The sequence below is a fragment of the Anopheles maculipalpis genome, chromosome 3RL (genome assembly GCF_943734695.1).
Source record: "Anopheles maculipalpis chromosome 3RL, idAnoMacuDA_375_x, whole genome shotgun sequence".
In the NCBI taxonomy this organism is placed as follows: Eukaryota; Metazoa; Arthropoda; class Insecta; order Diptera; family Culicidae; genus Anopheles; species Anopheles maculipalpis.
In genome coordinates, this window is record NC_064872.1 from 49,584,525 (window position 1) to 49,635,028 (window position 50,504).

The following is a 50,504-nucleotide window of genomic DNA, read 5'->3' on the forward strand; positions in this document are numbered from 1 at the left end:
TTGTTTTTTAGAAGGACCTATATTGAACTTTCGATTTTGCCCGGCTGGTAGACTGGCTGGGGTTTGGGTTAACCTTAATAAATTTGTCAGACATGTACATGCACGAATCCTCTGACGGGTCAATAAATATATTTGAGCAGCCCTGGCCCTTGCTGAAATTAGCAAACGGAATCATGTCCGGTTTTGTTTTACATATCATCGTCATTAAAGCTTCTAAATGCTATTTTAATACTGTGCATAGCTCTCTACTGGAAACTACAACATTCTACCTCGTGCTTACGTATCTTGCTATAGAGTGAACAGGAAATTGAATAATGGATGTTTTCTTCCGTACGATAAATTTGACCAAATTCAACCTCCCACGTAAACTTAAGCTAGGGAAGCAAATATTCAGCAGGGATTCGCTTATTTTGCACAATCTATATGTGTGTGTGTGTATGTAACAACCTGTGGGTGGTGGTGCCTCTTATGCGTAAAACAAAAATGATTCTCCGTGGATTAACAGTGTGTTTGTTTAAGCCTTCACGCTGGAAGTTCATTCATTCTTAGAAATCTCAAAATAACCGACAGCCACGGCAGCCATTGGCACCACTTACTCTGCACGCCATACGATACCCGTCACGTCAACAGTTTGGCTAAATCGATCTGTTTGAATCAGCCTACGTCCCAAGCAAATTGATTGCCGTCAAACCCAGCCGCATATCAATTCAACAACTAACTCATCACGGTACAAAAAAAAACTGTTCTGTAGTATTTCAATAGTTAATAATTTCATAATTCACAAATAAGACTAATCGATGTAATATTATAATATTAGGATAGGTAGGTTAGTGCAGCTGTTTACCATGAACATCCTTGTGAATGTCAATAAAACTGGTTGGTTGCTAATAAAATAGCACCATCATTTTGGTCGTTAAACTTTCGAGCCATTTTTTGGCGGGTTTCAAATCAAATTTCAAGAAATATTATTCACTATGGAAACATCTTTTTTGCACCTATTTTCGGTCATACGAATACGGGATGTGAAACCCTTTAAAAGGTCTAACTAACGATTAGAAACACTTTTGTACTCTTACTTTGCTAAAACTCTTGATCAAAAATCGAAAACTGGCATAGTTACGCGATTACTTTATCATACATTTTGTTGTGATATTTATATACATTACGGCGAGGGTTATGACTCTCTCAAATGACTCTTACCTTATCAGTTCTTCATTTGTATAAGTTTCTTCCATTTTCTACATTAAATTAGTCTGCGCTGGTTTCACTTTTCACATTTTTTTTATATGTTTTGCAAACAAGTAGACTTTGTTGTTATGGTAGTACCTTTTCCAGTTTAAACAAGTTTTCGTAAGAATTTTTGATGCGTCGTTTTCAATGGGAATATTTTGCTGTTCGTTTGGTTTGTTGGGAAATCAGACATTAAATATTACTCGAATTGCTGTTCACTAATTAGATCGTTAGATTAGATCGATCGACACATCTTGCGATAATATTGCACAATATCAGACAGAATTTGTGATTGTTTGCTGGATTAAATTACGACATTGCTGCTGATTGGGGATTGGGCTTTTCATAAATATGTAAACAGTATTGAAAAAAATCTTTTTGCGGTAAAAAAAGAACACAATAAGGATGGAGAATTAAAATTATGTTGTTTTAATTCAATTTCGATCGAAAATTAGTTTTACAAATCAAACCAAAGAGACTAGCAACAATGCATTTTGACTTTGAAATATTTTTTGTTTTGTTTTGGAAACCACTGATAAAATAAAGTAAAACATATCGGACACAATTTTATGTTGGCTTGTGCTCGTGATACTCAACGACACCGAGAGGCAGAAACGCAACAAACTCTAAGCAAACACTAAAAAATGTGAAACAAAAAGCATTACACACAAAAATAAAACCATTCAAAACTGACATCAAAAACCCTCCATCTACAATATCTGGAAGGTCTTCTTGAGTTCCACCATAAGCGTCCAGTCGGATTTCAAAAGATCATCCCGGAAGTAATCCTTGCACGCATCGATACTTTGACGGGAAATCTGAAACGAAAAGATGAGTGAAAGGAAAGAAAAGAGTTTGAGATTTTTTGTACATTGTTGCAAATAAAACAAAACACATGAACATATTAATCAATGAAACAAGGTTTTATATTCTATGAACTTGTTCAACCCTTACTGACATCATCAAGTGCGAGCTATGGAGCACATATTCATTGACTAAATTTTATTGATTGACCATTCTCATCCGCATGTACTGAGTCCTTGAACTGAAAGCCTGCTTTTGAATGACGACGAACGGGATAGTTATTCATATTTTACCTCACGAATGATATTGTATCTGTTCAGTGATAGAATATCATTCGTCGTGAAACCCCAAAATACTAATTTTTCAATTCTTGTGTCGAATTAAAGCATCGTCCAATCTTGAACAATGATAGCATTTTAAGTGATTATAATTATTGCATCCTTTTTATCACTAACAGGTTGATAGAATATCTAATTTTAAAACAAATGTTTAAAAAAATGGAGTCACTTTTTCTGTTTCCCCTATCCAATTTAACTTTTCATGAGCACAAAGCCAACAACGAGGGGCCAACGATATAAATTGGGTCGAAAGAACTGGCAACGATTGACGTCATCACAAGCCACTGTTTCTTGTGCGTTAGCCTGGAAGCTTTTCCAAAAATTTCCCAACCCAACCGTACCAGCCTCCATCGTTGCTATTGCATCACACCACCACCACTCGCTAGAATCGTTTAGTTCGACGTCACAACTTGTGATCCACAACATTCCACAAGCCCTACACATGTTTCCATTCCGTAGTACCCCGACAGAACCCGAACCCGCCCAAGGGGCATGTATCTAAGGGATGTGGAAAAAGGTCGGTGCTCGGTAAATATAGCAGCAGCACGATGTAAATGGATTCCTCCAAGAAGTAGTATATGGCTGCTGGTGTTTGCGCTAGTGTTATGTAGTGATGAAGGAACCGAACATACAGAACCAAGCCCACCAGGAAGCAGACAGGCAACCTCCTGAATGTTGCTGCGTTCTTGATCGCTGAGCTTAATATTTGTGGTAGGGAAACGGCGAAACACTACGCCAACCGATATCTACCAGCTTGGAAGCGAACCGTGCAGGTTCGCTAGTAGCTGGGGTAGGTGCGAATGTTGGAGAAAACGGGAACCCTACATAGCATGGTAGGCACGCGGTTCAATGAATGGTGTGTGAAAGAGAGAACAACTCTTCAGGATACTGGTGGCGTGTACATACACTCAGCCCTATGGCTCGGGGATTATATACGTTCGAAGGGAAAAAGATTCCCGAAAATGGTAGCATGACCATTGCTGCTGTGCTGCTGGAGGTGGAGGAGGTTCGTGATGCGAATGCGCTCGTTGTTCGAAAAATCGATAAAGTCCTGGGTAACGTGCCCGTGAAAGTAGGTCACTGGGATACGTCGGCTGCACATTGCTTTAACGCCTGTTTCTATGCTGTATGAATGAATTTAGCCGATATGAAAGAACATTCCCATACTAAGTGAGCTTTTCTTTGCATTTTTGTATGTTCAAATACGTTAAATACGGTCAATAATGAAATGGTTGACGATAAACGTTTAAATAAACTTTTTAAAGAGAATCTTTTGCTCACCAAAAGAATTATTGTACATTAGAAACTATTTATATATTTTCACAGGATTCACTGTTATGTTCGCTAAACGATGAATGAACGAAAATTCCAACTTCATTCGATGTTCTGCAGAAGTATATGCTTTCTCTTTGTCCGTGTTTGAGTCGTACACAGTATTATGTGGGAAATATTTCGACCAAGACCAGGAACAGGACCAGAAGGTGGCGATGGTAATGTACAACAGGTCGAGCTATTTTTAGCACAAAAGCCACGACCCGGAGCTTAGGGGGAGAAAACTGGTGAAACTGGTCCTGGATAAGCGATATATCCCGTTATGACGGGCACTTGGGACGGGCAGTTTCGTATCGGTTGTGCCTATCAACAGCTTACCTTGGAAACGCAAAACAACAAGGATTGAACGAATATAAATAAGACACAGAGGAGCCGTGGCTGATATTTTTAGCACTGAGCCAACCAGCCCGGCCCCCGTGGCAAGCCTGCTATGTCAAACGAGCCTCCCTAATGCATCGTTCCCATCCAAAAAGGCTGCCCTGGATCGGTAAGCCAGCCATTCCCGGTGGTGTTCAATGAATGTTCCCTATGTGTTCAATGCCCATAGTGGTTTCGGAGAGCTTTCGGGGCACGGCCTTGAAAGGGACGTAGCTGGGAACGATGTTCCCAGCCCACAGGATAACTCATCCCGGAAGCGAGCCCCAACCTTCAATTTACTGTTACGAAATTAGGTCAACAATGACGTCAATGGAACATGATCGGGATAAGTATGAATGGAATGGGGGTTTGGATTTTTAGCATACACATTGACGTATGAATTTTAATACTTTCCGTGAGGCAATTTCCAAAACAAATTAGCAAATGGTAGCACAAACTAATTTAAATGATGCATATACAAAATATTGGCAACACTTTAAATGCAGTTATTGAGATTCTTATTAAACATAATAAATGCGAAACATACTAAATGTACAAAGTTTCAATCATTCCAAATGAATAGATATTCAAAGAATTCAGCATATTATCGAATTAAAATTCGTGCATTGATTTCGTTATTTTACGCACACTGTTAATCATAATTTCGAGGATCCATTTTACTATTTAAACTTTATCGTATTAATGATATCCGTACGTGTCAGTATATGCTTATGGTATATGTTGCGAATGGTTCATTAGGACACATTTCATTGTTGGTTATACTTCCTCCATAACAATTCATCGTGACATTCAATATGCACTGAATTTAATTGCGACAAGACCGTGAAATTCCATTAAAGTCTTTAGTATGCATTAGTATGCGTGTTGTTACTAAAGACTTGACCTTCAAAAGGACCAATGCGTTTTCAATACTGTAATAAACTTTAAACAAAGAAATGTAAAATTCATTTGCGTTTGTTTCAAATTGTTAAATAATTTGAAGCACGCATAGTAAATTAACAACAAAAACCTAAGCAAACCTTTGTTATAACATTGTTTCCAAGGTTTATATAATATTTCAAGGTCACATCGAAACCTCCGAAAGGATGAAGCTTACCTTACGCAGGATTTATTATCAAGTAATAGGCATTATGAAATGCTACACCTGTGCTGATTAAGAAAGCGATATGGCCTATGTTAAATGTAAAATAACTCATACATAATAACAAAAACAAGGCGAAAATGCCTTGAGAAATTTGTACAAAATCAGCTCAAGATGAGCTGAGAATGCAAAACTTAAATTAAAATTAAGAATTACAATTAGTAGCTATTGGTACACTCGTTCTGCTCAGTATCTACTCATTCCATTGATTATTATTTAGTAATCAATTACAAATAGCAAATTATATTAATATTGAGCAAAAACTTTAATTTAAGATTGTCTCGACCAAAGAAATAGAGAAAATTGATTATCGAAATAAATATATCTGTGGGTCAGAAAAGAAACGCAATATTTATTGAAATTTTAAGTTTATTTTCCGTCCCACTTCGTCCCAAAAAAACAAAAATTAATAGGACATGATGTGAGTATAAAAGTTAACTAAACTCTTTATCATTGTTGTGAACGTAATTGTTAATTACAAATTAATTGATTATGTTATTGATTTAATAACAATTTTTATTATTTACATAAGTTTTAAGTTTTCAGCTGTCATCGTTTTGGTTAGAACAAAAGTTTTGTGATTGATAATTACATGAAAAAGTAACCTTTACGATGATTTAATCTTCTAAAAGGAGTATATACACGTGTACCAAATGAATTAAAAATAATATTTATCACGTATAACCATTTTAAATAATATTTAAAGAAAGCATAATCAGTTCTTCTTCCTAAAAAATATTTCCTTCTCCTCAGCTAGAGCAAAAACAACAAACAATCACATCATTTCGTACAAAGCAGTCACTAAAACGTTCGCACTAAAGACAGCCAAGCCCCTGTTTAACGTCCTTCCTCACTAGGACACTGCGCATGGCAGCTGTTCGCAAAGAGCAATGTACCCATGGTGTTTCAGTTGTTTAGCTTGCGATTGACGTCATAGTTGAAAGGTAAGGCTGTGTTGTAAAAAAAAAACCACCATTCTATTTCCTCCCTCAAATATTGATCGTTTCTTGATAAGCTTTAAAGATTGTGTGGATTTCCTGATACGTAGAATTTTAGTTGTATAGCTGTATGTTATTTTTGATAATAATAAAAATATATTGCTTGAAACACGCTAAATGCACTGAAATTCATCAAGCATAACTGCAGTATGCGACCTTTTCCCACTGAACGTAATTTTGTTTATCGGCAGGCGTAATGGCTTGTTGGGTCAAATCGTTTGTCCATCCATTCCCAAATGAAAGAACAAAGAACCATCTAAATACCTTTATGGGAGCAACAAAAAGTCAGTGAACGCAACTGATGACGTCATTGGTTTCAATCGATAAACGCAAAGGCGTATGCTACTGTCACGTACTTGCGAATGGGAAAAATGGTTTTATTTTTTTATTTGGACAGGCAATCGAGACATTCCACATGGCGTGAATAGTGAAAAGGATCTTTTGAATTATTATAAGTATTCCCTTCTTTTCACTCAAACCTACCAAATAAGGCTTGAGTTTAAATTCATTGTACACAATCAAAACATGAATAAAATGTTCTTCATTGTGTGGATAATATAACAAAATGAGTTACAATATATTGTATGTATTGCAAACAAACTCTTCAAACTTCAAACTAGATTTAAACTAGAATTACAATGTTCACTCTTCCATGACGGACTTCTCTTCCATGAGGAGTGAACCATCAATAAATGGTTCTATTTCTTATCTAAATTTTCATTACTATGTTTATCTTGTTTCGTGATGTTCATTATGTTTGGCGCAATGAACATGCGTTTTTGTAAAAGGAATTCTTAAAACTTATTGGAAATGGATTGATGGCTCAGTCTAAGCGATTGCATATGACAATACTGCGTGGAGCCGCCATACTCAAATAAATAATAATAAGCGGTTGCACAATTTAGAAACATTTACAATGATTACAATTTACAATAGTTGTAAGTGCCATATAATAAATTTGTTGCTTTTTTATATAGATAGGAATGAGCCGACATAAAACGATTTTGACTTTAAAGCTTAAAACATCATTGACAACTTACGTTTAGCAGGGTAAAGCTGATTGTATTGCAATATGTTGAAAATTTAATGAAGCGCTGACCAAAGGATAAGATTTAAACAACAAAAATGTAGTCGAACATAACAAGGGCCGGCCTCAACGAAGGCAAGGACCGAAGGCGTTGATGACCTAATTTGGTTAGCCACCCTGATGACGTCGGTCAGTGGCTTGGTTTGATATCCTAACTACAGCAACACATTCGCAGATGACGTAAGTAAATGGTGCAACGCATTTTACGTCATCTAAAAGTTCATCACTACTGGTTAACCTAATGCGCGCAGTAGGAATGCCAACGCGTATGGAATTATTGTTTCAAAAGTTTACAATTAGTTGATTAAGTTGTTTTAAATGTAAACAGTATTCCCACAAACTGTAAAATTCGTTTTTTTTTTGCATAACCCATTTCACCCCATAAATCGATATGAAAGATAGTAGACAATGTGGCATACGATTTATTACTAAAAGACGTCGATTTAAACTTTAAAACACACAAAATCGTGTTTAAAGTTATTGTCAAAATACACACTAATAACCACGATCATTTACCTCTGCATTTCGAGTAACTACCATCTTTCTGTTTTTCCACCAGACGTTTTGTTTTTTTTCACTACAAATACATATTTTGGGCCAACAAAAAGTTATTTTAATATCGAGAAATGAGGGGTTTGAAGAATATGTGTGTTATTTTTAACACTCGCCATCGCATTAATGAGACTGCCCTTTTTTCAAATATTAAACTCCCATCCACTTGAATTCTACCGACCACATGGGGATGTTATTATTGTTGCTGTGGTTGGTACGGATAGCTTGTAAAACTATATGGACAGGTAACGCTAGCAAAACAGGCGGATGATGCTATTGCCACTTTGGCTTAAAATAAACAACACGCAGCCGCAAAGTGCATTAGGAACTGTGGTTCACAAAAATAGACTCAACAGAAACATTATTAGGACAAAACCTCCAAATTTAACAACAGCACCCTCATCATTTCACCGTTTGGCCCTACAAGTATGATCAGCTGACAAAAAAAAACAAACTTTACAACAACCATTTTCAAAAAAGCATGATTTAGACTTACCTTACTAACTAACATGTCGGTTTCATCAAAGTGGCGGCCATACAATTTAGGTGTTTCACCAGGTATCGGCTCAATTTTGATACACACTTCCTGTCCTTTTCGAGCACTTTCAATCTGTTTATGGTTAGCTTCGATAGATGTTACAACGCCGAGGTCAGTAAACTGTAACGAAAGTATGAAAAAAGGATTAATAGTAATGTGCAACTTATAATCACTTCACAATTTGTTTTAGATAATTCAGATATAAGGCACGCAGTTCAGCATTGACCGCGATAAATACCTATTTGATGTTAATGTATTTTAGTTTTTTTTTAAATATGTAACGTAAAAATGTAAAAATACTTCGGGAACATTAATTCAAGAAATTCTACGCTAACAGCCCTCCCAGGATCACAAGTATGTTAATTTTTTCTGTTAGTGAGATATTGTTTAAGGCAGCGGTTCACACTATGGTCTCAAGACAACTTGAAATTAAATTAAATTAAACAAACTCGCAGAGTAACATAAAATTCATAGCACACGAGTGTTTACATCGTGTATATTTCCATTCGTGTTCTCACGTTTCTTGACATGAAAGATGATGTTATTCTAGATCCGGATATCAAATCCCTTCCGGACCATTTCCCCGTAGGCATGAACTAATTATCCAGCTACGGGTAAAATCATCAGTTCCTGCATTCATTTTTTCAAATATTCATAATTCCTTTAATATTTAAAAACTACATAAACCTCAATCGTGAGATTCGGCAATAAAAAGGCACTATCAATCAATCCATAACGACACAATAAGTTATGAATGTGAGATTCACAGACATAGTTAAATGAAGAATCCATAATAATTCAAACCTTAAAGCCTGGCAAACGAGTGGTTTCGGGGTGAATGAAATCTTCTATAATGTTGTTCCTTTCAGATAAATGTCCATTTCCATACGCATTTGCTTACATTTTCTACCAATCAGTAAACTACGCTGTATTGAATGTTACAACAAACAACCGTGAATCGTGACTGCATCATTCATTCATAATTTAAACTCATTCATTCGTTGCTTCCTGTTTGTTGCTCGGTTGAGTGATCGCGTACGGCGAACATCAGCCATCGTGATACGATTCCGTGGATCAGTTTTACACCTCCTCGCCTAGCACCACGCGACGCAAAGTTGTGCCGCCGTCCGTTTCCGTTGCAGCTTACGATCGTGCCGGACGTGCGCGAAATCGATCAGGAAGGATAGGCAGAGCGGCGCTGGAATGGTGACCGATGGAAACGCTGACAGCTTTGATCATCATTGCAGCTGTGCGGCAAAACGGTATTCGTATGAGTCTCAACGGTTTCATAAAGGGAACAAGCGAGTCTAAGCACGTGTATCGATTGCCGTTTTCGAAATAAATCTTTTTACTTCATTACTATGTTTTTCGGAACATTCTGCTTTAGTTTGGTAATAATTTCATCTCATTGAAGCTCATCTTTTAGTAAATAATTGAAAACCTAAGCTCTCCACTTCACAACAATACAGAGATGTGTTCGTAATGATTGCAAGATGTAATACCGACACCACCTCGAGTATAACATATTCAAACAGAGAGATTTTGCGCAATGCGCAGTTTCGGTTAACACATAGGAAATGTCAATCAAAATATTCGAATCAGTCCAGAAATTTTTGTAAATGTCAGTTAATAATTAATAATCCACTTTCTGCTCAACGTTTGTATTAAACTAGCAGATATGTCAAACAGTAAGGATCGATTTCAAAACGGACAATTTAAAACATATATTTGAGTCCTTATTAAACCGTTGGCCAAAAGGCAAACGAAGCACATTAGTGATTGCAGATGTCATGATGTAATTTACTGGAAATGTCTGATCAATACCATGCGGTGTTCTAACTTTTAACCATATAATTTCCACATTTTATCTTGGAATTTAGGGATTCAATTCCCACCATTCTAGATGACATGATATTATCTGCTAGTCTTTAGCTCTTCGTTGCTCATTGATCGTTTAATATAAAATATTAATTTAATTTAATTAACTATTTAATAAACTTAAAGCACTGAATCTATCGCGAGAAGTCCTCTAGTTGGTAGGATGCCAGAAACTCATCCTTATTAATACAGCAGGTCTTCTTACGTTTTAAGTTCGTTACGTGACGTGACGTGATAACATTTTCCTCCTCCTCCAATTCCTGGAGTTTCTGCACTATCTGCTCTCCTCAAAGCTGATTTTTGGTAAGGATAACCCTTATTTCTCCTTGCTTGATTCCTAAGTATTCGTATGCGCTCGCCCGCATTCTACGTCGCTGCTACATTGCTTGGTATGCGCAGTCATTCGTTGTTGAACCTGTCAGATCTGGCGTCCCCTCCCCTCGACACGAAGGGAGTTTTGGAGGGAATTGGAATATTAAATTATTTTCTATTTTAAGGTGATATACAGTTCGCTAAGTGAATTAATGGCATTTTAGAATAAAAATAGAATCTCTTAATGTGGTTTTGAATCCTAATTGTATTTGAATGTCCTTACTCTGTAGTCTTTCTTGGGGCTCAGTGTCCCAATGCTTCAAGTTAATTTGTTTGTTTATCAGGCACTATAACAGCTTTGCGGGTTTCACCTGTTGCAGAAATCCTCTAAACCACTCGAGGTTTAGCGCCGTCGTCTGCCAGTCCATTATCCCGGCCATTCTAGCGGAGGCCTCAACGTCATCACAACATCGCAATTTCTGTTTACCACGCTTCCTCTGTTCATGATGACATGACGAGTACATCTGAGCCTGGCTAGTCTGTAAAATAGTGAGCTCTTCGTACAGCTCGTAGAGACAACGGAGGAGCTTATTGTCGTGGCTCCTCCGTTGTCTTTCCACACATATACGTGGCCAAGAATGACCATCTTCCTCTCAAACGCTACTAAGAGGGTTTTGTCAGTTTTAGTTAGAGTCCATGTGAGTACCGCGACTATATAAGTTCTATATAGCCTCAACTTCGATCATCGCGACAGAAGCTTTGATTATAACAGTTTCTTCAGACAGTAGAAAGACCGGTTGGCAGCCAACATCTTGCGATCTCAACATCAATGCTGTTGTCGGTGCGAACTTCTAACCCAAGATAGGTAAAATTTCGAGCGACCTCGAAGGTGCGGTCACCAATCCGTACGTCAATCCTACGTAGGTCGGGATTTGTAAGCATGGCCGGATTATTTAACTAAGCCAAGTGATCGAAATCTATGTTGGATTTGGTTGTCTTCCGAGGCTTATCTACACATAATCTGTCTGGTTAAAAGTTAAAGTTAAAGTAAAAGTTAAGGCTTAGTTGTTCTTTCACATAAACATGTTACTTCCAACGACCGGATTGCGTCAACGAGCAGTATAACAATCTTCATGAATGAAAATGTAACACAGAACTATGTATCAATTGCAAACTGAAAATAGGGTGAAAATCTTATCGCTACACTGCTTCAGCATTTTATGAATGAAGTTCATTCGCTCACTGTTGTACCGAAACCGTTTGTCCTTAAATATTAAGTACACCATAAAGGGGAATGTTTGACTGCACAAATACATATGCCTTTCACTCTCCGAAAAGGAGAAACTGTTTGCCATTGTATGAGTAATTTTATCAACCAAATACAGAATGAACAAAGAAAACAAAGACAAATGGAGAGAGAGAGAGAGAGTAAAATAAAATTAGCGGAGAGACAAATGGAAATCAAAAAGGTTTTTTCCCGCATCGGAAGCTTGAATTTTTCTCTCTATCATTTTTGAGGCTCCCTTGACAGAGAGACTTTCCATACCTAATTTCTGAATGAAATCCATTGAAAATAAACACACACTGTACACCAAGGTGCAGAATACAACCGCGCACACACACACACACACAGATATACAAACTGGCACAAACTCCAATGAACCAAAGCTAAACCAAGCAACAACAACGGTGTGCTGCTCAACCCCATTCATAATACGAAGCTAGGGAAAATTTGTTCGCGAGTCTAACCCGGGGCCATTTTCATTCACAAAGCATCCAAGGAAAGTCATAACGATAGTATGCGTGCACAGCCGCACATTGTCCTTCGATGTCACCTTGCTGGCAAAGGGGGTAACGAAACGAAAGAAAACAATCGAGAGTAACAAAACAGTTTTGAAATCAAATCGTGCCATTTAATGGCGTTGTTCACGTTGGCCACCCCGTTTGGAGAGGGTAGAAGGAGAGTTATTTTAGGATAGCATCAGAATGGAAAATAAATCTCCTGCAGTGTCAAACAGCGTTAGACGCTGCCGAAATTATGTTTATTTTAGTTCCTCATCGGTCTCGTCTCCGAGGAGGTTGTAATCGGGGTTTTCAACTAAAGAGAACATTTTAATTTATATTGCCTATAATGCCTGCTTTCTAAATTACGCATCCTGATTGCATAAAAAGGTTTTTTTTTTGATGATTTTCTTTTATAAAATAAATATACATTTTTTTTAAATGTGTTCATGACAAACTTTATGATAAAATTGAATTGTTTCTAACTGTTGAAATCATACCTCATGCATATTTCACTGCATTAGCTCTAGAAATTTACACACACACACACATGAAAGAAGTTCCCATTGCATCGCACAATTATCATAATATAAATAAATGAAAAAAAAAATCAATAAATAAACCAAAATAATTCAAGCAACACTGTCAAACATTTTTCTATACGCCAGACAGTAAGGCGTCGACTCCGTAACACACCATTGCCACCTCGAAAATGGTATCATCTAATCACTCTAGCCTTAGTTTATCATTGAGCAAATACATCCATTTTATTTACCATGCTACCATGCTTTTACATGAACATGAGTATTTTGCGTCTTACTTTACCATTTATAGACTAAACACGAAAAAAGTCAATACTGAACACATAGCGATGACCAGATGGTACTATTCGACTCTAAACATGTTTCGAACATCATAACTGTAGAGTAGCAGAATATAGGAGGAAAACAAATTGTGATAAATAATTTGTTACTGTTCTACTAGAATTACTAGTTCTCTATAATAGAAATTTAGACTAAATTTTTACCTAAACAGGCACTGGTTAAGAAATAAGAGCGGCAAGAAAACTGAAGAGAAATAGGATAATAGTGTTTAAATTTCTTATTGTTAGTTACTGAATAACTACACTGACAAATGCACATCATCATTAAAATAAATAATTTCACTCGCTAACACTAACAGTCTACGTATCTGTTATTAACTATATCAACGAAAGAAGCAAAAACCATTTGAGAAAAAACGTTTTGTTTCATTCATTTAAAGAGGCATTGAGTATCATTGATTAATAATGAACGACATAGATTCATAAGTGAGTGGATCACGCCGTGCATACTTGAAGTGCTTCTTGTGGGAAATCTAGCCATTAAACTGATCAGCAGTAAACAAGCGAGAGAACGCTTGATCGAGAATTATGTGTATCCGTTTTTTACAGTGACAACGCTTGCCACACCCTTTAGCAACTGATTTTCTAGACTTATTGTTTTGTGCGTGGCTTTCCATTGCGGGCATCTCATTCTTAGGCACATCACATCTAACAGCACTAACTTAACCAACAACGCTCCTATGCTGCTGATTTGACACGGCTAAGTACATTTTGCCATGCGCATCATCACTTCTTGTCGTTCAAACTCGCGCGCTCTATTCCTGGGAAAGAATAGACCCGGTGGGGTCAGTAAATTGTGGCGATATGTTTTGTTTTTCCCTCCTATTATAGCCTATGCTTATTATGCTGGCATGCAGAATACACGTCACGACCGGCACGGCATCATCCGTATTGTGCGTGTGTGTCCATTGTCCGACACACATAAAGATCGTTTTGAATTGCGTAACACATGTGCATGACTGTGGTGAATATCAAATCAGCAAGCAACCACTCCATCCATCCATCCATCCAATCCATTCATCTATCCACCGTCTTCTTTGCATAGCAGTCTGCTGCGAAATTTCGTATGGTTAACATACCGCATAGAAACACACATATGAGGCGTGGACTTGAGAATACATCTAGGAGACATATGATGGCCAGAGTATTCGACAGAACTGTGACTTAGGAATTACCTCAGTTTCGGGCTATACTATTCCTAGAACCCCAAGAGAATCGACCTTCCCCGAGGTTCACACGCTCAGCGAAATGCGTTTCGCGATTAGTTGTGAAAGGGCATGTGCGCGCATATTGGTAACGAAGCTAAACTCGGCGCTACGGTGTCTGGTTTGAAGCTGATTTTTTTTTATCAAATATGCAAACTTGCTAACGTATGGCCGGTAAACTGTCGGTTGCATTGCAAACTTGATAAGCAAATCGTTCCCTTCCACATAAACCAATCGCATAAGTTTAGCAATGGAACATAACCATGGCTCTAGTTGATCCTCCGTACCATGTGGATTGTAGATGGCTATTTCTTTTTTTTTTTTGCTTCTTTGTTGTATGTCGCTTGAAGCTGTGGTTCTTTCTACTGTTGACAAATTGATCAACACTGATAAATAGTAACGCTCAACAAAACTGACACAGTACCCTGCTTATGATTTGCTATCCGTAACTGGGTAACGATGCAGAGAGGCGTGTTTTTATTTGCAGGACGTCCACATACAGTATAGTATGAATGTTATGTGTCGATTTCCTGTTTACTTGAACTGAGAGCGTAATTTTATGATTTGTATAATTTTTCAGTATATCTGAGCATATGTGCTTGATTGTATATTTTATACACGTTTAAATCTCGCATGAATCGTGTAAAAATAGAAAATGACAGAACTTCGTTTATTTCATTCGGTGCCGAACACTCTAAAGTAAATCTAAAGGTAAATGGTGGAAAAAGTAACCCCTAAAATAAGATTTGCTAAGTATCTCAGTTCGCTTCAGTATTATTACATTTAGTATTAACATCAAATAATACAAATAAATCATTCTGTTTGTGGACCAATTCATGTCTGACAGTTATCTGCTATAGGAAATATCTGCAATAAAAATACCACACCCAAGAGATGTTCCTTTTTTTTAACAGAAAGTTGTGTCCTGATGATATACCGAAGTAATATTCATTTGCTGTCTGAAAATACTTTTGTTTTATTTCTTCATACAGAACAGAAACGTCTTTTGAAAAGGAAATGAGATATAACAACAACAACAGCAACAACAGCAGTAGATTTCTGCATAGAACGCATCGTAAATTGTGTGATGTGAAGTAAAAACGGATGGCTAGCGGCACACATAAGAAATAATTTGTTAAAGATCCAAATGAAGAAGATCGCATGTAACAACAACGACGAAAACCTTTCGCCTAACAGCAGCGAGCTTATCAGCATCATAAATAAGAGAAAATGCTACATCCCGAGCCGGTCAACATCCGGTAGGTAACTGTCCGATGGTTCAGTGCTGGAAGCCAGGTATCGCAGCCTTCTCAAGGAGGGCTCCATACCAGCGCGCCACATTTAATCAGCGACCTGTTGAGCAGGCTCCCGTAGGGCGAGAAAAAATAAAATCAAAACAGGAAGCCCTGAATCGTTGATCGGTGGTTTAATTTTTTACTTTTCCCTTTTATCCCCTGCTGTTAATTTATACCGCAACACGCCTTACCTAACTCTGTGCTCTCCTTTGGACCCATCGCCGTATGCTCTTACGTAGTGCTGTCGCTAATCTTTAGTCGTGTTATATTTCTATTAACTTCCTCTACTTCAACTATCTGTTCAAAATGTGCCTAAGGAACAAAGGAAGGAATATGTGATAAGCATAAAGTTATCGACAAACTTCCATAGATCAGGCAAAACGCCACACCAAATGACTGAAAGCACTTTTGAAGATCAAAGACACTTTGGGCATCCTTAAGATGCAACAACACTTACCAAAAGCTGTCCTCTAACACAAGGCGAATGTAACAATAAGAGCCGAAAAAGAAAACGACAGCACGGGTATCGGCATCGGTCTAAATATCCATGAATGAACAACAAACGCTCCAAATTAGAGGAAACACGAGAACGTATCATAATTGTGCTGCTACTATCCCGGCATGTCTTATGTCTTACATGGTGCATTCACCAACAGGTTTTTGGATACGTAACTTGACTCCACAATCACCGGACACACACTGTATGAAGGTAGCACAGAACCGAATTGGACCTGAAGAAACGAAAATAGCAGCAACGAAAGATTGGGCCATGGTTAAGATCTTGTCGTCTTTTACACCGGAAAAAGCCTCTCGAAACTCGTTAGTTTTTTTATTCGCTTTGAAAACAGGAGACGTTAGAACTGGCAAAGGTGTGTCGACGAGTTACAAAGTTAAGGTAGAGAACGTCAGTGTCTGGAAATTAATTTATGGGCCCAGTTTGTTTGGAGGTATAAGCTGCTCTCGATTACGTGTCTCGACCGGACGTTTTCAAAAGTATAACTTGGCTTCAAAACATTTCCAACAACAAAATTCAAAAAATTGTAGCGTTTTTGATAATCTGTCAATCTGTTATCGGACGGATCTACTTTAAATATCGATTTATTATGAAGTATGTATGACAGATTATAAATATTTTCTACTTAATAATATAGATTTTGCTTGGTTTTAGGGGCTGCCCGGTGGTTCGGCGCCGGTCTTCGAACGGCAGGACCGGGGTTCAAATCCCATCCGGACTGTCCTCCCGTAGGCAGGACGGACTATCCAACTACGTGGTATCGGCAGTCTAGTAAGCCACTTCGATGGCCGGCATGACTTTAGAAGACGTTAAGCCAAGAAGAAGCTTGATCCTTATGCACATATTAGATCAAAGTGAACACATCATCAATTTTATTATCAGAATAGAAAATGAGTAAAGAAATAGTAACACTATCGTTGAACATGTGCTATATGCTACATGTGCACAAATGAAAGAAAGAAAGGAATTTTTTATAATCCGATTCTCTCGATTAATTCAGATTAAATAGTTCTTTTAAATTAAAAATTTATCAACGTTTTTTTAACTGTACAATATATGAATATTCGATGAATACTCAAATATGATTATCGTTAATTACATTTTTCATCAGATTAGAGTTACATCAATGAAATAGTTATCTTATTTAAATTGAAAAAATACAAAGAAACAAACGAAATGTTACAAATAAAAAAATATAAATTAAAATGCAAATTTATGATCCTATCACAAATAATATTCATTTTAATTGAATGACGTTACCGCTGGGTCTACGCAATACGGCCAGGCCGTCCTTTTTGAATTAAAAAAAAAACGCTGGGTCTATGCTCAATAGAGAATCCCGGTCCTGTAGATGTTTATGCTGTGGTTACCCGAGGCGTGGTCAGAGAAACCAACTCTAGGCAGACCTTAATTATAGATCTTGCTTTGTTATTTTTCAAACGATTCTAACGTTCATGATCAAGTTAAACGAATGTTTGACTGGAATGGAAAACTTGCTTGACAAATTCGCTGGGTATTGTCATATCTACTTCAAGAATATTTATTAATTTATATATTTACTTATTTCAACGCTCAATGATTGTTTTCTTGTGTTCAGGTGTAGGTCTCTTAGTATTAATATTTTCTGTATATTTTATGTTATGTAGGCAGTTTCTGCCTGATGAGCAATTATGTTAACAGTAATAAAAATAATAACAAAACAATGTATAATGTAAAACAATAATAAAATGTACAATATAGAATGTACAACAAAACAAATTTTCAACACTGGATTGCGTTTCTTATCCGTTTAGTTTATATGTGTTTCGCACCTGGCGTAAAAAGAAACAAAAAAAAAACGAAACGCATAATTACATAAATCTGCTTCATTCAATGTTCCTGTCTACCATATATTTGTATTTGTCTTTCATCTGCAAGCCCTGGCAAACAATCACTACGTTTGTGAAACACAACACAACATAGTTTTAAGCCGTCATCTGTTACGGTGTGTTTTCTTGTATTGTTAAGTTTCAGATATTTCATTCATGATTTCGTAGCGTAGCGCTCTTGAACCCCTCGAAACGAAACACACCGTTGTCGTCAACGCGAACAAATACACCGGAGGAAGAAGAGTAGGGAACATTCATTCATGCTTTTGTAGCTTGCCCTTCTCAAATTCGAACCGATCTGTTCTCACACAAGGCACGCAAGGCGCAAAACGTACCATTAAAATAAGAAGCAGGAGAAACAGATGTCCCGCGAGTACTCACGACCGGAAGAACCGGAAGTACAGAAGGTCAGTTAGAAGATGAGACAAGTACAAAAATTATACATACCGGACGGAAGTGCAAGCGAGACAGAGGCGCGTAGAAGCGGGTAAAATGTAACACGAAAATCTACTTTTCCAAATTCCATTCCATTAGTTACCATCCCGCACCATTGACATAGGCCGGAAGTAAAACGGAATAATAGGCATACCACAACAGCAAACCAAAGAAGAAGCTCGCAAAACGCATAGAACAAGAATGAAAAAAAAAAAAAACCTGCCTCATCGCAACAGCGGAACAGTTCCGGTCCAAAGCGGAACAACGATCAAAACCTTCCTACCGTCTTCCGTGGCACCGCACTTTCTTAAATGAAAGACCGGAAGAATAACATCCGGAAATTATGTTTGGCTCATTCCTTCTTGTCCGTTCTTTTCGTTTTTTCGTTCGTTCGTGTATTCGTTTGCTGGTTTGCTTCCGATTTAATCCCCCATACGCTTAACTACAGGGGCTTCCTTTCTCTTACATTCGACCGGTCCGTGACTCGTGCGGCGTCAGAGGAAATGAAGAATTTACGATCAGCTGCGGTGCTAGCGCACGGTACAGATTGCGAAGCATATGTTTGCCCCGGATCTCGTTATTTACCCTTCTTGCTCTATCCTCGTCACTTCCTTCCGGTCGTTCTGTTGCTGTGGTTGTTGCTTTATTTACGCATAGACTTTGAAGTGATGCGTACGTGCTTTATGTACAGATATGGCTACAGACCAAGATATGCATGTTGGTAAAATGGCTATAAAACATTTTGTTTTATGGATTTATGTTTTTATACAAGACCATATAAGATTTATTGTAACACAAAATGTACATTTGTACATCCAGCTTTGCGATCATTCATACTGAAGAGTCAAATGCGCATGCGCATTTGATTTTTTTTTTAAGATTTCCTGGGTTTACGAATGAACATTTATTGCTTCGCATTTTCACATAATTTAAGAAAATGTAAAATGGCAAGACGGTACAGTAACGAATTAGTAGCTCTACAAATATATTACGGACCACCAACTAAGACAGTATTGCAAACCAGTCAAACATTTCAAATCTTCTTCCACAAAGCGTAGAATCATCGCACGAAGCACACACACAGAATAATAATGATTCGTCATATTTTTGCTTCCCCGAATTTGAATTATTATTAGCATATAGGTTGTAAATAGCACAATCTTTCTTCTATATGCGACGTTTTCACACATTTTGGAATTGTTCAGGTTACGGTTGATGGTATTGAATGATTTCCAATATTTCATCGTACGACGTTTGAATATTGCATCAATCTACACGTTACCGATAAAGTATAAACAGATAATATGTATTTAAATAAACATTGACATACCTCTTTGCTAGGCACTGTAATTGGTGTACCCTCCTTCACAATACCGGCCTCCACAATTACTCCAACCACGATTGGATCACGTGAATTAAACACAAACTGTGGTAAAATCTGTAACGAGATAAGACGGTTATACGAATTATTGCCTGTCACAATGCATCAAACCAAACATTCCGCTGATTGTAATACAATCTAGGATTAATAAAGTAATTCCACTACCTTTAGCTTGCATGGAAAAACGGCAATCGATTTAAATTCGTCTCGTTTCCGTTGTTTGATTTCGTCCCGATACGCCATGAACTTATCAAATAGATGATAAATGATGTCTGCCTGGAAAACCTTCACACCCAAATGGTCCGCCAAGTCTTGCGCGTCTCGTTCTACTTTCACATCGAAGGCTAATATGGTAGCATATCTGCAAAAGTTACATTTTTTCAATTGATAAGACATTTTTGTGAACGCAACTAAACTCAAATAGACAAGATATTATGCTTATTCATGAAATAGTTCTACTTACTGATTTTCATGCTCCAACATTGTAGATGCTTTCATAACATCACGCTTAACAACTGGACCAATTCGAATGCCGGAATACTGAAATGAAAAGATACAGAATTATAGGATTATTGGAATTAAATTTCTCTTAGACGATTTCAATTTCAAATTTTATTCGTTTCATGGTATGAAGTTTGGCAAAGCGAGTAGTAAATCATTAACATTAAACAAATAACAATTCAAGCCAGAAACTCTGCTTAGCCATTTTACGTTTTGTGAATTACGCTAGTTCAACATATCACAAAGCGTAATGAGTAAATATCCATATTTTTGTGAAAGTTCAACCAAACAATACGCGGTGGGACATTTGAAAACGAAGTCACCACTGTTCTCATTTCCACGATAAGAAACACACACAGTAAAATGAATGCCTATTGTTTTACGTTTCCTGTCGTTTTGTCGATTTCGGTATAGCCACGTAACCATCCATACGCAACAACAATCGCTTTTCCATGGCCAAAGAGCGAGTATGCGTCCAATGTGCGTTCCCGTCTGTTTGCGTGCTTTCGCGAGCTAATGCATTTAGGTTGCTGGTTTACAATGAATGGATCAGGGTATGCAGTGTACTACTAAGCAAATGTTTTGGCTACCCTAAATTCCATTTAGAGACTCTGACGACGACTGACCGATATACATTAAAATGAAATCTTTTGAGTACAGATAAGCGACATAATTACCATTACAATCACAGTAATAATTGATGATATTTTAAACGACAAGAAAGAAATAGCAAACCGTTTCTGCTGTAAGCAAAAGAGGTCAGAAGCTCACGCAGTGTCTGGTCTGCATTGCCAGTGTTATATTTTTTCCAATATCCTATAACATTTGGCCATACTGCAGATTATCCAATTGTATTGTGAAAGGTTTGTTTTGACACTAATATTCCTGCTTTAGCTACGCACAAATTTGCTCGGCACTTTTTGAACTATGGAACATGTTTAACATTTCATCAACACAAATATAAATTTGATTAGGTTATTAAGACACTTCTTGAAAACATAGTTCAAAAAAACTTGTGTTTTATTATTTTTTACAACTTACTATAACATAAATTTTAGCTATATCTTGCACTTTTGCTTGGTTTCCTGCACTTAGTTTTACTCTATGAGTGGGGTCGATACTTCAATTAATTCTTATAGAAACGCTGACAACCTTTGTTTGTCCTGAAGATTATAGGAACTATTGCAAACTCAAACATCTGTTTTTGCGAAATGGGAAATATGTAACGACGAATGTTTTCGATTGAAAATTAGCAATCCTTGAAAACCTGAACAATCCTGTTTATACTGAAGCTTTATTTTACACCAACGCTCACTAACAGTTAAAGTAGGAAAATGAATACAAACTACCAAATACGCTTGCAGTAACCGGCATCCTCTTTTTTCATTTGATATTTACTCTCTACTTTTATAATATTCACTTACGAAGAGGCCAACGAAAAGATTCGGTTTACCGTCAGCTATCGAAAGTAAAGCCAATGTGTGACGAGTTCTCCATAATCTAATGTGCGGAGGATAAATTCAACACTTCCTTCATATTTATTCATATCCGCCACGCAGTCGCTTCTATTAGCAGTTTCCGCTCGGTTTCAGTATTTTATTTATACGTGCATAATGTATGCATTATTTCCTTAGTCACGTCTATCTTTCCGTTCTTTACGCTCTTAGATTACAACTTACATAATGTTTAGCATTCTTGTTTACGTTAGTTCTAAGAAAAAGAATGTGTTTTACTTACACACACAATTATCATGATGGATAATGAAAACAAAAATACCACACTCTGGACTATGCGTGGTCTCTCAAAACTGGATATCTAATAGAGATTTGAACCCGGGCCGAACAACTCATGCGTTATCCGGCTTAATGCTGTGTCAGATTAATAGGAACGGTTATATCTGGGAGAAAGTTCAAATCAACTTAAACAATCCATATAATAAATTTTCAAGATCTACTTTCCAATATATTAACATCCCGAAATTTGTCACATATGTTTGCATTTTTGATTTACTATAACATTTCATGAGTAACCCGATCTGTAATACGCACTATGAAAACACCCTTTTTCACTACAAGTTTTCTACTGTGTACTAAGTTGTAGCATAAATTGTAACCAGTTGTAGAATTGTTACCGTCTCAAAAAGCTCTGAACGGCTAGTTTAGACAGCTTTACTGCAAACGATCATGGTTTGTGACACCAACCTACAATCTCCAATATAACATAGCAAAACTCAGCTCGTTTTGCTGTTGCCAACCGATGCTGGTTGAAGAATGAGCACATTTATTATGGTCAACCGGCACTCGGAATCCACTTTGCCGGTTAAAGCCTGGGTGATCGTTTTACGGTCACAACTACCGTGGGACGACAATATGGCTACAAACATCGAGTCTGTTTACGACCATTGTCTTAGGAGACGACGATCCAGACTTTTACAAACAAGTTTGCCAACCTGCCCCGCCGTCAGCCGCTAACTACGGAAACGTTATCACAAATGGTAATGGGATGTGTATCAATATGCATCAAGCTACAAGTGAATGGAGCTCACTGCAACTACAAGTTCACACAATACGCATTCAAAACATATCTTACAAGTATGCGCCCTCAACTTTGAATTCAGTTTATCCGAGCATGATATTTGGTTTTCTCTTCACAAAGATAAGATGGCTTTGTCAGCTCCCTTGTTTTATTACAGTATAATGACGGCTTGTAAACACATAATGTACAAAGAAAGTACTTAATAGTTGACTTAATAACATTTTTTTTTAAATGTATAACTTTTTTTATAAATGAATATCAAACAAATTGTTTTGATAACTCTCACTTGCATAATATTTTGCACAGTAATTGCTATAATCTTTCTTGCTTAGCTATCAAGCTGGTTGTCCTTGCCCAACAAGATTTACTACAATTATTTATATCACGTAGTCGAAGTTTTCATTTTGGTATGCGTCGGGTCCGAAAATGTCTACCTCTTCAAGCTAAAAAAAAAGTAGTTTTCATACATCAACTATACAAAGTTTGTATGGTACAGAGATACTCTCCTTACATACGGCTTCGATGAACCTTATTTTGCTATTTGTATATGAAGGTCACGGTACGTTTTGAAAAGTTGGGGCGTGGCTCGGAGAAAGATCATTTCATCTTAGAGTGATATAACACTCTTGACGGTGTCTTTCGACCAAAAGGAGTAAAATCGGAGCAGAATTTAACTGTAGATTCTACATCCATAAACAGATATTTGATCGACCGTGAATGAAGCAAATGACGCGGAATGAGATTCGATCAAAATAATCATGCGTTAGTATAACGTTAATCTTTATTGTACTACAATAGTAGTAGAATACCATGTAGCAAAACTAATAAAAGAACTTATGCATACTACCAATCCTTATTATTCATGTTATTCCTACAGATCTCATAAAATCCAAACAATGACAAAACCGGATACACGCTAGAACGTGCTCATGACGAGAGATCACGATCACGTGGAAATCCTACTTAGCCATTGCCCAAAAGCGCTTCTCCTGTTCTTTACCAAGTGCTATCGGACCGTAACCGTTGTGTGTTTGTGTGTGTTTTTTGAGATTTTTTTCTGCCTTTCGCACACCCATTCAGTAGAACGGTAGGGACAAAGATGTAACAAACGGAAGAAGTCGTCGTAACGCATCAAACAAAATGAAATTTAAATGAATAAATAAACCCTTTGCCCATTCCGGGGCTTGAAAATAGTAATCAAACAAGGAGCCGCACTCGAACAAAGAAAGTGTGGACGTCGAAGACGAAAATACTTTAAATTCAAGCGAACCGCCACGTCTCGCACGGATGCATAAAGTGAAAAAGCATAGGCGTAAAATGATCGAAATCGCTGAATGTACATGAAAGATAGGACGGTTTATTTTTTCTCACTCTTTACTCTCATCATATGCACCAACCGTACGACATCCCCGCAAATGTGGCCTCTTCTCGAACGGTTACTTTCTTGTTACGCAAACTTGCCTCCCTGAAGCAGTGGGTTTGGTTTACTTCGTTTTGCTTGTGCTCCGTTTTTTGTACAGAGCTAAGATTTTTTTTTTCATAATTTCCCAACTAGTCTCATATGAATGAAAAGTTTATTTTGCCGGCCACCATTCAATACCACTGGCGATGTGGACGATGGTAGTGATTGCACCAGGGAAAAAAGTGAGTTATCGTCATTAAAACAAGAGGGATTCCCTTTCCTCATACGCACGCTCACTCGTGCATACACTGGAACAACCTTCCCATTCATCAGCCGACTCGTTCCTTCATTCATTGAACGGTGTTTTCGAGCTCATTCATAACTAGATGCTCAAGGAAACGACCAGTCTATGCGACGGTGCACACACGGTGGAACATGCAGGGTGCACGACAAGCGAAGATATTACAAGACATGGGTTACGCTACACTGCGCAGACACGCAATACAGTGCGCGTTGTTTCCCAGGCTTGGGGCGCTTCTGTACCCTACTATTGGACCTACCAGTGCACAGAGGGTAAACACTTATATGAACATCATCAAAGAACGAAAAGCGAAGATTTGGTTGGCAAAGCTTTTCAAACGCAAATATTGACTCTGGTATGAAACAACAAATTTATTTTAATTATTTAAAAAGTTGGTTGGTATTCAACATTACACAAACTGTGTGGTGTATATTACTACCGTTGAGATACAATACGAAGGAAAAAAATATGAGTTTTACTTTAGTAAGTACACAAAGTTTATGAAATACACCCTCAATTGTGTGTATGTTTAACAATTATTTCATAAAATTATACTACCTTGTGCTGTACTTCTGATAACATTCATGCAAACAGTAATCAGTTAAAAATATGTACTTTAAATTATTTTTTCTATAGTGATATAAAGCTAATGGGTTAGATTTGTAACGGTCGAAATGTCGACATATGTACGTGTATCCTAATCTAGTCTATATCTCTCTTTCTATATAATCTCTCTACATTCGGTTATGTGGTTAACAAGTCGATTTGACTTACTGAATTACTGGTAGAGCACGCCACGCCTTCACGTGTTCTGCAGCTCTGGTTTCAAGTCGAATCTGGACCATGCCCCCATAAGTAAAACTGTCTAATCGATTGTCGGTAAGTCAGGTTAGCCACTGATGTATACCATGGCCTGTCGAAACCCAATAAAAAGACTCTTTACAGCATGTTTAGTAATATACAACGTTAAGCGGACTACACTGTCTGACTACAAAGTAGACTGAATTTCTTTCAGTAGGTAAGGGTGTGTTAAATCAGCTCGAATTTTATCAACCCTCGTCCCATACCCGGAGACTGTGTAGCGATACAATGCAAAACAAAAAACAAAAAATAAAATAAAGATGCGACAACAGCGACCGAGGGAGTATTTGTGTGGGTGAGCTTAAATAATCGACCGGTAGTGGGTGAATATAGAAGCTTTTAGCTTCGAATTGAGTGGCAGCCGTTGGCGAAAAATCCGATGCCTCGTTTCCCCTACTACCCCGCCTACGACGTTGTTGACTTCAGACTTCACGACACAATTTCATTCATGAATCCGGAGCACCATACGGTGGTGGTGATGGTGGTGGTCGTATGCGCCCTTTCTATTTCCCTCTCCCATTCATTAGATAGCGCGCACCACACACAGATGCAAAAGCCATCGATCCATTCACAATCTCTCGCTTGCAGTGTCAATAGCACCAGAGCTACCCCACGGTTTTTTTTGCCCATGTTGAGCTCGTCAAACCATGCGATACGGTCTTTAAGGGGCCAAGCAGCAAAAAAGGCACGACAGTCATGGTACGCGTGTGTGAGGCAATATCCAATTACTTTCATTCATACTTCTTTCAATAGCGTCCCTGGCATCCCACGGACGCACGAACGGACTGCGGCGGCTGTACCGATCATGCAACCAACCAACCAGGGGTAGAGTACATGTCGACGGCATGCTTTTTTGACGGCAGCTAGCCTGCACAGTGAAACAAAATTGCCTCGGACGAAAATCGCGAAACCTGTAATAATGGTGGCCGAATTCAGATTGGAATCATAGTTACGTAACGTGTCCGATTAACCATAACAGGTCCTTTCAAATTGCAAAGCAAAAGACAAGTTTGTGTGCAAGTCAATTACGATTAAAATATTACAAGATATCCACGATATGATTCTTATTTCCCGGTACCGGAACTACTAACTCGTATTATCTTCTTTGTATATGCGCGACCATAAAAGTGTGCGATTGGAATTCGAGGTCAAAAATAATAATGAATGGGCAAACCAAGAACGACCGATGTTTTGACTGGTCATGCTATATATTAGTGGTTACCCAAACTTACTGTTGCCAGTCGATTAGACAGCTTTGCTTACAGGGACATCGAAAGTAACGTAAAGTACAATATTTAGTATTGCGATGAATTTTAAAAGCACAGGCCAATCAAAAACTAATCTGCCCGACACTGTCATGGAAGTATACCGTCATTGATCATAGATCGCCGTATTTATCCGACCCCCAGGAAGCTCCCACGCACCGCTTTTGTGAAATCTTCTGTAGCTGACAACAACGATGATGGCCACCTTCGCGATTTCTCGAGAACATGCTAGGAATTGTTATTCTCCGAAGGTGTGTGCATCGTGATCTGTCACCTCTACCGCCCATGCAAGACGCAACAACTCTTATGACAGCCTGCCTGCATCTGGAAATCATGTTAAGAACAGCCGCTAATACAATTGACTTCACTGTGAATGTCACTCCGTCGTTAGTCGATGTGGAGGCTGCACACCACTTGCTTTTATTCCGCGGTACACCTTTAACACCCACTCGGGCTGTTGCGTGTACACAGCCAGTTGCAGTAAGCAACCGATATGCCGATACTCCGTCGCTGAAAATGAGCAACCACTAACGTAACGTTAGGATCGGTTGGGTGTGATTGATATGTCTCGAGTTACGATCACGATCTCCAACCGAGCCAAGTGGGTGACAGGTGATTTCCCCCCTTACGGATGAACTACTTTCAAAGTTCTTACATCTCTGCGACTGCGAAACATTGACGGAAATCAACACCATCTGGTCACCCGACCGCAAAACCTTGCATCGATAGTTCGATATCTATGTGGATGATATGTGGTCAACGTGTGAACACGTGCATATCCGCTACCAGCACCAGACCTGCACAGGTTTACCTTATGAAACAGGTAATACCAACAGGTGTGCAACATGTAAAGCATGCTTCTTTTGAGATGAATGATTTTACTTCATTACACAGAATAAAGTCCAATTCTGGAAACATGTCCACTAATACGACAGTGTTTCAGAAGGTTATCACATTCATGGGAACGTTTGCAGATAATATGACAACGGTAGTATATACAACGGTAGTTACACAATTTGATGTTGATAGATTTACACCGAGTACATCAGTTCGTTTCGGAAAGTTTGTCAAGTCTTAATTCCAAATGATTGCAAATCCTATCTGGACCGGACAACTGAACTGACTATCAAAATAAATGGTATCAATAAGTCTCGAAAGCCACTAGATCGCAAGCATAAACTAGCAAATCGTTATACCAAAAAATGTTACTGCCCATTTTCAAACGCAAAGTATGTTTCATATAAAGTAAAAGCCACATATGCATTAGATACTTATTGACTAAAAACATGCACTACACAAATGCATCCTGCTTACATCTATGCACTATAAGTGTCATCTGAACATCAATGGATGGAATGGAATGGATGGAATGAAAATTGCAGCGAAAACCGCTCACAACCCAAATAATTTAAATTCGTTCAAGATAATACTATATTTGTGCACCTTTGTTAATATCGTATAAAATGCTACCATCATTAAAATATTACAAGTGGTTCTTTGCCGGTTGCTGCGCCCATTTCAAACAACTCTATTTCTAAGCCCGTCACTACGTTATGATTTTATGTAACCAAACAGGTCGCACAACTTATGAATTTCATTCAATACCGTTTGTCAGGCACCCAGCAACTACCATCTTTCCATGGATTTAATCAAGTTGAAACAGATGCTCGAATCTCATACACTACTTTGTAAAACATCCGATGATTTACAAATCATGAGAACATGGTACACCCGTATCAATGATTTTACATGTTATTATCTACTATTATGATCTATCTATAGAAACTATTATCTTTTCAAGTCTGACAAAGATGTGCTTGTTTTTAAATTGCTAAAGTTTCAGTTAAAGCTTATTGATGGTCCATAATTTCTGTGCAGTATAATATTACTGCGATTTAGCATACAAGAAGAAGTAATGGCATTCATAAGAAATGTTCACTTTTTATAGTCGTGCATCACATCACAGCTTTATACTTCGCATTTGCAAAGCCTCTAAACAAGCATTTTCAATACGGGTTCGCCCACCTGGATCGGAATGTGACACAACCATGGAGAAACAAGCTTCAAACAAATTCGACTATCGGATTAGAGAAACTGTCCTTCATCGTCTTCCATGGCACGCGAGCATTGCGTGGGTCAACAATTACGCCAACACTAGATACAACACAAATGTCTACCTCACCAAGCCAAACGCATACCAGGTAGACGGATAAAATACGCCTTATGCTAGCTGCTTTTATTCAGATCACGAAACAATTGTATACTTGTATGGTGTTGACGTATACCTGTATACCAAAAACAAAAACTAACTCGAAAATAAAATACGGATGATAGAATATGGAAGTGTAATAGGAATTATCAAATTTTCATTATATTGTTTCAGCATACATTTAAGATCGAAACTGGTCAAGCTGGACAGGAAATGTATTTCTGATATTTTACACATATGGAATACCCTTTACATGATGTCTGTATATTCTTTGCGAATATTTTGCAGGAAAATGTTGGCTAATAACGATATCAACTTTAGCATTATCATTTAATTAATTATTCTTGGTTGGGATTATTCTTGGTTGAACGATCTGCATGGTCATATCGGCCACCTGATGGCTTGTTAGGATAAATTATATCACGTAGTTGGATATTCAGTTCACACTACTGGGGAACGACGAGGATAAGATTCGATTCCCGGTCTTACCGTATGAAGCTCTGGTCTTCACGCGCCTACTATACCTTGTCTGCAAAATTATCCGTCACTCAATAATGCAAAATATATCCCAACATAAGCTCATGCTAGCTCTGAACTTTACAAAATTGAGTAAAGAAAATGGATTCCGCAAGTACTCCAAATACAGAATGCGAAGAACTCGACTCAGATCGTTAATAGCAAGTGAAATAAAGTGCATTACACACGTAAGATTCCAACAAACTTAAAAACAAATATGCAATGTTAAACAAGATTAAAAAACAGACCGATCTAATGATAAATATATGATCCATTGCATGATCATAAAATGTATTTTTTCACATTGCTCCATGAACACAAAATAACTGGAAGCTAAAATTATAACAAAATTATGCCAAACATATTGAATCCACCGTACTACGATGATATTCTAGGAAAGAGGTCCTAGGAAAAAATGTCCATTTTTAAACGATTTATCAATGCAAGTTGACACGATCTAACCAATCCTAACGATTCGGCTTTTGATATTCGCTAGTTAGAGTCTAATACTGCATCTTTCTTCAATGTCGGCCTGTTGCACTGGTATATAAATGCAATACTTGCAAAATTATATAGCATGTGCAACATTGAAACGCACATTACCAATGCACAATGGCTATTTAGCGTTCCGTACAAAACGATAAAAATTGTCTTCAAACTAAAGCTGACCACCAACCGAGTATGCCTGAAGGAGCATCGAGACAACGAATAAGTAGCAAAATGCCTTATCATGATGTTTATATAATTTGGTCGTCACAAGCGATGTTGACAATACGGCAATGTACTGTCATAATTAATTTTAAATCAATAAAGCTGATCCGTAGAGTAAGAAATGAAAAATCTTTTAAACAAAATATTCTTTTTCTTGGCTTAACGACCTCTTAGGTCATGCCGGCCATCGAAATGGCTTGCTAGACTGCCGAAACCACGTAGTTGGTTAGTCAGTCCTCACTACGGGGGGAAGGTCCGGATGGGATTTGAACCCCGGTCCTGCCGTTTGAAGACCGGCGTCGCTGTCGCCTACACCACCGGGCCGCCCCCTACATACATAAACAAAATATTACTGCGCCTAAATGTATGTGATCCCTAGAGCAATACTACACAGAGACTGGGAACGCGTCTGGTTACTTTGTACAGTCTTTGTTTCTTGCAGCTTCATTGATTGTATTATAATGCAGCACAAAGATTATATGAATTATCACTTACCGGAATTTTCGAAGTTCTTAAAAACTCTAGTAAAGCTTCCAGGGATCCAAGGGTAGAGGCTTGTACATACACACCACGATCGCTCAATTTGATGCTGTTTAAAGCAGATTTTAAGTCACGAGCCACTATATCCCTAAAAAAGGAAAAAGATCGAACGTTAGCTCTGATTTTCGACTTGGAATAATTACAAACGTACTTAAAAATCTCCACTTCGTCGGGCTTATGGGCTATCTGTAGATTTAATCCTGCGATCGCTTTTTCAAGCTCTTTCGCCGCAATCTTCACACCCTGTGCTGCCAAAATTTCTTTATGTTCCACGTACGCGTTCTTCACGCGCAGTTCCTTCATCGGCTGCGGCATAAGCAATGCTTTAATTTGAGTGACGATCGGTCCTTCTGTACCAGCCAAGATCATCGTATCGCCCTCGCGCAGCTTTCCGTTGATCAAAATAGCATCGATCGTGGTACCAAGACCGGGAATGGCCTTCACCTCCAACACGGTTGCCTGCAGATCCTCACTGTACATCAGTCGTTTGGCAAGCTGCTTCTGGCAGAATTGCACTATCAAAAACAGCAGATTGCCCATACCCTCACCCGTGATGGCGCTCGTCGGCACGAGCGAAACGTATGTTTTCGGGTCTGGGTTTTCATAGAACAGGGCCGCGTTCAAACCCTGCTCCGCGAATTGAACGATGATTTCCTTCGTGCGCTGGTTAAATTCGAGCTGCGTGTTGGATGCTTGGGACTTTAAGATGTCGCGCACATCCTTTCGTGGCATCGTGCTCCAGTCATACAACCGATCGATCTTGTTTAACGCGACAACAAACGGAGTTCGTTTTGATTTGAGCAGATTGATTGACTCGATCGTTTGCGGTTCCAGCCCGTGCATAATATCTACCACCAAGATGGCGATATCGCACAACGATGAGCCACGAGATCGCAAATTGCTAAACGATTCGTGCCCGGGTGTGTCGATTATCAGCAGACCGGGCAGCTTGAACTCCAGCTCCTGGAAGCCCTTCACGAACTTCGTTTGTTCCTTGATGTTTTCGGCCGGGACGTTCGTCGCACCAATCTGCTGGGTGATGCCGCCAGCTTCACCGTCCTGTACATTGGTGCGCCGTAGCTTGTCTAGAATCTTCGTTTTTCCCGTGTCTACGTGTCCCAGCACGCAAACAACGGCGGCTCGCAGGTGTTCGAGCGTTCTCTTCTTTTCGGCCTCTTGCGTACGATTCGCGATTCGATCCAATGCTCGCTGGCGCATTTTTTCTGCCTCCCGTCGATGATCGCCCACCTCTGAGCCGGAACTTTCACCGTCATCCGAACCTTTGTCGTCATCGTTATCATCACCAGAATCGTCCTCGCCTTCCTCATCATCATCCTCGTCGTCCGTTCCACGACTGTCTTTTGATTCAACCGATTGCTGTTGTGACAACTCTGCACCAGATTTACCATCAACAGGCTTAACTTCTTCCTCCTGCTCTTCCTCTTCACTGTCTGTCGCATCCCAGGATTCCTTCACTTCCTTTTCCTTCACCTTCTTTTCTTCCGTTGCCTTTACTTCATCCGCAGTAGGTGTCGATTCTTTCGACTCGGTTACCTCCTTATTGGCGTCTTGATTTTTCTTCGGACGAATGCGAGAACCGGGCTTTGCTCGTCGCTCACCGGTCGACTCTGGGATACCAATACCTTGAGCTTTGAGTGCTTCCAACATCGCTTGGGCACGTGCCCGGTTCTGTTTCTGCTTTGCAGTAAGCAGCTTGCCCTCTGCCTTTAACCGCTCCTTGCGTTCTTTTTCCTTCTGCTTTTTCTTTTCTTTCTTTTCCTGCTCTAATCGCAACTGCTCCAGCCGGAACTGTTCCGCTTGCTCCTCCAGCTTTTGCTTCTCCTCTTCCTCCTTCCGCAAACGTTCCTCCTCCTCGCGAATAGCTTTCAGGCGTTCCTGCATGATGGCCAATGCGGCCTTGTTGGGTTTCTTTTTCTTCGACTCGGCGGAAGCTTCCGCGCTTTGAGTGTCGGCAGCTTCACTCTTCTTCGCTGGCTCGCCCTTCTTGGGAGCTGCAGTTGCTTCCTCGACCTGTACCGTCGCAGCAGTATCATTCTTCTTGCCCTTATTTTTCCCCTTCTTCTTCGGCTCTTCGTTCCCTGCTGCTTCTGCAGGTTCAGCGACAGGTTCCTCCTTGGCGGGGACATTTTGCTTGCCTTTTTTCTTCTCAGGTGCAGTCTTGGCTTCTTCTTCGGCCGCCTCTGGCTGTTGATCGACGTTTGCATCAACATTCGTTTCGTCCTTTTTCTTCTTCTTATCTTTTTTCTTGCTTTGCTTCTCGGATTGCTGAGCATCTTGCGTGGTGGAAGCTTCTTCCACAGACGGAGGTGGTTTTTGACCAGAATATTCCATTCCTAATTCCGCAAGCATACGATCAATCTCATCATCATCATCTTCGTCCTTCTTTTTCTTCTTCTTGCTCTTTTTTCCACCCTTTGCAACTCCATCTTCTTCGTCTAATTTTGAGCCGGAATCCTTTTTGTTCTGCGTTGCTTTTTTCCCTTTGCCACTTTCCTTTGGAGCGGCTTCTTCCTCTACCGAACTTTTGCGCAACATTTCTTCGCGCTCTTCATCTTGATTGGTTGGCTCCTCTTCTGCATCGTCAACGTCATCGTCGTCGTCCATCATCAATAAGGAAAATCCGACTGGCCCAGATTTGGCCGATTTTTTCTTTTTCGCATCCTTATTCTTGCAAGCTTTCTCACCATCCGAATCGTCCCTGGTTGTTGGTTCCGTTTCGGCTGAGGGCTGCTTATCCTTCTTTTTGGTTACAGCCATCTTTTTAACGGACTCTGTTACCTTGGTAACCTCATCTTCTTCGCCATCATCGCTATCCACAGCCAACTTCTTGGCTCGCTTTTCCTTTTCCGACTTTTTATCATTTTTCCTATTTTCAACTTCCACTTCCGTTATGTCCGTTTGCGGAACATCGTTATCGCTGACACTAAAAAAGAAAATGCAAGAAGTAGCAAGTTGTTAAGCGTTGGAACGATTGCACTGGCACTGGCAAGCATGTAGACTGTTCAAGTGTAACCAGTTTGCTATGAAGTTACTTACTTTTCGTCGACACCTTCACCGGCCGCATCCTTCTTGCCCTTCTTAGCCTTTCCCATGGTTAGGTAAGTTTACACACGCGTTCAGCAGTGCTACTTTCTTAATTTAGCGATCCAACTCTAGGCACGAACCCTTCAGCGAGAAGAGAGCTAAAAATCCACGATACCGATCACCCCACCAATTTACCGCGACCGGGATAAAGCGACACGTACGTTATCCGCTAAACTCCTTCTGCACGCAACGTGACACGTTGGTCGGCACCGGCTCAACCAATGCCTTTCACTCGGTGAAACACGAATAATTTTCGGCAAATACGCACCACGATATCAAAACAACACAAATGCGTTGCGTTCTGAATGTGTAAAATAGTGTGAAATGGTAAAATCGTATTGTATAAGAACGGAAATCGCTATCAACAAAGATTCAGCAACCCACGACGCTCGGAACTTTTGCTGTCAATAATTCGATGACATTCTTTTACTTTCAAAATACGTAACAGGAGGTTGGTCCACAGGTCGTCACATTGAACATCACCAATTGACACAAATGTACCATTCTGGAGTTTGCGATTGGATTGCACTTGCACATAAACAATGCAAACTGCATAAGCATTGCATTCTTCTCAGACAATTATGTGTTTACTTTGCCCTCGCACATTTCACACGAGGGGTAATTTCGAACGGCCCTGGAATGCACATTCTCATCGTACCTGGCAAACGACGAGAACATAATTCTATTTTAATTCGACGAGAAATCGATCAGGAAATCCATTTTTACTTCAAATACATTTATTATGCTCGTCACCATCAATCATCAATCAACTGATCATGTGCTACAACTAACTAAAGCAACAATTCATTGCCAATTTATTGATTTCAATGCTGCATTCATACCATCACAGAAAAATATTGAAATTTCGCTTGCGATATTTGTCATCCACGCGACGCTTCTTGTGTTCGGATTCAACTCGGATATTTTTCTTATTTGACATTTGAATTGCGGGAGCACGTAAACTGACAGTTTCATTTGAACGATTCCAGCAGCAACGGTCGCCATCGTTGTTTGGTGAGGCTTGTTTGTTCCGCTTTGTGTTTGACGATCTGTTAGCTAAAACGGTTCATAATTCCACTTTCGATAGCGTATAACGGAATTTACTCTGTAGAAATTAAACATCAATGTGATTGAGAAAGCAGTACACCCAACAGCAAACAAAGATGGACAGGGCAACAACGGTTTCCGATGCGCTAAAGGTACGTGAAATAGCAAACGGAGTAATTGTGCTATCGTTTCCGATTTCCGATGATTTTTACTACTTTTATACGGATTCCTCCTGCAGCGTCAACGCTTACTAGCTGCTCAGGCTATACGAAAAGCCAACGACATTAGCCCACAAACGGTTCGCCAGATCCGTGAGCAATGTTCCCCAGCAGCGCAGGGTACCAGCACTTCACTGTACGCATCACCGACGGCGAGCAATATATCATCACCGCAGCAAAAATCTCTGAACATAACAGAACTAGAAGAGGAGAAAACCATCCATATGGCTACTACACCGAGGAAGTTTACATTTGAGCCGGAAGAAATCACAGCACGTTCCACCATGAGTCAGCAACCCCTTGCAACCACCAACATGGGCAAAACAAATCCGACCAAATTCTTAACCGCTGGTATTGAAGAAATACTAGCATCTAGCTTTGCCGATAACATAAGATGTATGGGGCTATCGCTGCGTGAAACGGCCGCTAGTGTGCATGCAGATTTCGAAGGTGGGAGTCAATTGGCAAATATGAGCCTGCCTCGTACGGCGGACATGAGTAAAATGTCCTGTGACTCACTTTCCTCCCTACCGCCCGGAGTACGATCGTCAATGGACAGAAAGGAGGCAGGAACGGGAAAACTAGGACAGTCGAATAAAGACCCGTGGGAAATTTCGCAACCTGCATTCGAAAGCAGCTGGATGAAGGACAAAATTAATGAGTTAAGTCAGATGGAAGAGGCCAGCTTTCGATCCGGAGACCATATGGCATCTAGGTTGCTCGAGGATGAGATGGCCTGGGAGCAGGAGAATGCGGACATTCCGGAAATGAACGCCAAGCGACGACAGATTAGCCCGATTAAAGGTACACGTAAGCCGCAGCTGAAGGATCACGTCGACTTTTCCTGCTTTTCCGGCTATCTAGCTCAGGAGGATGACGAATCACGCATTTACAATCATAATTCGACAAATAACGAAGCCAGTGTCTGCTCCGTGGGACATTACTTTAACAAAATGTCCGATAATCTGAACGATATGGTTGGAGGGGAACATAGTCCACCTCAGCGAAGGCCCTTACCATTGATAGACGTTACTAATGATATAGGTATGTACACACAAATCAGTCATTGTTTCAGCAGAGCTGTAAGAATGAAACTTTTGCAATGTGTTTCAGAGAGCCCAAAAAGTCCTACGAAGGTTTACGGTGGATCCAAAGCAGTACAATCTGGGGGCAAAGAAAACAAAGAGAATTCGTTGAGCGTTTCGTGCATCGTAAAAGCTATAAGTAAATATCAAATATCTCACACTAGTCACAAGTATCTGGTACAATCCGTTAACAATCTTGTCTTGCAGCATCGATAGATCTGGAGGACTCACCGCACAACTTTATTCACAAACTGAAGCAAGTGCAGCGCACAAAATCCGAACAACTTGCTACATCTACGGGCGGCAGGGAGCAGAATATTATCGCAGCTTTGCCAAAAGCAAACAGTGATCTATCTGTAGGCATTCACGCTTCGCATCCCACCAGAGCAAAGCAACCGAGATGCTCATCGGATCATTCTGCTGGGTTCCAACAACATTCCCGACCAACACCAAACAATCAACAGTCCGACACGCTCAGTTTTTCTGAATCGATGTTTGACGATTCGTCCTCTACTATGCCCGTTTTGTCACATTCCAAAACATCCAGCCTGAAGGCAGCGGAAACTGGAGTCAGCCAACGGTCATGGCAAAATGATGAAACGGAACCGATTACACCGTTGCCGGAAATAAAAAAGAAAGCGCTGGTCGCAGCAGATACGTTTCGGGTGTCGACGGCAACCAAACTCTCGGAAGAGCATATGGATCTTCCATCGATTCCACGCATTCAAGATACACCACCGGCATGCCAGAAGAATATATTTGATGATCGTCCAATTGGCAAACAGAATCGCAAGCGTCGTTCGAACTCGACAACGCGCCAAGAATTGGTAGAAGGAAAACGAGACGAACTCGCTGTTATTTCATCGAACTTACGCTCAAAATCGCCTTCAAATAGGGCCGAGCTAAAAGCCGTTAGTGCTACTTCTTACGAGCAACAAGCGCTTCAAGGTAAGAAATCCGGATCGAATGTTTCCTATCAAACGACGCCCAAAATTTCACACCTAAGGAAACCGGCACCATCACAGGTGGCCTTTTCGCGTGAAACTGCACGTAAATCGTATCTTTCACCTGAACCACGCGTAGCAAGCCGTTCGCCGTATTCATCGCCAAAGGGGAGAGATGCGGGACGATCATCGGAAGGCTACGACGATGTAGCGGACAAGTACAGTCTGCGTGTGCCAGGAGCTCTTGCACCGTCCCGTTCGGCTTCACAGTGCTCGGGCAGCACGGAATGGATTCACCGGAGCGAAGGAACACTCCCGCTGAAGGCAACGCACAGCGAACTGTCCTGGGGTAGCACAAGATTGCGCAAGAGTGAGAAAAAAACGATGCAAATTAAAAACACTTCCAACCGTAAGCTGCTGGTAAAGGCGATCATTGTCGGTCCGGGATTTCAACTCTGTGGCACGGAGCAGAGCGGACTGCTGACGCTGCAGAGCCAGGAATGTCGTACAATTACGGTTGATTTTTGTCCTACTGTTATTGGGCCAGCCATTGGGGCACTTTCGTTTCATCCTCCGAACGATATGTACATCCAGCGGGTAGTGAGCCTGTACGGGTACGGTGGAGAAGCATCGATCAAAATCGAGGGCATACAGAAAGGCCCAAGCGGTCCATTTTTGGAGCTTGGAAGTGCGCGCAATCTAGGCCGCCCGCTGGAGAAAAGCTTTTCGTTGTACAACAAGGGTAGCTTGCCGGCGTTCGCGCGCATCGGCATCGATAAGAAGGGGCTCGATCAGGCACTGCTAGCAACGGCAGTTTACGTGCAACCCCAGCGCACAATCATTCCACCGAACAGCTACGCACACATCAAGGTCGTGTTTAAACCACGTCGGCAAGAAATAGCCAAAATCTTGCAAAAACAGGTCGAAGTACTATCGATCACCAATTTGCACATTCTTTGGGGCGATGAACCGACGCGCCACCGTATCCGTAAAAACATTACGCTAGCGAAACAGAACAAACTGGTCGATCCGAAGATGGGTGCGCTGGAATCGATCTGCAATCCGTTCACCGAGGAAGAGGATGAACTGGATGGGCTAGATGCGTTCTGCGAGCATGTGTTTGATACCATTCACGAACTGTTTCTCACCTTCCGGGAGTACGAGCTGGTGCTAACGGTGGACCGTGCACTCGACGATACGATGCTTGACCTGTCGATGGCGGACGGTAATACGACGCTTTTTAAGACAATGTACGCTAGCTCAGAGGTAGGATCGTCGCCAAGGCTCGCAGACGACATGATATCGCCAGCCGTATCGGGAGGATGCCCTGGACAGTCGCAGGAGCATGTAGCAACTGCTCCACTGGTGGCTGTCACCAGTAGTGCAAGTGCACCGGCGGGAATCTATAAGCGAGATAGTGGCGAATCTTGGTCCGTTCGACCAACGGTGCTGGAGTTTTACCCGTCCACCGAGCGAACGAAGCAGTTTGTGATTAAGAGCAACTTCTACACGGCGCAGTACTTTGAGCTAAACTCCAACTATCGACAGCTGTTCCGGCTGTCCCCGTGCGAGGGCCACATTCGACCCGGTCAGGAGGTGGTAGTTAATGTATCTCTGCAGCATCTTCAACCGATCGGGACCATCAGTACCAATCAGCAGCAACCGTCCATTTTTGTAGTTGTATACATAGAGAACGAAAAGATCAGCATCCCCGTGCTGATACATTACGGTCATTAAAAGAACTATAGGATGTAATGTAAGTTTGTGTTATGCCGATCGTTTTACTCCCCTCTATCTGCACACTATTTATGATAAATATTATACGTTTGTTTTTTGTACCAACAGTGTTTTATTTGAACAATTATGTTTATCAGGTCTTTGTCAAATAGGACTGTTAATAATAAAAAAATCCACTATTGCAATCCGGCATTGTTGAAATAAGTCCATGGTCTTATCGATTAAATTATGCTTCTCAGTTACTCTGTTGTATTATTGCAATTAATAATTATAATGTAGAAAAGTGTACATTTCAGTGTCCCAACGCTGAGTATTCTTCTATCCTTTTCATGGGTTAAGCTGCGAAAATGCGGACAACATAGGCTTTGAAAACGAGTTGAATTTTCAAAATGTTGCAAACCACGAAGTCAAGCCACAGCCAGATTGAAACCCCATCTTCTTAGTAACATCCTCAAGTTTGTCTGATGAGATAAAACAATCTGCGCGATTATATCAGTCAGCAACAATAATGAAAAGTTTTTTTTTTCTTGCTGATGAACAGGATTATCATTAGTTCCTTCTTTAACCAAACAATAAACAATAAAGTTCTGCACTGAGTCACTTGTAGTTCCTTTCAACGTTCTGCAATGAAGTGACGTATTTCTCTGCTTCTAAAAGTTAGGTCTGGACCAAGTCTTAAGAGACGATTCTCCGAACAGTTTAGTCGGAGATTGACTCCCTTTTAGCTAGTTTTGTGATGCAACGGGTTGGGCGCTCAAACGGCCGTCGGGCTACCATTTCCTAGTTTTCGTTGTTTAATACCATGCCGTAGAAACTTTTTGATTTGATATCGCTATCTTACACATTCTCATTTGGTTTGTCCCGGTCGAACAGCGTAACCTTTTTTTTTAGAATTCATGAACACTAATTTTTCGATATCATGTAAAATAATATACGGACAAAATACTTAAAATAAAAAATAAAAATATTAAACGATGATTAAATGGAGTCATTATTCCGTTTATTTCACACCAAAACAATTATTCAATTTAAACTAAAGTACAGCATACAACAATCAAAATAGGCAGTTATTAAGGGTCTTACGCCACCTTATCTAAAGCTTTTGCTTTCGTTGAGACGCCACAACCGATAATTTCGGTTTGAAAGTGTACCGATTTACAGCAGATTTTATTTAATTCATGGCTACATCAGAACTACCTACAGTACGAGGAATGATATTGTTCAAAACCCACGAAATATTGCGGTCGTATTCGATCCTTTGAATTCGACAGTTGAGGGTGATAATGATAAATTTTACCCTTTACCAACAGGCAGGCACCTTTTAATGTAAGCCGCTAAAGGAAGTAACTTAAAAGAGGGCCACATCGCGTTTTTAAGGTTTTTACTTTGGATACTCCTGAAAATCACCAACAAACGTGTTTACAATTATTGTCCTTAAAAGAGATTTTTTTGTCAATGTTGTTCATTTCTTTTTGAGTAGTTTCATAAAAAAAACTTTTAGTTAAAACCTCTGCAAAATAACGTTTATAACAAGCTTGTCTAAATGCTTATGAGTGGAATTTCAACTTATACGAAAAGTATTATAATTCATTGCAAGTGAGCTTAAACCCTCAAAATAATCTAGTACAAACATTTTTTCATTAGACATGAGTTGAAAAATAGCATTCTTCACTTTAATTTTTTATGTCTATTTTCAAGACAAAAACCGTAAAAAACACTCCTGCTCTAAACGTTGATCCAAGGGTCCCTTTCGTTTTCCCGCTTAAAGCCTCAATATCTGTTAATCCGTCATCCGATGTATGTATCTTATTTGTCTCTCCTATACGCCCGTTAGCGCTACCATACGTCTTGTCTCCGAGTTTCGACAAACTTTGCTCGCGACCAGAAGCAAACCCAAACACCCGACCATTTCAATCAATTCCGTTCGAAATGACACTTTTAAAAATGTCGTAAAATCGGTGCGTCGTTAAAAAAATCCGTAAGGATCATCAGCAAAAGCTGACACACAAGCTGACTCTGGACGTTCAATGAAATCGTATTACAAACTTTCGCTTGCTTTCCAATTGCTGTTTTACAAATCAAAGCATAAATGCAGACGACCACTACTTTTACAACCAGCTACTACTACTATCGCGCTACGATGGCGCCATCGCATATACTGCTGCGAAAGAACACCATTAATTGGCCAAGCTGGCGGTGCCACGAATGTGAATCCCCGTTCGGTTGTCGGTGATTGAGCATACGCTGACTATGGGGAAAACTTTTCTAATCAACACCTCTATTCGAATCCTGGGCGCTTCACGCTTTGCATGACTTTCTCGGGCGTTCCGGGAAAATATCGCTTTTAAATCTATGTTTGCACGAAATGAAGTGCAGCAGAATGTGGGACAAATAGATTAGCCGACAAGACAGGCTAATTCTAACCACATTGAACTAAATTGCTTGCAAAACACCATATAACGTATTAAGCGTTGTGATTAGGAGAGCTAATTAAAGTATAAATGAAAAAGTGGATTGAGCAACAGAGACGAGTCACAAAGGTTTAATAATTGTTCCACGCACATTTTACACACCGCGTTTTACCGTCAATAAAACAAGAATTAAAAGGAAGCTATGTAAAATTAATTTATTAAGCCATTTCCCATGGTTTCACATCGCACATTCACACGAACTGATGAGCTGTAAAGCGATGAAAGAGAAAAATTCATTTAGCCCATCATTTTGACGACCCTAGTACTTACGATTTTTGCATATTAAAAATCCCAACGAGTCAACAACAGCCCAGCAAATCAGAATGTGAAGTATCATCGAAAATTGAGTTGTTTCAGCAGTTCCGTTCGACCGCGCTTGATGGATCAGGTCAACCATCTTGAGCAACTGCATGCAAGCCTTTTTGGTAGTTACCGTTGAAAGCAGGTCAGGCCAGCGATTGATTGAAACTGGGCCTACGCTTGAAAACTCTTCAACCCAAGATCAATCTACGCTTCAACCACAGTTGCCATTATGTAAAGTATGTTTGAACTGTAAGTTTTTCATTTAAAAGAAAAGTAAATTTATAGAATTCATAACGAAACCTTAGTTCAACTACATGATATCGTTTGTCCTAGCGTAAACAGTGGTTGGAATGACTATAAAACATTTTAATTTTGAAGCATTATTAGTCCTTCAATTACACTTAGTAGGTGTACTGTGTTGCTTGGGTGCAAGATGTGACTTGTAAAGGCAGAACAAACTGATTGGCTGTACTCTATAATGCAGCTAGTCGACGAAATGAACAGCGGCAATGCATCACAATTTTAGAAGTATAATACATATAGCCGAACACAGTGTGCTTAAATTATAATGAAAATATTATCTCCCATCTCCCGGGATAAGGCAAAGAATAAGGAGGAAATGCCTTATCAATATGTGAAAATCTTCTCAACACAACGGTGTTGACAATACGGCACTGGACCGTAATAATCAAATGTAAATAAATAAATAAATGTAAATGTAAATAAATAAATAAAAATTATCTCCCATCAATAGTACAATGCTGTTTTGAAGCGTTCCCAGATATTTTGGTTCCTGTCTCTCAATTTGTTGACACAATTTCATATATTTTTTATTTTTCCTACTAATTTTTATTTCGTTTTGGAATGCTAGAACTTAGAGTGAATTTCTCGTATAAAAGTTTATGAGGACTATGAAGAACTCTTTGAAGCTGCAAATATAACATTTTTTACTATAAATCTTTCCAGCGAGTAAATCAATTAATTTTTATACATTTTTTACTATAAATCTTTCCAGGGAGTAAATCAATTAATTTTTATATAATTTTATTAAAAATGCATGGCATAAAACATAAAATTTTTCCAGCATTTATTCGATTCGATTTGATGAAGCCACTTGTTAACGGATTTGTTTTTTAACACTGATTAGACCGTGCTCCTTAAAACGAGACAACACATCATTGTCTAATTAAAGTTATACTAAAAATTGTGTTCGAAATACATTAACTTTATTTTATTTTACTTAGAAAACATCAATCATGAACCTTTAGTAAGATTATGTGAAAATAATTTATATATCCAATACAATGCTTTAACAGGGTACACAAGTTATACGAGGGCTGACAATAAAGTAATGTCTCCAATTTTTTTCATAGAAAATGACATTTATTTACAAAAAGCGATACACCGTTGGAAAGGCCAAGGTCTTGGCTACTTTTCTACATAATCGCCATTTTTTTCCAACACCTTGCGCATCCGCACGATGAACTTGTCTATGCCGGCAGAATACCACTCTCCGTCCGCCTCGCGCAGCCAGGTGTTGACCTCTTTCTGAACCTCCGCGTCACTTTCAAACTTCTTCCCTCCGAGATGTTTTTTCAGGGCGGGGAACATGTGGTACTCACTTGGGGCCACGTCGGGACTATAGGGAGGGTGATCGATGATGTCCAAGCCAAATTTCTTGAGCTGATCGCACGGCGGTTTTCGAGCATTTCTGCCTCCACTGCTTGAACAATCGCATCCGAGACCGACGGTCGGCCACTTCTCTCCTCGTCGTGAACATTAGTGCGCCTGGAATTGAACTCGCCGCTCCACTTACGCACGTTTCCCCGTAAATTTCAACTAGTTGACGATGGATTTCAATAGGTGTCACCTTTTTCGCACTCAAAAAACGTATTACAGAACGCAATTCGCACTTGGACGCTGACGCGAGGGTTAATTCCATCGTTGACGGCTGCTCAGCCAAGACTGAGCGGTCGGGGAAGCCTCACCCAGCAGCAAAGTGGTAGTGGGAGAACCAAGGAACACGGCGTTGTTGCCAGATTTCGCCTAGCGCGTGATCCGGCGAAGTTGCAGCGTTGGAGACCTTACTTTATTGTCAGCCCTCGTATTTGCAGCTTTGCGGAGTTCCTCAGAGTGCTCATAAACTTTTTTACGTGAAATTCACTCTTCAAGTTCACACGAGAAATTCAAGTTCCAGCATAACAAAAAGAAAACAAAAATTCAGTAGTGGAAAACAAAATTATATGGAAACACGGCAAAAAACCATAGGAAAGTGTCAACATTTGCTGGGATGCCCTGTAAATTGACTAAATTATGATTAATATGTAAATTTAAATGTTTCTTCTTCTTGGCTTAACGACCTTCTAAGGTCACGCTGGCTATCGAATGGCTTACTAGACTCTCCGATACCACGTAGTTTGATGGTCAGTCCTCACGACGGGGGAACGGTACGGATGAGATTTGAACTCTGGTCCTGCCGGGTGAGAGGGGCCCCAATGAATATCAATTATTAATTTTTAGTTCTTCTTTTTCTTCTTCTTCATTTTCTTCTTGGGCACTGAAACCTCAAGAGGTCTTGTTCTGACATTGCTGGCTTCCTTGACATAATTTTACCCGTAGCAGATAGTTCAAATATTTGTACATGTAATGGAGCGAACATTTCATGGTTGTTTACAAAATAAAAAAAAATCATTTCACGGCTATAAGTGTAGATTTATAATACTATGATTGTATTAAATATGGTTGCACAATATATAATATCGCATAAGACAGGAGGCATCTTAAATTACCCAGTGTCAATGTGCTGCATAAACGCGTATCAGAGGTCAAGATGATGTTTTTGTTTTTGTTATTTCTCACCACTTTCTGAAGAGTGTGTTTGTGTTTGAATTGTCGTAATTCTAAGAAGCGAAACAAAGCTCAATGCCTTTCTTTTGTTCGAACAACACGTTTTTGGCGCAGTAATTTGATGAGTCCAGTTGAAGAATTTTCCATTTTCCGTTTCTATTGTAATGGTAACACGTAATTAAATATTGCTACCTGTAGCTCACAACAAGATTAACTCTTCACAGATAAATGTAAAATATTAACATTTAGTTTAAATAATTAGTTGGATATATAATATTTTTTACAGCTTCAATGTTATGGCTTTCCCCCGAGCATTCTGTTTGTTACCTAGAGTAAAGCAAAATACATAAGGAGGGCTATCCACCTAACCGGAAAGTCATTGTTTGAACAAGAAGCATTATTACCCGAAAGCTCTATATTGAATGTTATTTTTACTGTTCGTTTTGGGTGCCAAAGCACAAGTTAGCAAGCAGCATTACTGTAACGATTGATTATTGCGTGCCTATAGGCATTGCTGTTGCTGTATTCGTGATGTACGAAATAATCAAACGAACACCATCTGGTTGAATGGCCTTTTCCATTATATTTCACACTGGGGTTCTCTTTTTAAATTCTTATTCATTTTTAATTAAACTTCCTAGGGAAGGTTACTTCCGCTTTGTTGGACAAAATGCCCTTCGTGATGGTTTCCGTTTCCAATTCATCAGTAATAATTACGACGCCATTGCTTTGGGGCAAAAAAAAACCATCGAAACATTTGCTCTCAACAGGGCATACAGGAAATTGGAAACACAGTTGATGTTCATTTACATCCAGGACATCTTTGGCAGCTCCAGGGTCGAATTGGGTTTTTCAACAATTTAATCAACTTACTCATTTTCAGCAATGCAATTTCTTTTTTAGCTTCCAAATTTTAGATTGGGATAAAAGTAATCTTTTACTTTTACGGTGTATGAGTGTAGTGACCAATACCTGGGAAAGTAAAACATGAATTTGTGCTCAGTGTTAAACTGGAATTGGAGGACCATAGTTCGATAATCACTGTCCTCACTCCGGATGGGATTTAAACCTCAATCCTGCCTCAATGCCTGAAAGACTGATGCCGCAGTCGCACCTACCATTTGTCAATTGCAAGTCTTTTAAAATGGATGTCAGCAAAGAGAAATTTGGTGCCCTGAGATGTTTGTGGAGCCGATACTGTAATACTTGATTACGTGCAATTATGGCTTCGGCATTTCCATTCAAATACCTGAACTAAATGGTGAACTTGCGTCTCGGACAGGCTGTTCAGCCATCGGAAATGTGGACAAAATCATATAAAACTATTCATTCATTTTTAATATTATAATATTATTAAAATTATCATACATGTTCAACGAACTTTGAAGTCTAATTAAGCAGGGCCATTATAAATTAATGTTAATTAGAATACAATGCGTCTCGTCCACCTCACTAAAATATTATCTAAAAAAAAGAGACACCGGTGTTATACTAAGGGATAAGGCAAAGAATAAGGCAAAGAAATGCCTTATCATTATTGATCCTTGAATAGCCATCACCAGAGATAGTGACAACACGGTATTGAACCTTAATAATTAATTATAAATAATAAATTAAAGACAGCGGCGTTTGCTTTGGACACAACTATTATGGGTGCATATTCAAAGTCGGAAGCCATAGTGTGTTTTAAGCTCTTTGGGTACGTTCGCAAGTATATAGATTTATACTTTGAATCAGTTTTGGAGCCTGTACCAACATGTCGTGCCGTGTACTAAGTGTTACAATCCTAGAAGCAAACATTTGTCATTGTAACTGGGCATGTTATTTTGATTGAGACACGGTTAACTTCGAAGTGAGAGTCTGGCAAATGTTTGTTGAATAGATTCGAACTAATTACTCCAGCATTCTCTACACACGTTGCCCAGAAGATACAGAATTATATTCAAGAATGAAACGGACCAGAGAACTACAAATGGTAGCTCGACAGATGGTATTTCAAAAGTCGTGAGCACTTTGCTTAATAAATCCTAGTCTTATGTAAGCCTTGTTTACCTCAGATATCATTGGTTAGTGGTCTTATAATATAAGCTATAAGGGACCAACATTACATCGCTAAGGTACATCGGATGAACTTATAAACATGTACGAAAAAATATTCTTAATTTTGACACAATAGTCTAAGGCGTTTTAACCGGACACCCTGACGGTAGCAAAGACCGGCAGGATACGATGGCTGGGGCTTGTTATGAGGTTGCCGGGCTCATGTCCCGCCATGAAGGTATTCGTCAGCGATCCCCAGTTCGGCACGAGGCGTCGGGGAGCACAGCGAGTTGGCTCGTTGGCTGAATCAGGTGAAGAGTGATCTGTCGGAGATCGGATGCAGCCAGGAATCGAGTTTCCTGGAAATCTATTCTTGACCGGGCCATGTCACGACGACGTGCTCTTTAAAAGAGCAGGCCAACATGAGTGAGTAAGTGAGTGAGTGAGAGTGAGTCCAGCGTTTTAATGACATTCAAAGATAAACCAATAAGCTCTAGTTTGTAATTGAACTTGAACGAGGTATTAGTAATCGTAGCATCAATCACGAACTAAACATCGATCATAACACAGCTTTAAATAATGTATGCACACAAAATGGATTCTAAAAAAGTTTAAAAGACTCGATGTTTGGGTTTGTCACCAATTAACACGAAAAAAAAAGTGAATTGAATTTTCATCACCAAAGTCTTGGTAAAAAGGGATGAAATTGACCCATTTCATAAGCAAACGGTGGATTGGGGATGAGGTCGCGCTATAACCTATCAAGGTTATAGCGGGATGACACAGTTCCAGCGGTGTCCAAACTAGGACTAACGGCCGAGAAGATTCTGTATGTGTGTGTATATTTGGTGGGAATGAAAGGGAGTCCTTTATTATGAGTGAACCACACAAATTTATATCATCATTTGTATTATGTTTGTTTATACAGACAAAATAACGCATAGGTGGTTTGGAGCAGCTAGAGCCAACAAATAATTAAATACAGTTTAAAGTTTGTAGATTTTCCCACAGTACCAGCTGTACCTCCAAGCAAAAAGAGAGTAACAGTTGAGAGGCATTTTATCACTACTGAGTTCGGGGGCGAGGCCTCAGGACATTATCATTTTACAGCCAGGTACATAGAGATCAGCACATTTGTTGAAGATGCTGGACAGGATGGACCAGATGAAGTTCTTAGGGGAAATTGTAAAGGACAATCCCTTCAGAAACAACAACGGATATCATCGGTTAACAACGAAAAAAAGTTAAATTTTTTGCGTTAATTTCATCTTGAGTATAGGATTCTTTGAAAATGTAGTCTATTGAGTTTTATTTATTTAATTGAAGTATGGCGGCATGTGCCGCATTGTCAGTCTATTGAGTTTTTTATTTTAAATTTATAATAACAATACTTAGGATTATTGAACAAAGAAGTGTGTCCATCAAGTTATGCATATTTTAGCGCATTTTGCTTCAGAGTAGCCTTCTCGGAATAATCCAAAAGACAGTCTGACGTTAATGAATCATTAATGAAGTATGATTCCAGATGAGATGCATTTTTTTTTACAGACCATTACAAGCATCGAGCTTTAATGGATGTTGAAAGCCACTGCATGGCAAGCATGGCTCAGCTCGTAATCCATAGATAATCGAGAAGCAAGCAAATTTCACGTAATTTAAAGATAAGAAACACATTCGTGTGGCTTTCCGGCGTGCACGGAGCATGAGCTCTTGTCTTACGGACACCATACGTGTCGGACGTCTTGCATCGTAAATCATTTCCACACGGAACAGTGCAACATAACCATAACTGTATTGACGATACAGAAATACTATTCTCAAGCAGGGAGCATAAAGGCCGAATAAAAAAAATGCTACTAACGTTGACAGCCCGGCTGTCTTAAGAGACTGGACCGCAAAAAAAGACAAACGCTCAGTCTCATAAACTATCCGAGCCGAGCGTTTGAACGAAGCAAAACCCCTTTCACCGACCATCGGACCATTTACACCGTGCTGGTGGATTCGAGTCGACGGTGCGGAAGCAACGTTGATTGTGATGAATGACCCATTAAAATATGTTTCGGTTGGCTGGTAGCAGCAGTTCGTACACTTTGCCAACACCAGTGGCTCTCTAACCACACTCCACACACATACACATTAATATGCAGTACAGATCGAGAGGGCATCAGAAGTGATTTAAGGGATTTTGGTGACGGAGCATGTGGCCGGTGGTCACAAATGGAAATGGTCCGCCCCTTTGTACGGTGTTCATGAATTATGTTGTAAACATCAAACGTCAATTACGACCATGGCTATTCGCCCTGCTGGCCATGCCGACGGTAAAAGTTAAATGTTCTGAGAATGGTTCTGATGATGCGCCCGAAATAATGAACCGAAAGTGAGCTTCGCCTCGGAATGTTCAGTCGAAAACTTTTATGTATAAGACATGCATGATGATAATGGTCTGAAAGTAGATTTGAAGTACGAAAACAAAGAAAAATGTAATCGATCCAAAAGTACTGCACAAGCTCTTCCAAACAAGCGCTACAAAAGCCATGAGAGTTGACTCAACTATTTACGGAACGATGAGTTCATTGCTAGTTTAAGATTCAAGCTTAGCAAAAAACTTGAAGAAATTGATTCCGTTCTTTGCAACATTTTTCTTTCGAACGTGATGTAAAGTGTTTACTTGGCTTTTGTCGTGATATGCGTCTTAAAAAGCTCTGATTGAAGCTAAAGCCTCCCCAGCAGTTCAAAATGTCGTAGGGAGCACCAGTAGCACAGCGACCGGCAGAAAGAGAGACAGTAGTCGTACATGACCTATCGTTCTGCCTCTTCCGTTTATCGTTTGTACTTATTTTTTTCATAAACAATTTCCAAAAATCTGCTCTTGTTTTTGGAAACCTTGCCAATCCTATGAAACCAGTTAAAATAACCTTTTAAATTAAACATTTCCCACTTGGTAGCACAAGAGGTTTAGCTCTACTATCCAGGGTCGTTGCTTTATATTTGAAATATTGCATAAAATGATGTTTGTTTAGTAACAATCACTTCTTAAGGTACATACAAAATCTGTCTTGTTCCACGAATGCGTCAATTGCTCCCCTTACTTCTATATTTATAATTCTTAAAAATACTAAACAATTTAAAAATAACTCATGTCCAATATTTCCAGGTGAACAGAGTAGACGTTTGCCTGCTTTGTAGTGGTTTGTGGCTTTGAAGCTCATACCTTCTTTTGTAGACAGGGTATTCTGTTACATTCAATTGTTAAAATTTCAAATATTCAAATATATCACAAGTTTCCTAAGAAACAATTCGGACTATAACCATCGGTCCGTTTCTAAAAATATATCGATTTTGGGCACAAAAATAAAATAACCTTTTTTTTAAGTGTAACATTTCTTGGAATATCTTTTAATTGAACTTTTCAAAGTTTTTTTTTTTTTAAATTTATAATTATATTGAACCTTGTTACTATTTCTGCGGAAGTGATGATGCGTATGATGGAGACGCCCAGTACTTGACAATAACACGTGGTTAAGATGCTTGTTGTGTCCCGAAGAAGCGTCTGATTTTTCTGTATTTTGTTTGCACCATTCGTGTACCTGTGCTGATCGGCAACCAATATTCAACACAGCTAAAAGGGACACATTTCAATTCCTTAGAATTGTTTACAAGCACAGGCCACAACAACCGTCGACTTGCAGCGAGCATAGCATCATCATTGATCATCAATATGCTTAGTATACTCGAACAACAGCAAAGACCAATCCGCAGAAAAAAAACAATTATGCGCGTCCAGACCGTACATGCAGGTAATTCTTTCTCGCCAAGGCTGATGTCATTGCTCAGACCTACATGGTTTTGTCGTACAATTATTCAAATTAATGCGATATATCTGTTGTTTTCCTTGCGCATTAAAATAATTACGTG

The 50,504-nt window shown here is 39.5% G+C and overlaps 2 protein-coding genes across 2 annotated transcripts; one reads left to right on the forward strand and one right to left on the reverse strand.

Annotated features, from left to right (window-relative positions):
* Positions 1-1,925: 1,925 nt before the first annotated feature.
* On the reverse strand, positions 1,926-34,332 carry LOC126561437 (eukaryotic translation initiation factor 5B). The gene is made up of 8 exons (XM_050217582.1): positions 33,850-34,332; positions 30,944-33,736; positions 30,748-30,880; positions 20,415-20,491; positions 20,117-20,312; positions 19,901-20,008; positions 8,357-8,518; positions 1,926-2,048 (listed from the first exon to the last, which is right to left on the reverse strand). Exons 1-8 carry the CDS (start codon positions 33,903-33,905, stop codon positions 1,941-1,943), a joined length of 3,633 nt encoding a protein of 1,210 aa, XP_050073539.1. The 5' UTR covers positions 33,906-34,332; the 3' UTR covers positions 1,926-1,940.
* A 728-nt stretch (positions 34,333-35,060) lies between these two features.
* On the forward strand, positions 35,061-38,928 carry LOC126563533 (uncharacterized). Its single transcript, XM_050220179.1, has 4 exons — positions 35,061-35,096; positions 35,183-36,206; positions 36,276-36,386; positions 36,455-38,928. The coding sequence occupies exons 1-4, from the start codon at positions 35,061-35,063 to the stop codon at positions 38,926-38,928; spliced, it is 3,645 nt and encodes a 1,214-aa protein (XP_050076136.1).
* The last annotated feature ends 11,576 nt before the right edge of the window (positions 38,929-50,504 follow it).

Bases quoted from the DNA above. Each gene is read 5' to 3' on its own strand.
- LOC126561437 (XM_050217582.1), bottom strand. From the start codon at position 33,905: ATGGGAAAGGCTAAGAAGGGCAAGAAGGATGCGGCCGGTGAAGGTGTC. The intron at 20,313-20,414 runs GTAAGTAGAACT...TAACTTTTGCAG, and splicing joins ATGTTGGAGCATGAAAATCA to ATATGCTACCATATTAGCCT. The intron at 2,049-8,356 runs GTAAGTCTAAAT...TTTTCGTTTCAG, and splicing joins CCGACATGTTAGTTAGTAAG to ATTTCCCGTCAAAGTATCGA.
- LOC126563533 (XM_050220179.1), top strand. From the start codon at position 35,061: ATGGACAGGGCAACAACGGTTTCCGATGCGCTAAAG. The intron at 35,097-35,182 runs GTACGTGAAATA...TTCCTCCTGCAG, and splicing joins CGGTTTCCGATGCGCTAAAG to CGTCAACGCTTACTAGCTGC. The intron at 36,387-36,454 runs GTAAATATCAAA...CTTGTCTTGCAG, and splicing joins GTGCATCGTAAAAGCTATAA to CATCGATAGATCTGGAGGAC.